The sequence below is a fragment of the Aegilops tauschii genome, chromosome 4 (assembly GCF_002575655.3).
Source record: "Aegilops tauschii subsp. strangulata cultivar AL8/78 chromosome 4, Aet v6.0, whole genome shotgun sequence".
NCBI lineage: Eukaryota > Viridiplantae > Streptophyta > Magnoliopsida > Poales > Poaceae > Aegilops > Aegilops tauschii.
Window position 1 is genome coordinate 314585995 of NC_053038.3, and position 72089 is coordinate 314658083.

The 72089-nt window shown below is 47.1% G+C and overlaps 1 protein-coding gene across 2 annotated transcripts; it reads right to left on the reverse strand.

Moving 5' to 3' along the window:
• Positions 1-32016: 32016 nt before the first annotated feature.
• On the reverse strand, positions 32017-36053 carry LOC109783915 (protein ETHYLENE-INSENSITIVE 3-like 1a). Of its 2 annotated transcripts, none has more exons than XM_020342501.4 (2): positions 35708-36053; positions 32017-34301 (listed from the first exon to the last, which is right to left on the reverse strand). In XM_020342501.4, exon 2 carries the CDS (start codon positions 34223-34225, stop codon positions 32279-32281), a length of 1947 nt encoding a protein of 648 aa, XP_020198090.1. In that variant the 5' UTR covers positions 34226-34301; positions 35708-36053; the 3' UTR covers positions 32017-32278. The 2 variants fall into 2 exon arrangements, with proteins under 2 accessions (XP_020198090.1, XP_045083783.1); XM_045227848.2 differs by having other exon boundaries at positions 35581-35833.
• Between the last annotated feature and the right edge of the window lie 36036 nt (positions 36054-72089).

The following is a 72089-nucleotide window of genomic DNA, read 5'->3' on the forward strand; positions in this document are numbered from 1 at the left end:
ACTTGCATATAGTGATCAGTAAGCTCAGGCTCTTGGTACATGCAACGAGCTCCTTCAGGTGGAGGACTGATGGGCAGGGCGTGAAGTAATTCAGAGGCCGGTGCTTTGTAGTGAGTGTTCTCGGTCATCCAGTCCAAAACCCAGGAGTTCACATCGTCAGCATCTCCTGTGATGTGCAATGTTGCGTAGAATTGAAGAATGAGTTCTTCATTCCAATCAACTATGTCTGTGCAAAAGTTGAGGAGGCCTGTGTCATGAAGCACACTGAGGACAGGTGTGAAGCATGGCAATGATTCCATGTCCACATGAGGAATATGCTCGTGGTCGAAGACTTTGTCCTTGTTGAAGAGCACTGAGGAATAGAAGTTGGCCTGGCTGGCGGTCCAGAAGCGCTTCCTTCTAAGACGAGCAGAATCGTAGGGATTGTAGTCAGTGAAGAACACGTGCTCGCCGAAGAAATCATCAGCCTTGAATTTCTGCTTCTTTGAGAATGGATCCTTTGGCTTGGGCTGAGCAGTGTCAGTCAACTGCATTATCACCTCAGGAATCGCAATCTCAGGTTCTTCAGGCCGAGGAATTTCAGCTTCTACTCCAGTGACAGCCTGGGTCTTCAATTCTTCATTTAAATTTTCTTCAGCACTAGTGGCTGGAATTTCTTCATGCACAGACGGTGTGGCATGTGGTTCATTAGATCCCATTTGAACTGTAGTTACTGGGGACTGAGGAATTTGTTGCAATGGTGTGAAGAGTGGAGAGTTGGGGTGCTGACTTTCCCAAAAGTCATCATTTAGCACGGGTGTGGTACAGCCAATGTCCACATCTTCATCTTCCATTTCTTCAACGCCGGCCTCTTCAGCAGTAAACTGAGGCATAGGCGAGGAGACAACTGGTGTTGAAGGGATTTCATCCACTTCAATTTCTTCATCCAACTGCTCTGACGAAGCAGCAAAAGGATTTTCTTCATCGGATTCGCTAGGAATCACATATTCTTCATCATAAGGAACAAGGTCCTTTGATGGCATGGTTGAGATAGGAACAGCATCAATGGGGTTTGCAAACGAGCTGGTCAAAGACTTCATCTTCTTTGGAGCTGAAAAATCTGATGAAGTTGATGCCTTCCTTTTCTTCACTGCTGCACGCTCTGCAACCTTAGTCTTCTTCACATCTGAAGCAGATGGAAGGATCGGAGTTGGGGTAGGCGCAGGAGGAGCAGAGGAATTTGGTTGAGTTTCTTCAGGCACAACTAATGCAGTTGCCCTGACCTCTTCATTTTCTTCAGGCGCACCACGAGTGGATGCCCTGGCAATTTCATCAGCGGCTGGAATGCAGTCATCAGCCTGGAACTCACATTTTCTTCAGCAGCCTGAATGTCATCAGTGGTGCTGGCATGTTGTTCAGTCGGCTGAGCAGATGCTTCAGCCTGAGGAATTTCTTGTTGCGATGGAGCTGCAACATTTGGAGTGAACTTTTCTGTTAGCTTCACAAAACGGACTTTGGCTCCAAGCCAGTCAGCGCGGTATACGTCAAATTCATCACTGAGTTTCTTGATCTCAGATTGAATGTTGACAAGTTCTTCAGTTGTCATAGAGACAACGTGTTTCTTCAGAAAACGCTCCTTCTTGTACTGCGCTTTCTTGATCTGCCTGGCCTTTTCAAATTTCCATTTCTCTTCTTGTATGAAGGCAGTCAGCATATGACTTTGGCCAGGAGTCAACTTGAAGTCAGGCATAGGAGTGTTTGGGTCCTTGTGCCAGAGATCAATGTAGTCGAGGATCAACTTAGGATCTAAAAGCAGTGGCACATTTGTGCCCTTGGCTTTAGTGGCCCTGACCTGCCTGTCTCTGATGATTTCAGCAAGTTCTTCATCATCAGCTTCGTCTTCATCAGACGGCACTTGGAAGGCGACCCGCTTCTTGTGAGGACTTGGGCGAGAATCTCGTCCAGCAGTGGCCTTTGTCTTCAGCAGAGAGGGTCCCGTTGAAGAATTTTGTGCAGCTGAGGAACTAGCAGAAGCTCCTGAGGCAATAGAGATGCTTGTCGTCCTTTGGCACGTGGCAAGATGCACAGGTGCAGAGGATTTGGTCGGAGCAGCTGAGGACTTTGGCGGAGCAGCTGAGGACTTTGGAGGAGCAGGAGCAGCTTGAGGATTTGGCCGTGAGGGCTTTGAAGATTCTGGCCGTGAGGGCCTTGCTGAGGAACTTGGCCGTGAGGGCATTGAAGAAGAAGCACTTGGCTTATGCACAGGCTTCTTTGCCATGGCCTTCTTCGGTTTTACAGAGGCCTCAGCAGCAGCAGCAGTAGCAGCAGCAGAGTCTTCATTGAATTTCCTCACTGCTTCTCTGGCTTGTCTAGCCAACTTGGCTTGGCGCTTGGCCCATTCATCAGGATAATCCTCACCGCGCTTGAGGCTGGTGGGATCTGCTTCTTGGCCAGGTGCCAATGGAGGTCTTGGGCATGGAGGATTGAGTGCGAATTTCTTCATGTACTTGGGAGTAACATATCTGTACTCCCTCCACTCTCTTGCCCATCTCCTCTCAATCTTTTGAATGCGCACCTTGCGCTGATTTTTATCTTCCTCAGGGGGTGTGCAGTACCCAGCATAGATGTCCTCAGGGATTTCAAAAGCAGTGTTGACCTCAGGCCTTTTTCCTCCTTTCTGTGGCTTCTTTCCATCAGCCATTTTCTTCAGCTGAGGAATTTGAACAATGGAATTATCTGAAGATATATGCAACTTTTCTTCGAGGAACGTTGCAAATGAGTTAAGTTGATGAGAACCTAGTGATTCAGCAGCGGACATGAGTACCTATGAACAGAGTATAGTTGCGAGGAATTTCGAGAGGTCATATGCATTCTCAGAATGTTTTGTAAAAAGAACAAGTTTGAGGAATTTGACCAGATGAGTCTTGAAGAATTTCACTAAGTGTTCTTTGTCTTAGGTTCCAGAGTTGTATAGATTGAGAATCCACACAATTTAGGAATCTTGAAGAAAAACATAGCTTAGAGAAATGAATCAAGAACACATGACATGTGAGGTGTTTAGTGTGTGAAGATTTGAAGAAAAACACCTTTGAAGATTTTGTAGAAATCATTCGAATCAAAGAGGGCAGTAAAAGTAACTTTTAATTACCCTGGACGAAGAACACAATGAACTGGGATGTGGAGATGTGAAGTTCGTCAGTGCAGATCTTCCACGCCCTAACTTGGCGGAGGAAGACGGTTACGGCGGCGGCGGAGTGAAGAAATCCGCGGCCGGCGCGAGTATGACGGTGACGAGGTCGAGGCAGTGAAGCTCTTCCTCACCGGCGACGATGAAGTAGCGGCGGCGCTAGGGTTTGAGAAGCTCAAGCTGGCGAGAGAACGAGCGGAGTAAAAGTGAAGTGAGGAAGGGGAGGGGGGTATTTATAGCCATGGTGAAAAACTGTTCGTCTGAAGAATTTGGACGAACGTGCCCTGACCCTTCTCATTCGCTTGACATGTGTCACCCACGTACTGAGAAGTGGAGATCGTGTGAGATCGTGGGTGAATAGATAAGTATTTCGTGGGATGCGGAACGGTTTGAGCAGCAAAGCCGAAAATTTGGATAAGATAAGTTTTAACGTTCCGTTCGCAAATTCTTCAGCTGACAAGGACACAGTGAAGATTTTGAACGAGTTTCAAATAGAACGCACATGAAGAATTTGTGAATAGATTGGGTTGAGTTTAGCATAGAGGGGGTAGGGTCCGATCACATTCACTTGGCAGAGACAACAACTTGAAGAAATAGCAATAAGTGAATGCTGTAGAGGACATAAACTCATATATATATATATATATATATATATATATATATATAGCCAATGACGAAAAACAACGGAAACAGTGAAGACAATGCAAAGTTGAAGAACATGAACAACTGAGGAATTTCAACATTGAGGAAAAACTCGAATTGAAGATTTTCAACTTTTGGTGGTGACGTGTCCCACCGTATAAGAATGATGATTTCAGACACCGCGTACAATTGTCGTAGGGTTCTGAGAATCAAATTCTACATTAATTTCTTCACACTTAGAGTGTTATTCTTCATTGATTGAAGAAAAATGTTTCTTCATGTGTTGCACATCTAAGTCATCAATTTTGCATAAGTGCTAGGATGAGTGTCCTTTTCAAAGAACATTCGAAGATTCTAAGATATTTAGCTCACACCGCAACTTGCTAAATCTCTTCTCATCCAAGGGCTTTGTGAAGATATCGGTTAGCTGTTCTTCAGTCTTCACATGCTCAATAGAAATGTCGCCCTTCAACACATGATCACGAAGAAAATGATGACGAATCTGAATGTGCTTTGTCTTCGAGTGCTGAACTGGGTTGTGAGCAATCTTGATGGCACTCTCATTGTCACAGAAGAGAGGCACATTCTTCATGTTGACGCCGTAGTCCTTGAGAGTTTGCTTCATCCACAGCAATTGAGCACAGCAAGAACCAGCAGCAATGTACTCAGCTTCAGCAGTAGACAGTGATACGCAGTTCTGTTTCTTTTTTTTTTGACTGGGCGCAGTTCTGTTTCTTCGAGGACCAACAGACCAAGGATATTCCGAGGAAATGACATGTACCAGATGTTGACTTGCGGTCCACACGATCACCAGCATAGTCAGAGTCAGAATATCCAATGAGATCAAAAGCCGAGCCCTTGGGGTACCATAATCCAAGTGTTGGTGTGTGAGCTAGATATCGAAGAATATGCTTCACAGCCTTATGGTGTGATTCCTTCGGTGTAGCTTGAAATCGGGCACACATGCAAACACTAAGCATTATATCTGGCCTAGATGCACATAAGTACAATAAAGAACCAATCATGGAGTGGTATACCTTATGATCGAAGTCAATAACATTTTCATCAGTGCACAGATGGCCATTTGTGGGCATAGGAATTTTGACGCCTTTGCAATCTTGCATGCCGAATTTCCTCAGTACATCCTTGAGGTATTTCTCCTGAGATATGAATATGCCATTGCGCTGTTGACGAATTTGAAGACCTAAGAAGAATTTCAATTCTCCCATCATAGACATTTGGTATTCTTCACTCATCATATAGGCAAATTCATCACTATAACGTTGGTCAGTACAGCCAAAGATAATATCACATAAATTTGGCACACAAACAGTTCACCATCATAAGATTTAGTGAAAAGAGTAGGGTCGAGTGAACCAGGTTTGAAGCCTTTATCATCTTCCCAGCTTCACAGGCTCCGCATAAGTGATCCTTGAGGAATTTGACATTCTCAATGCCAATGACATGCTTCTTCTTCGCAAGCGTGTGCAAATTCCTCATGCCTGCATGACCAAGTCGTCGATGCCATAGCCAGCCTTCTGAAGCTTTTGCAAGTAGGCACACGGCTGGTTGCGGTCCTGTAGAGAAATCAACAATATACAAGTCTCCTCTCCTAAATCCTTCGAAGACTTGGGAATTGTCAGCTTCCATAACCACAACACAACGATACTTGCCAAAGACAACAACCATATCAAGATCACAAAGCATTGAGACAGACATGAGGTTGTATCCTAAGGACTCGACAAGCATGACTTTGTCCATGTGTCGATCCTTTGTGATCGCAACCTTACCTAGACCCAATACCTGACTTTTGCCTTTGTCAGCGAAGATGATATGCTTCAGATGCGATGGTGATAAGGGAGCATCCATCAATAGATTCTTGTCACCAGTCATGTGATTTGTACATCCACTGTCGAGGACCCACTCAGTGGCTTTGGGTTGATCATCCTGCAGATGAATTAGTGCAGCTTACGAACTCATATACTTCATCAGTGAAGAATATGACATCAATTCATCAGATCAATTTCATCAAGTAATAGAACAGATAAAACAGTATGAGGACGTGATAAATTAAAGTTCATTTCTTCATGATTAGCCTACGTCCTTTCAGGCATTTTTCAGGTCTCCAGCAAATTCTTCAGACGTTCACGCACGTCTGGAGACCTGACCCTGCAGAAGAGATTGGTTCTTTTCTTCACCACCCACATCTGAAGGGGTGGCAAAGAGTTCATCACTCTGCGAGCTCCATACGAGAAAGGTGGCATAGAAGCCAGACCATTTCGTTTCACATAAGGCGAGTTAGGGTAAGCATATGAATAAGTAGAGAAATTCTTCGAGGACTTATGAACATAATGGTTAGAAGAATAATGCTCATATTCATAGCCTTTAGCTCTTCCCTGCGAGACAGAGTTGTTAGCACGATGATAATCATATGAGGACTTTGATCCTTTTGAGGAATATGATCCACGTGAGGGATTCGGTCCGTATGAGGACTTGGATCCATATGAAGCATTTGGTCCATATGAATAATTTGATCTGGGGTTCTTATTCTTCACAGGTGGTGTCATGAGGACATTCACCTGAAGACTTTCAAGGCACCTTTTGGGAACCCAGATTTTCTTCATAGGGGAACCGTTCCTGCAGTTTGTGCCAACATATCTAGCAAATACTTCACCATTCTGATTTTTGAACAGTTTATAGTTGGAGTCAATTGACTCATCAGAAGAATGAGGAGATTCACATGTAAAGCCAGATAAATTGGATGGATCAACTGGAGGTCCCTTTGCAGCAACCCATGAGGTTTTGGGGTATTGCTCAGGCTTCTAATATGTACCATCAGCATTGAGTTTCCTCTCGAAGGCAATACCCTCTTTCCTAGGGTTCCTGTTGAGGATCTGCTTTTTAAGCACATCACAAAGAGTCTGATGCCCTTTGAGGCTTTTGTACATGCCTGTCATGTACAATTCCTTCAGCCCTGCATCATCAGTGATACTAGCAATGTCCTCAGATGAGGAATTTGTGATAGCAGAGACAGTTGAAGAATTTGTAGCATTAGAAGCATTTGAACATTCAGGTGAAGAATTAGCAGATTCATGTTCAATGCACTTCAAACATGGAGGAACAGATTCTTCCTAAGAAGCGCTGATTTGTTGAGCAAGTAATGAATCGCGCTCCTTCTGAAGATCTTCATAACTCACCCTTAGCTTTTCCAGATCTTGCTTTCTTTGAAGAAATTCATAAGAAAGCTTCTCATGATCAGATAAGAGAGTGTTATGATGACCTTAAAGGTTGTCAAACCTAGTCTGAAGTCTCTGAAGATTTTCAGTCAAGGTTTTAGTGCGATCCATTTCTTCTCCCAACATATCATCACTTTTGTCTAGCATGTTTTGAACCTTTTCAAAAGCCCTTTGTTGTTTCACAGCAATTTTAGCAAGTTTAGAATAGCTGGGCTTGAGGTTTTCATCAGATTCATTCTCACTTGATTCAGAGGAGGTATATTTGAGTACCTTGGCACCCTTTGCCATGAAGCAATAGGTGGGAGCGTAGTCATCATTGCCTTCATCAGCCTTGTTGGTGAGGTCATTTTCTTCAGAGTTGAAGATAGACTTGCTGACGAATGCAATAGCAAGAGCTAGGCTCGCCACACCGGATTCGGACTCCTCAGACGCCTCCTCTTCCTCATTTTCTTTAGATTCAGCCTTAGAGTCCATTTCCTGGCCAATGAATGCTCAAGCCTTCTTGGAGCTGCTCTTCTTGTGAGACGAAGACTTTGAGGATTTTGATGATGAAGACTTTGAGGATTTCTTCTTCTTCTTTGCATCATCAGAACTGTAATCCTTGTATTTCTTCTTCTTTGATTCCTTTTCCCACTGAGGACAATCTTGAATGTAGTGACCAGGTTTCTTGCATTTGTGGCAAAGCCTCTTCTTGTAGTCACTGGATGAGGAATCATTGCTCCTTGAGGGTTTTCCAAAGCGACCACGTCTTGAGAACTTCTGGAATTTCTTCACAAGCAGTGCTAGCTCATGGCTCAGTTCTTCAGGATCGCCAAGGCTGCTACCAGAGTCTTCATCTTCAGACTCAGAAACTGCCTTGGCCTTCAGTGCACGTGATCTGCCATAGCTCGAACCATATAGATCTCTCTTTTCAGCAAGCTGGAACTCATGAGTATTTAGCCTCTCGAGGATATCAGCGGGACCAAGTGACTTGTAATCAGCATGTTCTTGTATCATCAATGCCAGAGTATCAAATGAAGAATCAAGCGATCTCAGCAATTTCTTCACCACCTCATGGTCGGTGATGTCAGTGGCACCAAGCGCTTGAAGCTCATTTGAGATGTCAGTGAGGCGATCGAAGGTTTGTTGAACATTTTCATTATCGAGTCTTTTGAAGCGGTTGAAGAGATTGCGAAGAACATCAACTCGAGAGTCACGCTGTGTTGAGACTCCTTCATTCACTTTGGACAGCCTATCCGAGATAAGCTTAGCAGTTTCCAAAGCACTCACTCTTCCATACTGACCTTTGCTCAGATGGCCACATATGGTATTCTTCGCTTGAGAATCGAGTTGCTTGAATCTCTTCACATCAGCAGCATTCAGAGAAGGTGTGTCTGAGGGAACACCATTTTCCACAACATACCAGAGATTGTTATCAATTGCCTCAAGATGCATTCACATCTTATTCTTCCAGTAGGGGTAGTCCGTCCCATCGAAGCTAGGACACCCAGCAGAGACCTTGATCATACCTGCGGTCAACATAACCCAAAACTCCAGGCGGTTAAACTAAAATCACACAGAACAAGGGAGTACCTTGCTCTTATACCAATTGAAAGTGCATTATATCGACTAGAGGGGGGTGAATAGGCGATTTTTATGAATTCTTCACTGAGGAATTTGCGGGTGAGGAAATTCCTTAGCGAAGAACTACTTGCAGCGGAATAAGTACTCAGAAGTAAACATAATAGAACACAAGCATGGTCATCATGATGAAATGAAGACAGGCACAGAGTACAGAAAGCGTAAACACATGATAACACAGGATGAAGACAAATAGACTAAAGAAATTAAACTGAGGAAATTGAGAAAGTCTTCAGTCAAAGTCTTCAAACAGATATGAATACGCACACAACAACTGTAATGAGGAAACGAAAGGGTTGAGGAAATAGAACCAGTAGGCTTGGTGAAGGCAATGATTTGGTAGACCAGTTCCAACTGCTGTCTCAGTTGTACATCTGGTTGGAGCGGCTAGGTATTTAAACCTGAGGACACACAGTCCTCACCGTATTCTCCTTGAGCTAAGGTCACACAGACCTCGCCCAATCACTCGTGGTAAGTCTTCAGGTGACTTCCGAACCTTCACAAACTCGGTCACTCGGCGATCCACAATTCCTCTTGGATGCTCTAGACCATGACGCCTAACCGTTTGGAAGAAGCACAGTCTTCAATGGTAACAAGCGTCGGATCCACGCAAGATCAATCTCTTCAGTGATGCTCAATCACTTTGGGTTTGTAGGTGTTTGGGTTTTCCTCACTCTATGATTTTCGCTCAAACTCCTCGGAGGATGGGATGCTCTCAAATGACAAGTGTCAGTTTCTCTCGGAGCAGCCAACCAGCTAGTGGTTGTAGGGGTCGGCTATTTATAGCCTAGGGAGCAGCCCGACATGATAAGACATAAATGCCCTTCAATGATATGACCGTTAGGTGAGTAGATATTTTGGGACAGCTGGCACAAGGCACAGCAACGGTCGGAAATATGAGGCTCAAATTCCTCAGGGCTATCATGTTCCTCACTGTGTAGGCAATCCGCACTGGAGAATTCCTAACGCCTCAGTCAGAACAAATTCCTCAAAGACCAGAAGAACTTCGTCTCTGTCACTGAAGAATATGACTGAACTGTATGAGATTTCCAATGGCTTCACTCGAAGGGATTGGTAGGTGTAGGATTTTGAGTTGAGCATCACATGGAAATTTTTCCTTAGTATTTCCTCGACCCCCTTTAACAGTACGGTGTTTCCTATGACTCAAGAAAGAGAAAATGAAACTACGAAAACAAAAGTCTTCACGCTTCATGTTCCTTGAATGAATACCAAGTCTTCAAGGTTACACCAATTTCTTCACTTTCAAAGTCTTCAGAAAGTCTTCAGAAATCCAAAGTCTTCAGTCGAAGAACTTCATTTTTAGGGGTCGACTTTCTCTGTAAATATCAAACTCCTCATAGACTTATAGACCTGTGTACACTCATGAACTCATTAGTCTCTTAACCTATAAGTCTTCAATACACCAAAATCACTAAGGGGCACTAGATGCACTTACAAGAGTCCCTAACTAGAGAGAGAGAGAGAGTGAAATAGAAAGAGTGGGTGAAAAAAGTGTGTGTGCGTGTGTGAAAGAGACATGGACAACACACGATAAAAGTAGAGAAAAGGCGTGTGTGTCTTATGCAAACATATCACACATGCATCTTCGACAACGGAAGCAAGGTGAGGAGATAGTGTGTGGTTGTGTGCAACCGAGAGAGAAAGACCCCTAGCACGTGGCCAAGAGGGGTCTGACAAACAAGGAAGAGAGGTCGAGAGAGACATACGGAGAAAATGCAGACATGGGGAGGAGAGAGTGTATGTTTGTCATAGAGAGATCCCCTGGAGATCGTGATGGGACTACATGGGTGGGAGATCGAGTGACAAGGTGTGTGCGCGATAGAAGATACCCCGAGAGATATCGACATAGACGTATGGATGGAAGGAGACAATACGTGTGTTCCAGATGGCTAGTGGGAGATAATCATACTTAGGGGGGAGTGCGTGCGCCTATGATTGAGTGAGGGATTATGGTACTTAGGGGGGTGCGTGTCACGTAGAGAGAGAACAAGGGCGGAGAGTGTTGGATGGGTCTATATGTAGCACGAGCGAGACATGTGTATGTGTGAATCAGGGAGATATAAAGTTTGAGAGAGATAGAGGAGCCCCGATAAGGCTGAGTGGTGCGTCAGATAGCTGAGAGGGGGAAAGAGATATTCCATCCGCTCGATAATGCAGTGCATGTAAATTTTTTAGAAGTCGAACTTTGGAAACTTTGATCAGGTTTATGCAAATGTTATTTATATCTACAATACCAAAGATACATCATACGAAACTATATCTCATGATGAATCTAATGGTATATGTTTGCCGTTCTAGATGTAAATGTTTTTCTCCATGTACATGGTCCAACTTTGTGATGTTTGACTTTTCAATAAATCTATATGCTATGGACTGAAGAGAGTGCCTAAGTCCAGAGAGATCAAGTGCGTGTGAAGGAGAATGAGTGAGTGTGCAAAAATAGTATGTGTGTGAAAGAGAAAGGGACAACAAACAATAAATTAGAAAGAGTGTGTGTTTTTTCGTTTCTTATGCAAACATATCACGCATGCATCTCCGAGATAGAAAAGCGAGGTGAGGAGATACACGAAGATAGCTAGTGCGTGATTGTTTGCAACGGAGAGAGACACCCCTATAGCACATGTCCAATAGAGGTCTGGCCAACAAGGAACAAAGATCGAGAGGAACACATGGAGAACATGGACGCATGGGGAGGGAGAGAGGATGTGTTTGTGATAGAGAGATCTCCTCGAGATCGTGAGGGGACTATATGGGTGGGAGATCGAGGGAGGTGCGTGCGCGATAGAAAGATGCCCCGAGAGAAATCGAGATAGACCATGCACATGTTTGTGATGGAGACTAAGATTAGCTAGTCATACACATATAGGGGGGACTGCGTGTGCCTACATTTGAGTGAGAGACCATCATACTTGGCTAGGCATGAGATTGTGTGTGTGTGTGTGGCAGATGGAGAGAGAACGAGGGAGAGAGATAGAGTTTTAGATGGGTCTATCGAGTGTGAGTGAGATATGCATATGTATGTGTGACCCAGGTAGATGGAGGGTTTGAGAGAGAGAGGGAAGAGCTCCGAGACGACAGAGTGGTGCGTGAGAGAGTTACGGGAAACGAGCCAAGGAATTTGTGTGCGTACGATGAGTGCACCCAAGATATTTAGCTTGGACTAGAGAATCATACATAGTGTGCGAGAGAGACCTATAGATGGAGTATATATGCATGCGAACTAGAAAGACCCCCCCCCCACACACACACACAAAGAGAGAGAGAGAGGGATAGGGACCAAAAAGGTTTGTGTGTTGGATGCGTGCAACAGAATTGAAGATTGTCGGTGAGAGAGAGAGAGAGCAGGAGTCCGGAAGAGGGGGAGGTCGCGTTTTATGCATCAAAGACTGATATAAACCATGTTTTGATATATACTTGCATTCAAATGTTTAAATTGGAGAACATGTTGTCTGCAATCCACACATGAACGGAGATATGCGTATATCAAACAAGTTCATTAATTTGACTTTCAACATGTTCATGGACTACTATAATACTGTACAACATGCTACTCGATTGAGGTGTTCAATTTTGGATTTAGTTCACTATTTTGACGTGGTGAACGAGCTATTTCATTAAATCAAGATATTTCATTTTGGGTTTGATTCCCGTTTTTGAGTGGGTCAACTATTTGTCATATAGTAAATCGCTAGCAACGAGCATGTAAAAACACATTACTCCCAAGCATCATCTCTCCATCTAAAAAAGAAGTGGCAAGCTAATATTTCAAAATTTGATTCGAATCGACTTGGTAAGGTGGACGTCGATGCTCGTTCTCCCTAAATTTGAACGAACCGCTAAACACCCTCTGCTCGGTGGAATTCGCCCGAGCAAATAAATGGGAGACGCGAAATTACCGGCCTATGTGGGACACACATCAATTGGCCCATTGTACATCGAGGGTAGGTTCGTAACTTCATCCAAGCGCGCCTTCTCCTCGGCCGAAATGACATGTGCCGAATAATTCATAAACCATGGTCGGCAAAACACCCTCTCCTCGCGCGAAATAGCTCGCCCACTATTTCAAAACACGCGCTCCTCGCCCGAAATCACTCGCGCCCACTATATTTGAAAACACGCCCTCCTCGCCCGAAATCGCTCGCGCCCACTATATTTCAAAACACGCCCTCCTCGCCCGAAATCGCTCGTGCCCACTATTTGGGAGAAGCAAAGTTACTCTACTATCCCTGACCCTCAGTACACAGACCCAAGCCGAGAAGCCTAAAGGCAGGGATAGAACTTTAACCCCCCCCCATTTCAGACAAATGTGTCCGGAAGACATGGTTCCCGCTCCCAATTCCCCATTCATACCTCGTGGGCGCGAAATCACCTTTTCCCCGGAAGCTCCCTTCTCCCGAGCCGCGAAACCTCAGCCCCTCCTCCATGGCACCCCCCACCACACCAAATTCACAGCTGCCCTCCTCTCTAATCCAGGAGACGCTGCCCATTTGTCGTCGTGCACTGGGCCGTGTGCCTCTTACTCCGTGCTGCCGGAGCTGCCTCGACGAGGACCGCGTGAACCGTATCGGAGCCGATTCACCCCCGCCATTGTTCACGGCGCCGGAGCGGCTCCAACTTTAGACCCGTCCAGAGCCCCGGCGCTGCTTCCCCGTAGCCGTCGACCATCGCGACATCTCTGTTTCCCTGCCGCCGGTAGAGACCGCAACCGCGCCGGCCTCACCGACTAGGCAGCTGGAGCTGCCTACTTCACCGGGCCGCCAGATAGGTCGCACCCTCATCTCAAATCACTTTATTTAGGCGTCAGTTGTCTGAATTTTTATTCTGGGCCAATCGATTTCCAATGGGAAGCAGCACCCCTCGAGCCGGCGGAGCTCCTAGGCTGCCGGTTGGCTGGTGTCTAACGTAAGGGTGCAGGGGCGCAAGTTCGCCGTGGAAGCAGCGCTTAGATGGCTATCTTAGAGTTGCGTGGGTTGAAGGTACTGCCGCCGCCGGATCTGGATGATGGCGAGTCTTTGTGGATTGGCCACGGACGGTGCAACCACGGCAGTGCGGTGGGGCGGGGAGCGGGGTTTTGGTCGGGGCCACGGACGGCGGAGGCAGGCTGCTTTGCCGGTGGTCACTCGCTCTTCGGGGAAGATTCTGAACAGTGTCAGCCGGGAGGCACAAGACGGCCACCAAGCCATCCGGCGTAGATCAGACAGTACCAAAATAAAATAAAATTGTGTGACCCCAATTTAGTCTTCAGTCAACAGACGTGTGACCACTCTCATACCTTGTTGTTGATCTCTTAGGGTATTTCTTCAAATCAGAGAGATGTGTCGTTCTTAACATTATGTGTTTTCTGCATCTTCAGCCACACCGTCTTCCGACTCACTGCAGCTGCTCCAACAAGGGAAGCATACACCAGAAGGGAGCTATAGTCCCCACTCAACAGTTCCCTGCATCGAATGCGCATGCCCGACATGGACAGCCACAACAACTGCAGGGCCATCGACAAGTCAGCACATGATGCTCACTCCTATGGATGGCGGCCAGATAGGTTGTACCCTCATCTTACTTGTGTGCAACATTTATGGCTTTGTTATTCATCTAAGCATGGAAAATAGATTACCACATTTCATTGTATATTCATGCTGATCTCTTATGGGTCTTGTTCAGGAGTTAACGTTGTTCCATAGTTCAGCTAAGAGACTTGTTCTTTAGGTAACGTTGTTCCATAGTTATCATCCATCAGCCAATGCTATCCCACAGGCTGGTGATTATAGTATTATACCACTTCTAGTATAACCTATGTTGTTCCTTAATACTTTTGTGTGCCATCTAGTTAATCTCGAGTACAAACGATACATATTCTGTATCTTTCATCTGTGTTCTCCCTTTAGTTTTTGAGACCTGTTGCTGCTAGTTAACCCAGTCCTACTATTTATGTCATCTCCTACAGGCACTCATTACATAAATCTAACTACTAGTTGTCTTCCATGCATGTCAGATATAATTGCACACACTGATTTATCCACAAGAACCTCACGGAGCAATGTAACAGCCAACAAACTTGATGTCAATGATACCCAATATGATGGAACATGTAAAGGTAGTTCTTCACAAGACTTGCACAAAGATGATGAATCCTATTCACCCCATAAGGTCCTTGCTCTAACTTGGCCCTTGATATGGGTACAGCATGCATATAATGTCCTGGAGTGCATCAACTCTGTTGCAATGCCTTGTGCTTAGCCTGCTGATCATGCATGTAAATATGGCATGCCTTCCTGTTTTTCAGTACCTATTCCATTCATGATAACACGTTTTCAAATTCAAGTACTGTCATTCTACTCTATCGCAATACCATCTGCTTAGTTTGGACATCATGCTTCTGAATATCTTATGCATTGTTATTCATCAGTATGTACTTCATCTGTCTACCATACCATGTTTTTTACATTGAAGTGTTGTTCTAGTGGTCTCTTGCAATGCCATCTTAGTTTCCCAATCATACACGCATATGTTGCCTTAGTGTTTTTCTGTATGTATTCCACTAGCATACAGTTTTACATTCAAGTAGTGTTTTTTTTACACTGTTGTCCTGTGGTATCCCTAGCTCTTACATCATACTCCCTCCGTCCGGATTACATGTCGTAGAAATGGATAAAACTGGATGTATCTAGAACTGAAATACGCCTCGACCCATCCATTTATTTCCGGATGGAGGGAATACATGTCAATATGTCATGCCTTTCTATTCTTCAGTACCTATTACATCTCTGTTGTAGCATGTTTTATAATTGAAGCACCATTCTTCTATATAAGCCATGCAAGGGGAAGACGTCTATGTTAGAATCTGAAGGGTTACAAACCAGGTCTTTGCAAAAGATCCAAACGCCAGGAGATAATAAACCAACTCCAGTTTTCATAGATACTGCTCCAGCACAGAGAAACCCAACTCCCACTAATAATAAGCAGATTCCAGTGGCCAAAGAACTAGTCCGCTCCAGTCCAGCAAAAATATGTCAACTCCATTCTAAGAAGCGTGTGCGTATCCTCGCATCATGAAATTTTATAGCATTCTGATCATATTTTCTACATGTTTCTTACACATCTCTCTTTTAGAAAATAAGGTTAAACGATAGAAGACTTCCTCCATTGGGATCGTATTCGAGGAAAATATCTTGCAGGAATTCTCTGTGCTCCAATGCTGATGTAAGTTCCTGTTCTATATCACTATATTTTTACATCAGCATGTATTTTGTTAATCTGCGTGAATCCAACCTTTATCTGATCTAAAATTAGTTGTAGCAAAATGTTAAAGGTGCCAATGTTGATTTTTGTAAGGAAAACTGCCTGGTAGTTTTGCATACTAAGCTGCATGAGTGTACTATCTCATATCATGCACATTACTGAATTGTAGTGCTGCTCTGGTTGCCCATTCATTCATTTTGTCAATGTTGCTTTCGTATTACCCTACCTGGCTGATGATAGTTGTGTCATATAGTGTTAATTTGGTGTAGGCTAGTTGCCCAAACGTTCATTGTATCAATGTTGCTTTCCTATTATCTGACCTGGCCAATGATAGCAATGCTAGTGTGTTAATTTGGTGCACGCTGCTGAAGATAAGAAGGCAAACTCTGAAAACAGCAAGGCAACCCCATTGTTTCTTTCCAATAAATCTAGGCCAGGTAATATGGAAATAACTCATGATTAATCTGTTCGGTTCCCCTCCTAATTTATGTTATGATGCAGTGGTCGAGACACTCTCCACTATCAATAATACAAGTCTGCCAAAATCGCCATATGAATCTGTTCAGTTTCCTTTGTCTCGAATGCAACAACAAAATGTATGTTTGTGAACCAATTAATGGCTGAAGCAATGATGGAAATGGTGGAGGAATCAGAGGTGCACATTCGTGCGCAACAACAACTGATCAATGTTTTCAGAGACAGTGTAGCAAAGCAGCAAGAACTTGCCCACATGCTTATGGGCGTCATCCGCGCTGAGGTTGCAGATTGTGACGTTGTAGATCGTTAGGTTCTGTTCATTTATTTGCACTGGCATCAATCTTCGATTGCCCAGTGGATGTAATTTCCTGTAATATATGCTGGATGTGCAACGTTTTTCCCTGTATGTCGTACCTTTGCTTGATCGGTTTTGGTCCTGTGTATAATTGCTCGTCGTAATGGGCTCAAATTATCTAATTGGGCCTATAGACATGTACGAACTTTAGTGGGCCCATTAAGTTAATGGGGCGTTACCAGGCCGAAAGTTAATGGTCGGCCCTCTTACCTCCCGGGTCGTTAACAGGCCGACATCGAAGCGGGAGACAGGTGGGCCCATTTGATTTCACGGGCCGTTAACAGGCCGTTACTAAGGTCGGGGTACATATGGCCCAACTATACTGTGGGCCTTTAGTAGGCCGAAAGAGACAGCGGGCTTGTATTGGACCATGAAGAGCATGGGCCGCTAAGAGACCGAAAGTCCGGTCGTACAGTAAATGGCCAAACTGTGTTGTGGGCCTTTAGCAGGCCGAAAGAGAAACCGGGCTGGTATTGGACCATGAAGAGCATGGGCCGTTAAAAGGCCAAAACTCAGGTCTGACTACAAATGGCCCAACTCATTTATGGGCCGTCAACAGGCTGAAAGACACACCGGGCCGGGAATTGGCCCAACACTTAAATGGGTCACTAAAAGGCCAAAACTAAGGTCCGACTACAAATGGCCCAACTCATTTATGGGCCGTCAACAGGCTGAAAAACACACCGGGCCGGAAATTGGCCCAACACTTAAATGGGTCGCTAAAAGGCCGAAAGATGTACATCCTGAAAATTTGCCCATCCCTTGAATGGGCCGTTAACAGGCCGAAATCACATCGGGCCGATATTGAGCCCAAATATATAGCGGGCTGTTAATGGGCTCGAACTGACGATGGGCTGCAATGGTGTCAAATCTTTAACGGGCCGTTGACGGGCCGAATTGGCACATCTCGTATGGGTCGTGGGCTTAAATGGACCTGACACAAGTAGGCCTTATATGGGCCGGCCTGCTAATTTTTACTAGGCCGGCCTTTTTCACCGGAATGGGCCACTGTTGGGCCGTGCCACGTGTCGACCTATCATAGGCGCCTCCTGTCCAATGAGTGGATGACATCTGTCCCAACGGTGAGCCAACACGTGTTTCCTCCGGCCAATGAGAATTTTACACGTGGAAAATCCCCATTGGTCCGGGCTGTTAACGGGTTATCGGATCCGAAACCGGACCCGATAGCTTAACGGCGACCCGTTACAGTGGATGCCACGTGTCGGTCACCCTTGACGAAAGCACTTTCATGACGTGCCATTTATCGTCATGGAAGTGGACACTTCCGTGATGATAATTTTGGTAATGTTATGGAACACTTCTATGACAGCACAGGTATGACTATCTTGATTCTGTCATAAAATCGTCATGGATGTACATGCATGACAGAAAATGTGACCTACTGTGACAAACACGTATCATCACGGAAGTGTCTTTTTTTGTAGTGAATGACGAGATGATCATGCAATTCTATTCTACAACTCATTTCTGTCCAGGTGGAAGGATTGTACGGATGACTGAGGGATCTAGATTCCAGTCATCAATCTCTGAGTGGGTTGAACTTCTTGGTGCTCCCGAGGAAGAAGAAAATGGCATTGATGTGTATGGGAAGCCCGGGATGGACCACAACTCTATGGCTAACATGTACAAGCCAATCCCTACCAAGGATGTTGAGAGTCATAAGCTTGGTTCGATAAAGCATTTACTTGCTGGTTTGGCCACCACAAATACTATCTTGAGGCACACTTTGTTGCCCAAGTCTGGAGATGACAAGATGATCCATGGTCACTCCATCAACTTGCTACATTTGTTTGACACCCCTCAGAAATTCAAAGTCATGAGTTTGATAGTAGAGACAGTAAGAGAACCGCAGCTGATCAGAAGAGATCTTGTGGATTTGCTCCTAATATCCATTTGCTCATGAACTCCAAGGTTGTCATGAGCACTTATTTACTTGACCGAGGGCATCTCCCGTTGCAGCCTGAGTTTGAGGATAATGTGGTGGTGATGGATGCTTCACACCCTACATTTGTTGAGGCTCAAGAGAAGATCCAGGCAGCTGCAACAGCAAAAGCAGCACAAGAGGCATCTGCTCCCAATGCCCCCATAGCGAACCTCAAGTCCAAGAATGACCAGATGACATATCTGCTAGAGGCAACCCTGAGGATTGAGAAGAGTCTGGCCAACATTTCCAAGAACCAGGAGAGCCTAGAACGGATAGTCGAGACTAAGGTTCATGATCTTGATGTAAAGATCACGGAGGTTCAGTCTATTGTGGAGAAGCTCAGAGATGATGTCGAGGCAGCCAGAGCCGCTGTAGAGGACAGTGGAGATGAGCGGCCTACCACTGAGAGGTTCCAGACTATGCCAAGGGCACCCAGATCTTTAGCTGTGCTAGTTGCAGGCACGAGGACCACTCACTCTGCACCTTCTGCTACTTCTCCAGTGCCACCTCCAGTATCTACTCCACCAGCCCAGCAGACATCAACTGAAGCATTTGCGGACGCACTCATCTCAACGCCATCTACGCACACCGGAGCCACCAGCCATAAGTCACCTTCAGGAACTGTCAAGGATCGTGCCTAAAGAGACGCATAGCTCTATAATTTTTCGAACTTTTTGGTATTTGTTGCCAAAGGGTGAGAAATTGTATAGATCACTAGGTTTCAAGAGAGAGTGTCTTGTCTTTTGCTCATTGGTTTTTCTCGAGTTTTTGCTACTATTTCTGCTTGTTTCGTGATACTTTGTTCGTTATGTGTGTGAGATACTATGTTTGTCTTGTGTGATTGATCATACTATGCTTCATGTGATGCTTAATGCTTAGCTCTATCATTATTTGTGTATGTTCATTCACTTATGTCATTGGTGATGCGTGCATACTATTTCACTCATATCGTTTCGTACGCTGCGCCAAGATGTATGTGACATGGAACAGTGACCCATGATACTAATAGATTGTGCATTTGCATTCAAACACAAATTTTTAATAATGCTCAAATTTAGGGGGAGCTCTTGCTTATCACATACTTCTCAAAGCGACGATGTATTTCATTCATTTAATTATTTGTCGAATCTTTGATCTATATGTTGTCATCAATTGCAAGAAGGGGGAGATTGAAAGTGCAACTAATCCCCTGTGGTTTTGGTAATTCATAACAACATATATCTCATTGAACTAATGTCCATTCAAGATAAATATTTCAGGAAGTTAAATGATTGGCATGGCATGGAATAGAGGTGTGGACCCCTCAAAATGATAAGGACAATGATTGGCAAAAGCTCAAGACTCTACATTTTTTTAAGTGATCCAAGATCATGTTGAGTCCATAGGAAAGTCAATACAATTAAAAGGGGGTGAGGTGTTGCTTAATGATCTTGTTGCTCAAGTGCTTAGTGATATTGCTCCAAAACCCTCAGTCACTTTCTCTATCCACATATGTTCAAAACCTAATTTCCAGCTCGGTCCCATCGATATTTCCCATCCGGAGCCACCGAGTTCATCTAGACTTAGCCACTGCCAAAAACCCTAACAATTCGGTTCCACCAATATGGATCTCAGTCTCACTGAGATGGCCTTGCCAGTGCTCTGTGACTTGTTGCAATCATTTCGGTCTCACCGACAAGTTGCAATCGGTCTCACTAAGTTGGCTTGACTGATTCTCTGTTGCTTATTACTTCACTTCGGTCCCACTGAGATGATGCAATCGGTACCACCGAGATGAGGTTTGCCCTAAGCCCTAGCACATCGGTCCCACCGAGTTGTTCCAGTCGGTCCACCGAGATTCCTAACGTTCATATTTTTGTACAGATCGGTGCCACCGAGTTTTCTGATCGGTGCCACCAAGATGGGTCAAAAGTGTGTAACGGTTCGATTTTGTGTGGAGACTATATATACCCCTCCACCCCCTCTTCCTCATAGAGGAGAACCATCAGAACGTGCCTACGCTTCCACCATTCATTTTCTGAGGGAGAACTACCTATTCATGTGTTGAGATCAAGAGATTTCGTTCCTACCATTTGAACCTTGATTTCTAGCCTTCCCCAAATTGTTTTCCACTCAAAATCCTTCTTTCACCATAGCCAAATCTGTGAGAGAGAGTTGAGTGTTGAGGAGACTATCATTTGAAGCACAGGAGCAAGGAGTTCATCATCAACATACCATCTATTATCTTTTGGAGGGTGGTGTCTCCTAGATTGGTTAAGTGTTGCTTGGGAGCCTCCGACGTGCTGTGGAGTTGAACCAAGAAGTTTGTAAAGGAAAGGAGATCGCCTACTTCGTGAAGATCTATCCAAGTGAGGCAAGTCCTTCATGGACGATGTCCATGGTGGGATAGACAAGATTGCTTATTCGTGGACCCTTCGTGGGTGTAGCCCTCCGTGGACTCGCGCGGCCGTTACCCTTCGTGGGTTGAAGTCTCCATCAACGTGGACGTACGATAGCACCACCTATCGGAACCACACAAAAAATATTCATGTGTCTATTACGTTTGACTTCTCCAAACCCTTCCCTTTACCTTCATATGCAATGTTTTATATTCCGCTGCTATACTCATATAATTTCATGTGTAGGTTGATTGCTTGACTTGTCATAATTGCTAAAATCTGCCCACAACTAAAATTTAAGAAAATGAAAGATTTTTATTTGATCAAGTAGTCTAATCACCCCCTCCCTCTAGACATACTTTTGATCCTACGGTGGGGCAACGGCAGGGCGGGATGGCGCCTCGCTCGTGGCGGACGGAGGTGCGACGACATGGGGGCGGGGAGGCGGAGAGAGCGCGAGACTGGCAGCGGCGGTTGGCGTGGAGAGCACGGGCGGTCGCGCGACGAGCGAGGCGTGGCGTAGGCTGGTGGGAGGCCAACATGAGTGGGCGGCAAGGCGGGGCGCGGCAAGCCGGGGGGGGGGGGGGGGGGGGGGGGGGGGGCGACGCAGGCTCAGGGGCGTACAGGCACGGCGAGGCGGGGTGTGGCCGGAGCAGGCGGGGCGCGGGAGCTGGCTGGCCTGACAGTTTGAGATGGGGCGTTGTGTTGGGTGCATGCACGGTCAACTGGCAAAAATTGAACAAAAGTGACGTCCGTTCTAGCGTTGGAGTTGGCCTAATACTGGCAAAGCTTCCCAGGGCTTTGGCGACATCTCCTGCACACAGACAGTGAGACGCTCCTCAAAAAAGGAGAATCTACAGCGCAGACAGAGCGCGCGGACTGACTGGGCATCCGTCATGTCACAGGCAGGCGAATCCAGATGCTCTTGTCGTATCGTATCGTATACACAGACATTGCGCGTACGCATGATGATCACAGAATATCCTGGCCCGCACAAGTTGATCCGAGTCCCCCACGAACAACAGTTCGTCCGGCGTCTCTTCCCTTCCCTGTTTCGGCAGTCCCAGCCTTGCCGTCAAATCTGGTATCATCGGGCAAGAGGCCAACCACACCCCATCCACTGGCCAGTACATGGAAGCCGTGTGGCACAAATTTCAGGCAGCTCTGCAACTCAAATCAAGAGATTTTTAACAGAAGGAAAAGCTAAATACTCTTACACGGATCTGAGCGGCTTAAGAGTTGGTCAGTAGCCAGTGATGTACATGTAGTACACGGGCACATCACTGTCAGGCCACGATCGAATCGTCCATCATCCGATTGATGACCGACGAGCCCATGTCGGAGCCACACTGATCGCAATGAATGAATTGATTTCAGCGTCCACAGTCCTGACTCCGTCGGGTCGGGTGGTACTGAGTTGTCGAGCCAGGCTGGCTGGACACGTCGAAGCGGATCGCGGCTCTCGTCCGCGCGGCGCGGCCGGCCTCCCCTCCGGTGCCCACGCCGCTGGGCTCCTCCTCCTGCCTCCTCTCCTCACCCGTTGCTTTCAGGCAAGGCAGGCATCCACGCCACCCCGCCCACCACCCATGCCACTTGGTGCATGCACCCAATTCTTCCTGTTCATCGTCTTCTTCCTCCGGTCCCGTGGAACCATCTCCGTCCTCGGTGTCCCGCCGCACTGTGCTGCGCGGCACCCTGTCTCTGTGTCAGATGTCATGCCGTCTAGGGACTGCGGATCGTTTCGGGTTTCCACCAGAAACCCTACTGTTTCATGTGTTATTACTATATATATATACCTTCCCCTAAATTCAAATAATTCTCCGTTTCGCACTGACGCTGAGCTGTGTCCAGTTGATGTTGATGGTGCTTTTGTTAGGTGCGCTTTGTTTCTCCACCCAATCAAGGCCCTTCTTCAACAACCAATCGATTCATAACTCACGTTTTTATCACCTGATGATGATTCTCTTAATAGTATTATTATGCTTATTTCATTAGTGCCACTTGAGAGTTAAGATTAAGCCATGGTTAGGGGGTTGTTTACTTTCTCCTTTCCTTTTAGCACGGATGCACTTTACCCAGTCCAACTTCACAAATTGGTGGCCAAAAAAGAACAAAAAAAGGTTCTTGAGCATATGTTTCAAGTGCATCTTTGCTCTACTAGTTAATTGCTTAATTTCAGGAGTGTTTGCTCCTTCCTCTCACCATCGTTGCACATCACTGCACGAAAAGAGTAGATAGTTTACAGGTTTTTTAGCTTAGGCTTTGCGGACAATTCTTGGTCAAGAAACTACAGGCCAGCTTTCGAGAATATCCAAGGGACAAATTGACCATTTAGAGTCACATAAGCCACATGGTTTTCTTATATTATCCTGCTCGTTGTCTGGAACCTATTTTAAGGGGCAGATTAGGTACATCTCGAGAACGATTTTGAGCCCACATCGCCGGATTTCGGTGCCCTCATAAAACGCTTAACCTTGGCTTACATCTAACTCAACCGTTAACCCTTTCCCTCAGTGTTTAATTTTATTTTGTAGATCCCCCCAACCAGAAACTCTTTTTTTTTGTAGATCCCCCCAACCAGAAACTCTTGGTAAGAGAGACTTGCCACAAACTCTTGTGGCCTTTTTCAACATGTTTCTTTATCCATTTTGAGATGTTTTTCAGCATGTACCCCAGCTCCCTAGTATGATACATCACATGATTTAACAACTTCCATCAAACGAGGATTATGACTGAAAACACGCTGAGTCATTCAGAAACTTGTCAAGTTGTCGCACACAGTGGGTCATTCAGAGACTTAATCGCCCAGCAAAGAAACGTGACACCTGTCACTCCTCATATGCACCTCAGCCTCAGTCATCAAAGACTCGATCGGATGGCTGTTAGCGCGCCGACCCGCTGCCTCCATGAAAATCAGCACGATAGGGGCACCTCTGTGACTGAGCCCGAGAGCATGTGAGGAGGGGTCACAACTCACAAGTCCCACCACTACCTTGGCTTGACAGGCCAAGGGATAAGATGCACGGTTGATAGGCGCCACCAAGCAATAAAGGGGATGGTGGCTCTTGTGATCAAAGCGAGGACCATCCAATCCAACCGGATCCATGTTTCTTTCTTTTTAATATTACCAGGCAAAGATTATTTTCTGGCGAGCACCAAAAACACTTCAAAGCATTGCCTAACTTTTCTTAGGTTATACAGGAGACACACGTCACGTACCCTTTAGGGTTTCTTTCTCTTAGGCGACGGCCGAGGAGACGGCGGCAACACGACGAAGCTGGATCGGATCCCGATCGGGCTTCTAGTCCGGCCGGGTTCTCTCGATCCAGAAGGGCGGAGCAAGGGGGGACAACTACCCTCGGCGGGAAGATCATGGCATCGGCGGACTCATCCACATCTAGGGTTAATGGGCGGAAGACGGCGGAGCAGGAGGGAGGGAAGAGGAGGGCAAAGGGAGATCAGGGGTCGGAGGGTTCGTTGGATGGAGCCAGGGCGTCGCAGGAAGATTCGTTGAACGAGAAGCTGAAGTATATGAATCTGAGGGAGGAGAAGGAGGAAGACGTGGTTTTAGAGGAGCATTTGGAAGAGCTAGAGAAGGATACTGAATTCATGGCGTTGGCTAGGGTCCATACTAACAAAAAGTTCAATCATGGTGCTTTCTATGGAAATATGCGATTGGCTTGGAACCTAGAGCAAGAAGTGGAGTTTAGGGCAATAGAGGATAACCTGTTTTTGGTACAGATGAGTTGCTTGGGAGATTGGGAGAGGGTGATGAACGAAGGGCCGTGGATATTCAGAAACTGCCCAGTGTTGTTGGCACAGTATGATGGCTGGTCGGAGGTGAAGGAGATTGAACTCAATACATATCAGGTTTGGATGAGGGTGATGGGGTTGAAGGAGAAGATGAGAACTGCGAGTATCGCGAGGCAATTAGCGAGAAAGGCAGGGGAAGTGGTGCGAGTGGACGAGAGGTCAGTGAAAGGCCAAGGTGGGGGGATCCGAGTGCGAATCATCTTGGACGTGAGGAAACCTCTGATGAGATGTGCAAGCCTCACCTTACCTTAAGGCAGAAGAAGGTATACTTTGAGTTTGAATATGAGAAGATGCCAGTATTTTGTGGTGTTTGTGGCCTGGTTAGTCATGTCGCCAAGGAGCATGGTAATGGTGTCCATGATGAGAATGCTATAATTTATCCTATTTCCTTGATTGCTCCGGAGTTTAGAAGAGATGAACATTGGGCGCAAACAGGCCAGGAGGAGAGAGGTACATGGAATAATCGGGGGGGAGAGGAGGACGAGGTGGGGGAGCTTGGAGGAACCAGACGGCTAAGGAAAGATATGATGAGGATCTATGCAGCACGGCTAGCAGCCCGGTCAAATGCCCTAGTAATGCCCAACCCTCGGGGTCATTCAAAAGAAGGCTGGAGTATGAAGAGAAGGAGCAGAGTGTAGGAACGCAGCTGCTGTTAACTGATGGCAAAGGGGGAGAGCGGCTGAAGTCGAAAGAAGCAAGCACAAAAGGAGGGGAGGAGGGGGAGGATGACACAAACTCGCAGGGAAGCAAGAGGCGCAAGGCGGATGATACCGTTTTGACGGACTTGGCAACATTGGTGTTGGGGATCGTTGCGGAAATTAAAATTTTCTACGCATCACCAAGATCAATCTATGGAGTTTACTAGCAACGAGAGGGGAGGAGTGCATCTACATACCCTTGTAGATCGCGAGCGGAAGCGTTCAAGAGAACGGGGTTGATGGAGTCGTACTCGTCGTGATCCAAATCACCGATGATTCAAGCGCCGAACAGACGGCACCTCCGCGTTCAACACACGTACGGAGCGGTGACGTCTCCCACGCCTTGATCCAGCAAGGAGGAGGGAGAGGTTGAGGAAGAAGGCTCCAACAGCAGCACGACGGCGTGGTGGTGGTGGAGTGACAGTTCTCCGGCAGGGCTTCGCCAAGCACACGCGGAGGAGGAGAGGTGTTGGGGAGGGGAGGGGCTGCGCCTTGGATGTGGTGCTGCAGCCCTCCCCTCACCCCTCTATTTATAGGGAGAAGGGGGAAGGGGGCCGGCCCCTCTAGATGAGATCTAGAGGGGGGCGGCGGCCAAAGGGGGGAGGGAGCTTGCCCCCCAAGCAAGGGGGGCGCCCCCCTTTAGGGTTCCCCCCAAACCCTAGGCGCATGGGCCCTAGGGGGGTTGGCGCCCAGCCCACTAAGGGCTGGTTCCCTTCCACCTACAGCCCATAAGGCCCTCCGGGGCAGGTGGACCCTCCCGGTGGACCCTCGGAACCCTTCCGGTGGTCCCGGTACAATACCGGGATACCCCCGAATATTTCCGGTGACCGTATGGTGACTTCCCATATATAAATCTTTACCTCCGGACCATTCCGGAACTCCTTGTGACGTCCGGGATCTCATCCGGGACTCCGAACAACATTTGGTAATCACATACAAACCTTCCTTATAACCCTAGTGTCATCGAACCTTAAGTGTGTAGACCCTACGGGTTCGGGAATCATGCAGACATGACCGAGACACCGCTCTAGGCAATAACCAACAGCGGGATCTGGATACCCATGTTGGCTCCCACATGTTCCACGATGATCTCATCGGATGAACCACAATGTCGAGGATTCAAGCAATCCCGTATACAATTCCCTTTGTCAATCGGTACTTTACTTGCCCGAGATTCGATCGTCGGTATCCCAATACCTCGTTCAATCTCGTTACCGGCATGTCACTTTACTCGTTCTGTAATGCATGATCCCGTGACTAACTACTTAGTCACATTGAGCTCATTATGATGATGCAATACCGAGTGGGCCCAGAGATACCTCTCCGTCATACGGAGTGACAAATCCCAGTCTCGATCCGAGCCAACCCAACAGACACTTTCGGAGATACCTGTAGTGCACCTTTATAGCCACCCAGTTACGTTGTGACGTTTGGTACACCCAAAGCATTCCTACGGTATCCGGGAGTTGCACGATCTCATGGTCTAAGGAAATGATACTTGACATTAGAAAAGCTTTAGCAAACGAACTACACGATCTAGTGCTATGCTTAGGATTGGGTCTTGTCCATCACATCATTCTCCTAATGATGTGATCCCGTTATCAATGACATCCAATGTCCATGGTCAGGAAACCGTAACCATCTATTGATCAACGAGCTAGTCAACTAGAGGCTCACTAGGGACATGTTATGGTCTATGTATTCGCACATGTATTACGATTTCCGGATAACACAATTAAAGCATGAACAATAGACAATTATCATGAACAAGGAAATATAATAATAACCATTTTATTATTGCCTCTAGGGCATATTTCCAACAATTGGCGGCCCCCGGTTCGGGGGACCTCCAGGCCCAATGATACTCTTAGGGTGGAACTGTCGCGGGATGCGTCAGTCCCGAGCAGTTCGAGCACTTCGGGAGGTCCAGAGGTGCTACAAACTAGACGTGTTGTTTCTTTCAGAGGCACATCTGTCTGACGCAGAGGCGGAGAAATTGATGAAAAAACTAGGGTTCCAGGAGAGGCTGGTCGACCCGAGTGATGGGAGGGCGGGGGGTCTTGTGATGTTTTGGAGACGCGATATGAATATCACAAGAATGGAGGTTACGAGTAATTTCATTGATGTCATTATTGATGATGGGAACAAGTGGAGATGCACAGGATTCTACGGAGAACCGACAAAAGAGAATAAGCATAAATCATGGGACTATCTTAGGTCGCTGCACCAAGTTATGGATGTTCCCTGGATGGTTTTTGGAGATTTTAATGAAATCTTATTTGCTCATGAGAAGGAGGGGGGCGGTTCGGGAGCAGCGACTGATGCAAGGGTTTAGAGATGCTCTGGCCAATTGTGATCTTGATGATATGGGGGCGTCAGGTGATTGTTTTACTTGGAGCAGAGGTCGGATCAAGGAGAGACTGGATAGAGCGGTTTGTAATTCGAGGTGGAATAACCTCTTCCCGCATGCAAGAGTACTGAACGGGGAGATGACGAAGTCCGACCATCGACCCATAGTGGTGAATACGGAATATTATGCGGAACATAGTAGACCGAGGGGAGCTAAAAGAAGGTTTGAAGCAAGATGGCTCAAGGAGGAAACGGTGGAGGAGGTGGTTCGAACGGCATGGCAACGGGCTGCCATGCTAGGCATTGGGCCTTTCAAGCCTAAAGTTGATGCAGTACATACAGAGCTGCACCGGTGGGATCGGGAAGTGTTGAAGAGACCGCAGAAGAGGATGGCGGCCCTAAAAGCGGAGCTGGAGGACGTGAGAAGGGGTCCGGCTACAGATGCCGCCATCGATAGGCAGAAGGAGATACTTCTTGTCATTGAGAATTTGCTGGAACAGGAGGAAATCGAGTGGGTGTAGAGAGGTAGAGCGAATTGGTTAAAACATGGTGATCGGAACACAAATTTTTTTCACATGTATGCCTCAGCAAGGAGGAAGAAGAATACTATCAAAAGCTTACAAGATGAGAACTGAGTGGTGCAGGAAGTGCAAGCAGAAATGGAGAAGATTGTACAAAATTATTTTACTAACCTGTTTACTTCGTAGGTGAATATTCCAAATGAGAATGTCATTCAAAAAGTGGTGCCCAAGGTTTCGGGGCAAATGAACGATATGCTTCTAGCTCCGTTCACCGAAGAAGACGCTCGTCGGGCTCTGTTCAGTATTGGAGATTTTAAGGCCCTGGGCGACGGATTACATGCGGCATTTTACAAACGTTTTTGGAGTATGATTAAGGAGGATCTGGTGAAGGAAGTGTTGGAAGCAATAAATACAGGTACGATCCCGGAAGGGTGGAATAATACCACGATAGTGTTGATTCCGAAAGTGGCAGCTCCGACTAACATCACGCAGTTTAGACCGATTAGTCTATGTAATGTGGCCTACAAGATCATCTCCAAGATGCTAGCTAATCGGTTGAAAGGAATCTTACCGGAAATTATCAGCCCGACGCAGAGTGCTTTTGTTCCCGGAAGATTGATCACGGACAACATTCTAATTGCGTATGAGTGTATGCACACTATAAAGAGAAAACAAGGCAAGTCAGGGCTATGTGCGGTGAAATTAGATATGCATAAGGCATATGATAGGGTGGAATGGTGCTTCCTGAAGAGAATGATGGAGAGGTTGGGGTTTGATAACAGATGGGTCTCGTTCATAATGGCTTGTGTGTCATCAGTTTCATATAATGTTTGTTTCAACGGGACATCTACGGATGTGTTCCACCCATCGAGAGGGCTAAGGCAGGGAGACCCCTTGTCTCCTTACCTTTTTCTGTTGTGTGCTGAGGCCTTGTCAAGTTTGTTACAAAGGGAAGAGGATAATGGAAATCTAGTAGGCGTGAGAGTATGTAGAGACGCACCACAAATTTCACATTTACTCTTTGCGGACGATTCCCTCATTCTGATGAGAGATGATGGGGCGAATGCTGAATGTCTTCGGGATATCTTGGATGCATACTGTGAGAGCTCGGGGCAATTGGTAAGTGACGCCAAGTCCAGCATCTACTTTAGCCCGAACTTGGCAGTGGAAGAAAAAGTTGTAATATGTCAGAATCTGCGTATATTCACGGAAGCCATGAATGAGAGATATTTGGGCCTACCGGCGATGGTGGGGGCGGACAGGAGTGAAGCTTTTGAATACCTCATCGATCAGATCAATCAGGTGTTGAGCGAATGGAAAGAGAAGATGTTATCCACAGGAGGGAAAGATGTACTCATTAAGGTTGTTGCTCAAGCCATGCCAGTGTTCGCGATGTCGGTGTTTAATATCCCGAAAAATGTTTGCAAAGGGATGACGGATGCCATATCAAGATACTGGTGGGGTGACGACGATAACCACAAGAGGATACATTGGGCGTCATGGTGGAAGCTTTGCATTCCGAAGAACAAAGGGGGGATGGGATTCAGGGATTTGCATAGTTTTAACCTCGCTTTGTTGGCCAAGCAAGTATGGAGATTATTGGAAAATCCGGATTCTTTGTGTGCGCGGGTCCTTAGATCGAAATACTACCCGGACGGGAAACTTTTAGAAGCGAAGATGAAGAGTGGATGTTCATTCACATGGCAGAGTATATGTGCTGGCATTCATACCTTCAAAAGAGGGGCCATTTGGAGGATAGGCGATGGATCACAAGTTAATATTTGGTCTGACCCATGGATAGCAGCGAGTGCGGATGGACGTGTAGTCACCCCGAGAGGAGCAAATCTGTTGTCAAAGGTATCTGACCTGATCGACCCGGCAACAGGAGTGTGGGATCATGAGCTTATCATGGATATGTTCTGGCAGGTGGATGCGGAGAGAATCCTTGCTATTCCGCTGGCGCCGCCAGGAATGATGGATGATTTTGTGGCGTGGAGGTTCACCAAGAACAACATATTCACGGTTAGGTCGGCATATCATGCAGAGTGGGATCATCAGTTCGGACGTTGGTTCGAGCGAACGGAAGGCCAACAATCACAACAATATCCAGTCTGGGCAAAATTGTGGGAATCTTCACTGCCGGGTAAAGTGAAGATACATGCATGGAAAGTGCTGCATGGGTTTCTGCCATGCTTTGGAGTCCTTGCGAACCGTCATATAGCGATGCCCAAGAGCTGTCCAATGTGTGCAGGAGGATGCGAGGATATAAAGCATGTGCTGTTTTCTTGTCCAAGGGCGGCTGAGATATGGAGATGTCTGAAGTTGGATGGCTTTGTGGAGGAGTCATGCGAGGTGGATAGAGCTGGATCAGCGGTGTTGGACTATATTTTATGCGCACCGCGGAGGGGAAGTCTACTTCCAAATGTCAGTGCGCAGACCCTAATCCTTGTGGGAGTGTGGTATGTGTGGTGGGAGAGAAGGCAAAAGGTGCATGGAGAGGAGGTACAAACGCCAGCCCGTTCGGCGCTGTCGATTTCCGCTCTAGCTACCAACTACACAAACGCAAGGAAGAAGGAGATGGGCGTGAAGAAGGGAGGGTGGACCAAGCCAAGGGAGGGGTTCGTGAAGCTCAACGTTGACGCATCATTTTATGCTCAGAATCTGAACGGAGCAGTTGGGGCTGTGCTCACGGACGACAAAGGGAGGTTCTTAGCAGCCTCCAACGACAAACTGGAGCATGTGTCCGATGTAGCATCAGCAGAAGCGTATGCATTGAGGCATGGCCTCCTCCTTGCGCAACAGATGGGAGTAAACAAGCTGGTGGTGGAGGCGGATTGTGTAGAGGTGATCAATACAATGAACTCGGGTGGCTTCACTGCAACAGGAGCGGCGGCAATTTATGCAGATTGCAATGTTTTATCAGTAGACTATACTTCGATGTCTTTCTTTCACTGCCCTCGAGAGGCAAATTGTGTCTCTCATGAGCTAGCTAGGCTGGCGGTTTTTAATCCACCCGGATTGTGGGTCGAGGAACCACCGGCATCTATTGTGAGATGGCTGGTGGATGATGTAACGGTTGTTTGATCTAATAAAGAGGCCCAAGTTTAAAAAAAGAACTTTTCTTAGGTTTGCCACTTTGAATTGACCCACCCGGCTTTAGGCAAAGTGGGGATCAAATACTAACTTTCTAAGCGTCTTGATGTGAAAGTCACTAGATCTCTCACACGACTTAAAAAGAAGCAGCTCAGCGGTATGAATTTTTTTTTACCCGAAAGTTCAGGGGAAGAAAAACATCTTGGTTGGTCCGTTTCTATGCCGACATCCAAGTGAACCTAATTCAGGCAAAATTTCCACAAGCCTGACAAACAGACGTAGCTGTCTATTTTACCAAAATTCCACGGCATGGAAGTTTTGCAAAAAAGAAAAAACAATTGAAAATCATCACCGGAAGAGAGAGAGATCACATAAGAGAGCACCAGTTCATACATTCACCAATCACAAGGAACGGAATCAAGAAATACACAAACAATTTGACAACCAGCCAGTCATATGAACAGCATTTAACTAACAAGTTCAACTAGGAATAAAATTAAGTTTTCCATAAGAGGTTCACCAGCTGGATGGACATACATGTATATAACCAGTTCCAAGTTCCAGCCTATTTGCAACTACTGCAAAACCTATATGAAAATTAAGAGAAGACCTATAGAATTACCCACTTCTTAGGAGGACGACGACGCTTCCCCATGGAAACACAAGGTTGGTTTTGCCACGAAGAAGGTTTTAAAAGCTTATGATGACCCTACGAGTTTATTCTTCATTCAGTAGTACCAATTGGGGCCGTCGTTCTTCTGCGGGTAGTCGACGGTGCCAGACATGTTGAAGCCAGAGCCGAACCTGAAATCCGATGCGCCGGAGATGCTGCCCATCTGGTTCCCGAACTGCGCCTGCGCGTCGTCACGGATGAAGAACTGCTGCTGCGCCGGGGCCTGCTGCTGCTGTGGCTGTTGTGCTTGCTGCTGCTGCATCATGTTACTGACATCACTGAACATACTGTCGCCATTGCCTCCAATTCCATTGCCCTGTCCAAAGAAACCCTCGTCCATCTGCGCTCCCGGGGTGATGGCATTGGGCCTCTCTATAATGGTGACGTCGTCGTTGCCCATGTTCTTGTTGGTGGCCGGGAAGGCGGTGTCGTACATGTTCATCAGCTCGGCGATGGACCTCTGCCCATCCATGGGCAGGCCAAAATCCAGGTTGTTGAGCCCATGGTTCTGCTGGTTGTAGGCCGCCGGGAAGACTTGCGGCGGCGCAGGTGGCGCTGCCTTGTTCTCCGCGCTTGGCGGGAGGGGATCATTGTACTTGCAGGTGTACTGGTGGCTGCTGCGCGCATTCCGGTCAAGGAATCCGTACCCGTAGTCGCTGTGCGGGCACTGGACGTTGTTGCAGGTGTAGACGCGGTTGTTCAGCATCAGCTCCGGCTCGGCGGCCACCGCACTCCTCTTCTGGACATACTCCATGTCGGCGGTCTCCTCTTTCATGGGCGCTTGCATCAGGAACTTGTCATTCAGGATGGCCGCGCCGAGGTTGAAGGCGGTTGGATCGGCCATGGCCATCTTGTGGGTGCCGGCCTCATCGCCCTTGCAGTCGTCGGCGAGGTCAACGTCGTACTCACTCGAGCTGGCGTTGAATGATATGGCACTGGCGATGCCGCCGGCAGACGCTGGAGGGCGAGCGCCCGGGTGCAGCCTCATGAACAGCTCCTCTTCCTGCTTCACCACGGCCAGCCAGGTGGAGATCTCCTTGGCGGTCATCTTGTCCTGGAGGCACTTGGACTGGCGGACGAGGCGCCGGATCTTCTCGATGTCCGGCGACATGTGCTTGATGACAGCGGTGAGCACGCTCACCTTCCAAGCCTTCTTGAGGTCATGGGGCTTCTTGTACGGGGGCGGGCCCTGGTCCTTGGGGATGCCAAGCTCCGGCCACCACTCCTCGTCGCCGGACGGCCACCATGGAGGAGAGATGCCCTTCTCGAGCGGGAACCTTCGCTGCGGGGGATCGCAGTGCTGCATGAGCGCCGAGAGGAGCGAGCCCAGCGTGGTGTCCTGCAGCTCCTGCAGCGAGTGCGGGCTGGCGGTGCCGGAAGCCAGCTCGCTCTCGGAGCCCGGCACGGCGTTGTCCGCCTGGTACTTGGCGATGGCGGCCGGGCCGTTCCGGTCGAAGCGGACCTTCTCCTTCCACCAGGCACGGAGGTTGTCAGAGGCGCCGCTCACGGGCTTGCCCTTCTCCGGAATGATGCCGTACACGAACCCCTGGGCGCGGCACACCTCCATCATCTTGAGCATGTACTTGAGGATGCCGTCCTGCGCGCGCGACATCTTCTTGCGGCGCGCCTGCTCCTGCGACTGCCGCGGCTTCAAGCCGTCGCCAACGCCGCCGCCGCCGGCGGCCTGCTCTTTGCCGCGGCTCTGCTGCAGCTCCTTGAGGCGCTTGAGCTTCATGCGGTCGCGCCACATGCGGCGCTCCAGCTCCTCGATGTCATCCACATCGTCGTCGCTGTCGTCCTCCCCGGCGTCCGGGAAGTTGTCCGTCGGGGGGTCCACGAGGTCGCCCTCGCCCATGACGCACTGGTCGCCGGAGGAAGTCTGCGGCATAAGGGAGCCGAAGCCGAGGTTCTTGTCGGCGCCGTTCTGCTGGAGCAGATCCACGAAGTTGTGCACGCCGGAGAACGCCATGCCCTGATCCATGAGCAGCCCACCTCCCATCATGGCCACTCAAGCAACTCTCCCTTTTTTCCACAAGAGAAATTCCACTTCCTCTACTTGTAGCTGTGGTGGTGTTCACCTGCACAGAAGCAAGCAAAGAGGCCAGGTTAATTACCAACTTATTGCTTGCTGAGTCTAAACGCAATAACTAGGCAACATGTGCAACAAGATTAGTGTTAAAGAGGCAATTACAGTTAAGAGCAATAAAGCTTAAAATAGCCATAATACTACCAGTAGTATCTTAATCAGGTAGTTTTCTTTGAGGGAACTTAATCAGGTAATTAGACGGTGACTTAACACATATGTGCTCCAGTTCCTGTCTTGTCCTTAAAGAAAACAGCTGGACCAGTATTAGTTCACAAAACATCCCAGATCTACATAACCCGGAGCCGAGACAATCGTGTGGCATAAAAGCAAGTTTGCCAATTGAAGCAAGCACCGGAAGGCCCGGCCTGCATGTGTTTGGCTAATCAAAACGCACTCGATCTTATCTAACCCACACCTCTGCTATGATCCTCTCCTTCACAATTATAGATCATCAACTCAAGAAGGCAGCGCACGCAACTAGCAGAGGCAACTAATCTAACAGAAGCTTATCTTGTTTTTCTCTGTGACATGATCATATCGGACGGCATAACTAACGGAAATGGGTAGGTGTGTTATGCATGACCATATAGGAGTACGAAATACACTAATGAAAGAACAAGGCAGAAAACTTAACACATCTGTCCACACAGGGTTTTACCAAATACTAGAACTGTTTCCATATAATCCTAGCAGGTCACGAAAATGATTGTATCATGTTTAAGCGTATGAAAGATCGGATTGCTTTGATCCAATCACTCACAGGGGTTGGCCAAAATGATGAGAAAGCAGGGGGAACACTTTTCAAGGGAAGAAAGCCATCTTTCATGTAAAACAGGTATCGACAGTTGGAAACAAGAACATGTACCCATGTGCTCACCCAAAAGGAAACAAAGTAGTAGTATAGCCCACAAAAGGGGAAGAAAACAATAGAGAAAATGGATCAAGCAGGCATCAAAAACGGAGAAGGGACGGGAAATTTTCCATCTCCTGATAAGAGAAAACAGGAATAGCATTCCATTCCTCCCTGACAAAACAAAATAAAATCCTTCCAAAAACGCCAGGTGCTACATACTCCAGATTTCCAAAACAAAGAAAGAAGGGAACTCTGGGAATTGGACTTATCCAAAAACATCTCCCTGGAGCAATGAAAAAGAAGCACAAACTGGAATTGAAAACTGCTGCAGAAGCAACTCTAGGACCCCCGAAAATATCCATCTATCCAGAGAGAAAAATAACCAAAAGAACAAGGCATGGTCGCATAGCTAGCCTACCTCAGGCCCTCTAGCCAATCAAGAGCACGGACAAAACACATCGTAAAAGGATAGACGAGGAAGAAGAAGCATATGCAGCAGGAACGCAGGAACACATAAGGGAGATGGCAGGGCAGCATGAGCTCACCTGCGTCGATCTCCCACTTGCTAGTTTTATCCGCTTTTCACCTTTGCCATGACCTTGGAGAGCTAGGAAGGGAGGGGAGGAGAGAAAAACAGCGGAGGGAGGGTGGGGGAAAGGGGGGGAGAAGAAGGCACGAGGGAGAGGAGGGAGGACTGGAGATCAGATAAGAACAGGCCAAGGGAAGGGGGGAGGAGACCACGGCGCAAGAGCACAAAGCAGCAGCAGCAGCAGCTAATAGGAAAGGCAAGTGGGTGTGGGTGGCGCTCGGGCGCAACAGCGACAGGGACCCCTTCCATCTTATAATCGCCCCCTTATATTATACGGAAAAAATGGTGCTAGTCCCACGCACGAACCGCCGCTGCGATGTGAATCTCGCTGCGGTGCTAAGTAAAAATTTCACGGCCGCGACAGCGCGCCGCCCGGCTTCGGCGAGGTTAAAGAAAGGCTGGGTGGCCTCTCTCTCTGTGACGCGTGGGGTCCCAGTCGGTGCGCTCCGTAACGTGGAGCCGGTGGACCGGGGGAGCGCGTGAGCTACGGACAAAGCCGCTACAAGTTGAGAGCCTAAACTGTTTAGAAACTGTTTAGGCCTTCTTTGGTTTATAGGGTAGGAAAATCATAGGAATAGAAAAGTCATAGAAAATGAGATGACATGTATCTCAAATCCTATGAGTAGGAATAGAAAAGGAGATGCCCTTTGATTCACACCATAGAAGTTTTTTCATTGAGTCTAGGCTAATATTTATTTTTCTATGAAATATGGAGGATAGGAAGAATTCCTTCATAGGAATATGATTCCATTCCTACAAACCAAAAGGCTTTAAAGAAAATTTTCCTATAGAAATCATATTCTATGAAATTCCTACAACAAGATTCCTCTAAACCAAAGGAGGCCTTACTGTTTTGCCCTCTCTCGAGACTTGTGGGCGTGTCCAAGACCCCAAAGGGGATCTTCTGCGCACAGCACGCCATGAGTCTTTTTCCTAGGGGAATTTTCCTTACATCATTTTGCTCATTTGGGACGGACAGAGTACTAAGTACTAACATGCATCCTTCTTCAATGTCTTGAACGCAAGTCCAAAAGCTAGCTCATTTGGGGTCTATGTGGATGCTAGCAGGGAGTTTTATGTATATAAGTTATGTTTAATTTGCAATTCTTAAGTACCACTAAGTACAAACCTGCATCCCTTCTTGAATGTCTTGAAGGCAGATCCAAAAGCTAGTTTCTCCTGTGTGAGCATCTACAAAAGATCAAGTAACTATTGAACACACTCGATCATTCGTTAACAAATCAAATCAACACATTAAAAAAGATAATGAACTCTTCACCGAATTGGAAGCTTTGCTGCCGCACTAGAAGTGTTCCTCATAGGAACGGTCGGAGTTGGTCCCGGACGCCGCCGGGTGCTTGGTACCGCCGTCGCATGTGTAGCGTTGTCACGGCCACGACCACACCCCACCTTGTAACCGGGCAGAGAGGAGCTGCGCCCGAGAACCTGCCCCATTAAAGGTGGTTGAAGAGTCGGGAGCATGGATAGGCAAGGGCGAAGGCGTGGCGCCCGAGGCCGACTCTTGGTGCCATCTTCTCCAAATTCTTCCCCATCCACCGCGTTTGCATCTGCGATGGAGTGATGCGCCTCCTCGACATCCTCGTGGCCAAGATCCATGTGTTTGTCCACTGAAGCTCGAGGCATGGCGGAAGGAGGTGCTCCGCCAGCCCGACGTGCTCGTGTGGAGGGGGTGGGGTGGAGAGGAGGAGGTGGAGGGTGGAGAGGAGGAGGTGGAGGGAGGAGATTGCTTGGTCTGCTAGTCGCATGGAGGACGGGAGGTGGAGGGAGGAGATGGCTTGGTCTGCTAGTCGCATGGAGGACGGGAGGTGGAAAGAGAAGACGAGGAGATGAGGGAGGTGGATGGTCATATCGCTGCAGGTAGCGCCGGCGGCGATGGCACCTCCCCTCTAGGGTTTGTGGCGAGAGAGATGGGGCGAGGGGCTTTCTGTGGTGTGGTGTGAGAGTGACGGCGCGGGGGGAGGGGGCTACGGGGAGGGATTTGAGATTGAGGTTGGGTTGGGTAAAGCGACGCTAGGGTTTTCACATTTTTAGTGAATGACATACAATGTCTACCTGTCAGAATGAATGAGCATATGGGTATGCGGGTACGCGGGTATGGCTATTGCGTTCCATTAACCAGCAGTATGCAGATCTAGCAACCTCCGTTAGCAACCCGTGGTGGACTCCCTCATATAGATCTGGTGGTACCCAGAGTACGCGTCTAAAAAAGACAGTCGCTCACAACTCGTGATGGAGTTGATCACCCGATCAATGCGGGGCAAAGGAAGCGGATCCTTCGGGCATGCTTTGTTGAGATTTGTGTAATCAGCGCACATGCGGAAATTCAATTTGGCTCTCGGGAGCGCGTGCTCCCGGGCCAAAAAATAATTTTCGAAATGTCAAAAAGATCAAGACAATTTTTGATGTATTCTTAGTCACATCCAAATGCTACATGCAAATGTTGAGGCAAAAAGGTTAAGCATTTTGGCCTGTGCAAAAAAAAAAACTGAACACTACAGGAATCAGCTACTTTGCCGTCTGCCACGGCAGACGGCAAAGGCAAGGATGGCGGACGGCAAAAAGGCCTTTGCCGTCTGCCGCGGAGGGCAAAAGGCTCCGGCAAAGTAGGCATCGGTAAAGAGCTTCTTTGTCGTCTGCTTTTTGAAGCGGACGGCAAAGGGGCCTTTGTTGGAAATATGCCCTAGAGGCAATAATAAATAGGTTATTATTATATTTCCTTGTTCATGATAATCGTTTATTATCCATGCTAGAATTGTATTGATAGGAAACTCAGATACATGTGTGGATACATAGACAACACCATGTCCCTAGTAAGCCTCTAGTTGACTAGCTCGTTGATCAATAGATGGTTACGGTTTCCTGACCATGGACATTGGATGTCGTTGATAATGGGATCACATCATTAGGAGAATGATGTGATGGACAAGACCCAATCCTAAGCCTAGCACAAGATCGTGTAGTTCGTTTGCTTAGAGCTTTTCTAGTGTCAAGTATCAGTTCCTTAGACCATGAGATTGTGCAACTCCCGGATACCGTAGGAATGCTTTGGGTGTACCAAACGTCACAACGTAACTGGGTGGCTATAAAGGTGCACTACAGGTATCTCCGAAAGTGTCTGTTGGGTTGGCACGAATCGAGACTGGGATTTGTCACTCCGTGTAAACGGAGAGGTATCTCTGGGCCCACTCGGTAGGACATCATCATAATGTGCACAATGTGACCAAGGAGTTGATCACGGGATGATGTGTTACGGAACGAGTAAAGAGACTTGCCGGTAATGAGATTGAACAAGGTATCGGGATACCGACGATCGAATCTCGGGCAAGTAACATACCGATAGACAAAGGGAATTGTATACGGGATTGATTGAATCCTCGACATCGTGGTTCATCTGATGAGATCATCGAGGACCATGTGGGAGCCAACATGGGTATCCAGATCCCGCTGTTGGTTATTGACCGGAGAGTCGTCTCGGTCATGTCTGCATGGTTCCCGAACCCGTAGGGTCTACACACTTAAGGTTCGGTGACGCTAGGGTTGTAGAGATATTAGTATGCGGTAACCCGAAAGTTGTTCGGAGTCCCGGATGAGATCCCGGACGTCACGAGGAGTTCCGGAATGGTCCGTAGGTAAAGATTTATATATGGGAAGTCTTATTTTGGTCGCCGGAAAAGTTTCGCACTTTGTCGGTATTGTACCGGGAGTGCCGAAAGGGGTCCGGGGGTCCACCAAGGGGGTCCACCAGCCCCGGGGGGGCCACATGGGCTGTAGGGGGTGCGCCTTGGCCTATATGGGCCAAGGGCACCAGCCCCAAGAGGCCCATGCGCCAAGAGATAAGAAAAACGGAGAGTCCTAAAGGGGGAAGGCACCTCCGAGGTGCCTTGGGGAGGAAGGTCTCCTCCCTGGCCGCACCCTTCCTTGGAGGAAGGGCCAAGGCTGCGCCCCCCTCTCCCTTGGCCCTATATATAGTGGGGGAGAGGGAGGGCAGCAATAATCTAAGCCCTGGCGCCTCCCTCTCCCTCCCGTGACACCTCTTCCTCCCCGCTTGCGCTTGGCGAAGCCCTGCCGGGATCCCGCTACTTCCACCACCACGCCGTCGTGCTGCTGGATCTCCATCAACCTCTCCTCCCCCCTTGCTGGATCAAGAAGGAGGAGACGTCGCTGCTCCGTACGTGTGTTGAACGCGGAGGTGCCGTCCGTTCGGCGCTAGGATCATCGGTGATTTGGATCACGACGAGTACGACTCCATCAACCCCGTTCTCTTGAACGCTTCCGCTCGCGATCTACAAGGGTATGTAGATGCACTCCCCTTCCCCTCGTTGCTAGATTACTCCATAGATTGATCTTGGTGATGCGTAGAAAATTTTGAATTTCTGCTACGTTCCCCAACAGTGGCATCATGAGCTAGGTCTATGCGTAGTTTCTATGCACGAGTAGAACACAAAGTAGTTGTGGGCGTCGATGTTGCCAATTCTTCTTGCCGCTACTAGTCTTATCTTGTTTCGGCGGCATTGTGGGATGAAGCGGCCCGGACTGACCTTACACGTACGCTTACGTGAGACAGGTTCCACCGACTGACATGCACTAGTTGCATAAGGTGGCTAGCGGGTGTCTGTCTCTCCCACTTTAGTCGGAACGGATTCGATGAAAAGGCTTATGAAGGGTAAATATAAATTGGCATATCATGTTGTGGTTTTACGTAGGTAAGAAACGTTCTTGCTAGAAACCTATACAAGCCACGTAAAAACTTGCAACAACAATTAGAGGACGTCTAACTTGTTTTTGCAGCATGTGCTATGTGATGTGATATGGCCAGAAGATATGATGAATGATATATGTGACGTATGAGATTGATCATATTCTTGTAATAGGGATCACGACTTGCATGTCGATGAGTATGACAACCGGCAGGAGCCATAGGAGTTGTCTTTATTTTTTGTATGACCTGCGTGTCATTGAATAATGCCATGTAAATTACTTTACTTTATTGCTAAGCGCGTTAGCCATAGAAGTAGAAGTAATCGTTGGCGTGACAACTTCATAAAGACACAATGATGGAGATCATGATGATGGAGATCATGGTGTCATGCCGGTGACGAAGATGATCATGGTGCCCCGAAGATGGAGATCAAAGGAGCAAAATGATATTGGCCATATCATGTCACTATTTGATTGCATGTGATGTTTATCATGTTATGCATCTTATTTGCTTAGAACGACGGTAGCATAAATAAGATGATCCCTCACTAAAATTTCAAGAGACGTGTTCCCCCTAACTGTGCACCGTTGCGAAGGTTCGTTGTTTCGAAGCACCACGTGATGATCGGGTGTGATAGATTCTAACGTTCGAATACAACGGGTGTTGACGAGCCTAGCATGTACAGACATGGCCTCGGAACACATGCAAAACACTTAGGTTGACTTGACGAGCCTAGCATGTACAGACATGGCCTCGGAACACAAGAGACCGAAAGGTCGAACATGAGTCGTATAGCAGATACGATCAACATGGAGATGTTCACCGATGATGACTAGTCCGTCTCACGTGATGATCGGACACGGCCTAGTTTGACTCGGATCATGTATCACTTAGATGACTAGAGGGATGTCTATCTGAGTGGGAGTTCATTAATCAGATGAACTTAATTATCATGAACATAGTCAAAAGGTCTTTGCAAATTATGTCATACGCTTTAGTTCTACTGTTTAAGATATGTTCCTAGAGAAAATTTAGTTGAAAGTTGGTAGTAGCAATTATGCGGACTGGGTCCGTAAACTAAGGATTGTCCTCATTTGCTGCACAGAAGGCTTATGTCCTTAATGCACCGCTCGGTGTGCTGAACCTCAGCGTCGTCTGTAGATGTTGCGAAACATCTGACATACACGTTTTGATGACTACATGATAGTTCAGTGAGTAATGCTAACGGTTTAGAATTGTGGCACCAAAGACGGTTTTGAAACGTCGCAGAACATATGAGATGTTCCGAAGACTGAAATTGGGATTTCAGACTAATGCCCTCGTCAAGAGGTATGAGACCTCTGACAAGTTTCTTAAGCCTGCAAACCAAGGGAGAAAAGCTCAATCGTTGAGAATGTGCTCAGATTGTCTGAGTACTGCAATCGCTTGAATCGAGTGGGAGTTGATCTTCCAGATGAGATAGTGATAGTTCTCCATAGTCACTGCCACCAAGCTAGTAGAGCTTCGTGATGAACTATAACATATCAGGGATAGTTATGATGATCCTTGAACTATTCGCGATGTTTGACACCACGAAAGTAGAAATCAAGAAGGAGCATCAATTGTTGATGGTTAGTAAAACCACTAGTTTCTAGAAGGGCAAGGGCAAAAGGGATACTTCATGAAACAGCAAATCGTTTGCTGCTCTAGTGAAGAATCCCAAGGTTGAACCCAAACCCGAGACTAAGTGCTTCTGTAATGAGAGGAACGGTCACTGAAGCAATACTACCCTAGATATTTGGTAGATGAGAAGGCAGGCGAGGTCGACAGAAGTATATTAGATATACATTATATGAATGTGTACTTTACTAGTACTCCTAGCAGCACCAGGGTATTAGATACCGGTTCGATTGCTAAGTGTTAGTAACTCGAAATAAAAGCTGCGGAATAAACGGAGACTAGCTAAAGGTGAGATGACGATATGTGTTGGAAGTGTTTCCAAGGTTGATGTGATCAAGCATCGCATGCTCCCTCTACTATCGAGATTTGGTGTTTGCGTTGAGCATGATTGGATTATGTTTATCGCAATACGGTTATTCATTTAAGGAGAATAATGGTTACTCTGTTTATTTGAATAATACCTTCAATGGTCTTGCACCTAAAATGAATCTCGATACATGTTCATGCCAAAAGTAATGATAGTACCACATACTTGTGGCACTGCTATTTGAGTCATATTGGGATAAAACGCATGAAGAAGCTCCATGTAGATGGATCTTTGGACTCAGTCGTTTTTGAAAAGATTGAGACATGCGAACCATGTCTATTGGTATATATGCATGAAGAAACTCCATGCAGATGGATCGTTTGGACTCACTTGATTTTGAATCACTTGAGACATGCAAATCATACCACATGGGCAAGATGACTGAAAGTCCTCGTTTTCAGTAAGATGGAACAAGAGAGCAACTTGTTGGAAGTAATACATTTTGATGTGTGCAGTCCAATGAGTGCTGAGGCATGCAGTGGATATCGTTATGTTCTTACTTCACAGATGATTTGAGTAAATGCTGAGTGTATTTACTTGATGAAACACAAGTCTGAATTATTGAAAGGTTCAAGTAATTTCAGAGTGAAGTTGAAGATCGTCGTGACAAGAGGATAAAATGTCTGTGATATGATCATAGAGATGAGTATCTGAGTTACGAGTTTGGCACACAATTAAGACATTGTGGAAAGTGTTTCACAATTAATACCGCCTGGAACACCATAGTGCGATGGTGTGTCCGGACATCATAGCTGCACCCTATTGGATATGGTGCATACCATGATGTCTCTTATCGAATTACCACTATTGTTTATGGGTTAGGCATTAGAGACAACCGCATTCACTTTAAATAGGGCACCACGCAATTCCGTTGATACGACACCGTTTAGAGAAACCTAAGTTGTCGTTTCTTAAAAGTTTGGGGCTGCGATGCTTATGTGAAAAAGTTTCAAGCTGATAAGCTCGAACCCAAAGCGGATAAATGCATCTTCATAGAAAACCCAAAACAGTTGGGTACACCTCCTATTTCAGATCTGGAAGCAAAAGTAATTGCTTCTAGAAATGAGTCCTTTCCCGAGGAAAAGTTTCTCTCGAAAGAATTGAGTGGGAGGATGGTGGAGACTTGATAAGGTTATTGAATCGTCACTCCAACTAGTGTGTAGCAGGGCACAGGAAGTTGTTCCTGTGGCACCTATACCAATTGAAGTGGAAGCTTATGATAGTGATCATGAAACTTCGGATCAAGTCACCACCAAACCTCGTAGGACGACGAGGATGCGTGCTACTTCAGAGTGGTACGTAATCCTGTCTGAGATATCATGTTGTTGGACAATACTGAACCTACGAGCTATGGAGAAGCGATGGTGGGCCCATATTCCGACAAATGGTTAGAAGCCATGAAATCCAAGATAAATGGATCTTTGAGAAGAAGATGGACGTGGACGGTGATGTTACCGTCTATGAAGCTCGACTTGTGGCAAAGAGTATTTCCACAAGTTCAAGGAGTTGACTACGATGAGATTTTCTCATCCGTAGCGATGCTTAAGTCCGTCGGAATCATGTTAGCATTAGATGCATTTATGAAATCTGGCAGACGGATGTCAAAACAAGTTTCCTTACCAGTTTTCGTAAGGAAAGGTTGTATGTGATACAATCAGAAAGGTTTTGTCGATCCTAAGGATGCTAAAATGTATGCTAGCTCCAGCGATCCTTCCATGGATTAGAGCAAGCATCTCGGAGTCAGAATATACACTTTGATGGAGTGATCAAAGTTTTCGGGTTTATACAAAGTTTGTTAGAAACTTATATTTCCAATAAAGTGAGTGGGAGCACTACAACATTTCTGATAAGTATATGTGAATGACATATTGTTGATCCGAAATGATGTAGAATTTCTGGAAAGCATAAAGGGTTGTTTGAAAGGAGTTTTTTTTTCCAAAGGAAGACCTGGATAAAGCTGCTTACATATTGGGCATCAAGATCTATAGAGATAGATCAAGACGCCTGATGATACTTTCAAAGAACGCACACCTTGACATGATTTTGAAAGAGTTCAAAATAGATCAGCAAAGAAGGAGTTCTTGGCTGTGTTACGAGGTGTGAGTATTGAGTAAGACTCAAGACCTGAACACAACAGAAGAGAGAGAAAGGACGAAGGTCGTCCCCTATGCTTCAGACGTAGGCTCTACAGTATGCTATGTTGTGTACTGCACATGAAGTGTGCCTTGCCATGAGTTGGTCAAGGGGTACAATAGTGATCCGGGAATGGATCACATGACAGCGGTCGAACTTATCCTTAGTATCTAGTGGACTAAGGAATTTTCTCGATTATGGAGGTGAAAAGGAGTTCGTCGTAAAGGGTTACGTCGATGCGAACTTTGACACTAATCCGGATGACTCTGAGTAGTAGACCGGATTCGTATAGTAGAGCAGTTATTTGAAATGGCTCCAAATAGCGCGTGGTAGCATCCACAAGATGACATAGATATTCGTAAAGCACACACGGATCTGAAAGGTTCAGATCCGTTGATTAATAACCTCTCTCACAAGCATAACATGATCAAACCAGAACTCATTGAGTGTTAATCACATAGTGATGTGAACTAGATTGTTGACTCTAGTAAACTCTTTGGATGTTGGTCACATGGTGATGTGACCTGTCAGTGTTAATCACATGGTGATGTGAACTAGATTATTGACTCTAGTGCAAGTGGGAGACTGTTGGAAATATGCCCTAGAGGCAATAATAAATAGGTTATTATTATATTTCCTTGTTCATGATAATCGTTTATTATCCATGCTAGAATTGTATTGATAGGAAACTCAGATACATGTGTGGATACATAGACAACACCATGTCCCTAGTAAGCCTCTAGTTGACTAGCTCGTTGATCAATAGATGGTTACGGTTTCCTGACCATGGACATTGGATGTCGTTGATAACGGGATCACATCATTAGGAGAATGATGTGATGGACAAGACCCAATCCTAAGCCTAGCACAAGATCGTGTAGTTCGTTTGCTTAGAGCTTTTCTAGTGTCAAGTATCAGTTCCTTAGACCATGAGATTGTGCAACTCTCGGATACCGTAGGAATGCTTTGGGTGTACCAAACGTCACAACGTAACTGGGTGGCTATAAAGGTGCACTACAGGTATCTTCGAAAGTGTCTGTTGGGTTGGCACGAATCGAGACTGGGATTTGTCACTCCGTGTAAACGGAGAGGTATCTCTGGGCCCACTCGGTAGGACATCATCATAATGTGCACAATGTGACCAAGGAGTTGATCACGGGATGATGTGTTACGGAACGAGTAAAGAGACTTGCCGGTAACGAGATTGAACAAGGTATCGGGATACCGACGATCGAATCTCGGGCAAGTAACATACCGATAGACAAAGGGAATTGTATACGGGATTGATTGAATCCTCGACATCGTGGTTCATCTGATGAGATCATCGAGGACCATGTGGGAGCCAACATGGGTATCCAGATCCCGCTGTTGGTTATTGATCGGAGAGTCGTCTCGGTCATGTCTGCATGGTTCCCGAACCCGTAGGGTCTACACACTTAAGGTTCGGTGACGCTAGGGTTGTAGAGATATTAGTATGCGGTAACCCGAAAGTTGTTCGGAGTCCCGGATGAGATCCCGGACGTCACGAGGAGTTCCGGAATGGTCCGGAGGTAAAGATTTATATATGGGAAGTCTTATTTTGGTCGCCGGAAAAGTTTCGCACTTTGTCGGTATTGTACCGGGAGTGCCGAAAGGGGTCTAGGGGTCCACCAAGGGGGTCCACCAGCCCCGGGGGGCCACATGGGCTGTAGGGGGTGCGCCTTGGCCTATATGGGCCAAGGGCACCAGCCCCAAGAGGCCCATGCGCCAAGAGATAAGAAAAACGGAGAGTCCTAAAGGGGGAAGGCACCTCCGAGGTGCCTTGGGGAGGAAGGTCTCCTCCCTGGCCGCACCCTTCCTTGGAGGAAGGGCCAAGGCTGCGCCCCCCCTCTCCCTTGGCCCTATATATAGTGGGGGAGAGGGAGGGCAGCAATAATCTAAGCCCTGGCGCCTCCCTCTCCCTCCCGTGACACCTCTTCCTCCCCGCTTGCGCTTGGCGAAGCCCTGCCGGGATCCCGCTACTTCCACCACCACGCCGTCATGCTGCTGGATCTCCATCAACCTCTCCTCCCCCCTTGCTGGATCAAGAAGGAGGAGACGTCGCTGCTCCGTACGTGTGTTGAACGCGGAGGTGCCGTCCGTTCGGCGCTAGGATCATCGGTGATTTGGATCACGACGAGTACGACTCCATCAACCCCGTTCTCTTGAACGCTTCCGCTCGCGATCTACAAGGGTATGTAGATGCACTCCCCTTCCCCTCGTTGCTAGATTACTCCATAGATTGATCTTGGTGATGCATAGAAAATTTTGAATTTCTTCTACGTTCCCCAACAGCCTTTGCTATCAGCGGCTGACGGCAAGGAAAGCCGACGACAATAAATGCGATGTTAGTCCGTTAGGCGGCTAACGGTAGCCTTTGCTGTCCGCCGCTGACGGCAAAGAGCATCCGCCCTTTGCCGTCCGCCGAATGACGTCAGCTGGACGTCACTGCGGGACAAGCCTTTGCTATCTGGTGCTGTAGGCAAATGTGGGCATTCTTTGCCGTCTGCCACTGTAGGCAAAGCCTTTGCCGTTCGCCGCTGTAGGCAAACTGACCAAATGGGTCAGCTCCCAGGGAGCACAGGTGGTCGCCGCGTAGCTTCTTTGCCGTCCGCGGCAGACGGCAAAGGAGCCTTTGCCATCAGCGGCTGACGGCAAAGGTGCCTCTTTTTCTGTTTTTTTTAAATCCAGCAATTTTCACAGCAAATATATGACATATATATATATATTTCACAGGGCTATTTAACAGCAAACATATGACATACCCAGCACATAAGTTTCATCGTGCATACATATATAGTTCCATCCATTCATACATAGCAAGTTGCACATACACATTGTTCCATCCATACAAAGCTTCATCAAGATAGCAAGTTCCATCATAGCAAGCTAGAAGAATACTAGAGGAGAATGAAAGAAAAAACAAGCACTCCATCATAGCAAGCTAGCTTCCGTGAAGTGAATGAAATCTGCAAAATGGCAAATAAGAAAGTTCGAAAAAAGGTGACTAGAAGAAGAAGTATATGCCATTTATGAGCTAACTTAGGTGAAATGGATCATTTACGAGCTAACTTAGTTGAAATGGATCGTTTATGAGCTAACCTAGCTGAAATAGATCGTTTATGAGCTAACTTAGGTATAATGCATCATTTTAGAGCTAACCTAGGTAAGATTGGTCATTTTGGAGCTAACCTAGGTGAAATGGATCGTTTCTGAGCTAAGTTAGGTGAAATGGGTCATTTATGAGCTAACCTAGGTGAAATAGATCGTTTATGAGCTAACTTAGGTAAAATGCATCATTTTAGAGCTAACCTGGGTGTGATGGGTCATTTTGGAGCTAAACTAGGTAAAATGGATCGTTTGTGAGCTAACCTAGGTAAGGTGGGTCATTTTAGAGCTAACTTGGGTAAAATGCTTCATTTTGGAGCTAACCTAGGTAAGATGGGTCATTTTGGAGCTAACCTAGGTAAAATAGGTCATTTTTAGAGCTAACATAGGTAAAATGGATCATTTTGGAGCTAGTCTAGGTAAAATGGGTCATTTTAGAGCTAACTTGGGTAAAATGGATCATTTATGAGCTAACTAAGGTAGAATGGGTCATTTTAGAGCTAACTTAGGTAAAATGGATTGTTTATGAGCTAACTAAGCTAATTATGCCATTTTTGACATAAGTAAGCTAAGTACATGTCATTATTGGGCAAACCTAGTTAACTAAGCATATTAGAGCTAACTTAGGTCATTTTGGAGGAAACAAAACTAAGTATAGATCGTTTTAGAGCTAACTTAGGTAAAATGGATGGTTTTGGAGGTCAGTAAGCTTATTAAGTCATTTTGGAGGAAAAGAAGCTAACTCTAGGTCACTGTGGTTAGCATATTGGAGGAAATAAGGCTAAGTCTAGGTCTTTATGCATTTGTTAAGCAAAACACTAGAGAAACTTACCATGATCATGGAGGTGTAGGAGCAGGCTGGCTCGTGCCGGTAGCTGGAGAAGGATCGTGCGATGCTTGTCTGGAGTTACGCTGCACCAAAGATCATTTCCAATGTCTCGTTAGCATGATGACACTCAAATGTTAAGACTATCAAGTAATGTCCATTCAAATTAAACTCACCGTGGTCCCAGGAGCAATCACTGGCATCGGCGGATCTTGTGCTGTCACGAAGTTTGCCGCCTCCTCAGTGATGAATGCCTCAGCCATCGATGCTTCAATTCTACGTTTATTTTTACATTTTTGTCGAAGCGTCTTCTGCATCCTCTCAGTTGGGTAGCACCAACGATTTTGCACGGGCCCCCCCAATCTTGCCTCGGTCGGGGGATGCAAAATCAAATGCTGCATTGGATTAAAGAAGCCCGGTGGAAAGATCTTCTCTAACTTGCAGATCAACTCCGGCGCCAACTCTTCCATTTCTTCTAGCACGCCAGGCGATAGTTCATTCGCACAAAGAACACGGAAGAAATAGCTGAGTTCTGCCAGTACTAGCCATTCATCCTCAGGGATGAAGCCACGCAACATCACCGGCATTACCCGCTCAATCCATATGTGCCAATCATGACTCTTGAGACCAAATATCTTCAATTTATCAAGACTCGCTCCCCTCTTTAGATTCGCTGCATACCCATCGGGGAACATCAACTGCATTTTCACCCACAAGATAATTTCCCTCATAGCTGGCCTTCCAAGATTAATCCATGCCTTTGGCTTCGTCCAGTTATGCTTTCCTTTCGATTCTTTCATGTTTTGTAACGGCCTATCACATAGCGCCTCCAGATCGACTCTAGCCTTAGTATTATCCTTTGACTTCCCATCTATGCCGAATAATGTACCAAAAAGTGCCTCCGCGATATTCTTCTCAGTGTGCATCACGTCGATGTTGTGTGGGCAAAGGAGGTCTTTGAAGTAAGGCAGATCCCATAAGCATGTCTTGTGAGTCTAGGCGTGCTTAGAATTATACCCCTTGAAGTACCCTGGACGCTCTGGATCTGGGTCGAGAGCGTTTAACTGATCCAGAGTCTGTTGGCCTGTCAACGCAGGTGGTGCAGAGTTTTTGACAACTCTACCTCTGATGAAGTTCTTCTTGTCTTTCCTGAACTTATGGCGAGGATCCAGGAACTGTCTATGCATGTCGAAGCAAGAAAACTTGCAACCGGCCTGAAGCCAACGAAACTCAAGAGCTCCCTTGCATGTGGGGCACGGGAACCTTCCATGCACACACCAGCCAACGAATAGCGCATACGCCGGCAAGTCATGCGTCGAGTACATGTACCAGACACGCATTATGAAGTTCCGTTTGCTATAGGCGTCGTATGTCTTGAACCCATTATCCCAGGCTTCTTGCAATTCGTCCTTAAGCGGCTGCATGTACACATTCATATTTTTCCCCGGATAGTTGGGCCCTGGAATTATCAACGTCAGGAAAATGTTCTTTTTTTGCATAATCTGTCCGGGGGGAGATTGAGTGGAAAGACAAATACGGGCCAACAACTGTATTGGGCTGCCGTCAGACCAAACACACTGAACCCATCCGTGCTGATGCCGACTCGAGGATGCCTCGGATCTGCCGCTTTGTCAGCATGTAATTCATCAAACTTTTTCCACGCAACACCATCCGATGTGTGTACGATCATCAGATTCCCATCTGCATCTAGTTCGGTTCTTTTGCCCGTTTTGTGCCATGTCATCTGTCTGGCCGTCTCTTTGACCATAAAAAGACGTTGAAGTCTTGGTACGATTGGCATATACCGAAGAACACTAACGGGGATTTTGGTCTGTGTCTTCTCACCCATACCGTTGTCTACCACAACATACCTGGAAGACTTGCAAATGGGACAATAGTTCAAGTCCACATAGTCAAGCCTAAATAAGACACATCCTTTCTCACGGGCATGTATCTTCTCATAGGGTATCTCCAGTGCACGGAGGATTTTGTCCGACTGGTACAGTTTTGCAGGCATTACATGGCCTTTGGGTAGAAAGCGTCCAAATACTGTCATCATTGCGTCGTAGCATTCTCTGCCCAAGTTGAACTGAGCCTTCAGAGCCATTACTTGTGAGATGGCATCCAACTGACAAAGCTCAGTGTGCTCGTGGAGCGGACGTTTTGAAGACTCCAACATTTCATTGAAGGCCTTTGCAGATTCCTCCATCTCCTCGTCCGAATCCCGAGCATCATCGAAGTCTTGCACCATGTTTTCCATCCCGGTACCATGCTCGTCGGTGCGACGACGATCCACCTCAGCTCGGTCACGATGGGCAGACTCACCATGATATGTCCACACCGTATAATCGGGCGTAAAACCACTCTTCTGCAGGTGTTTGCCCATTTCAGCCTCTGTCCTCTTTTCGCAATTGCCGCAACGTAAACAGGGGCACCAGGTTTTCCTCTGGCCATTTGCAAATGCGGCTTGCACAAACCCCTTGGTTTTTGTGAACCATTCAGTGCTCCATTTGTTCTGACCAGTGTGACCGGTGTACATCCACGCACGATCACTCATCTTGACTTTTAGAGCTACTGGACACACAACAAATATATATATATATATATATATATATAATTCACCATGTATATATTCATCAGTTGATCTACTTTGCCAATTTTATTACGTCCATGCAACCTACACTCTAATAGGTAATGATAGGTCCTAATCCCACCCGAGTATGTGTAGATTGGGTTCATTTTCCCATGCTATGCTCCGGATCCGACGCAAAATTTCGGCAGCACCTCCCCGCTGTTCTCCTGATACACGTCTCTGCAATAAACAGAGAGGATGTGTACCCGGAGAATAACAGGGGAGGCACTGACGAAATTTATGCGTCGGATCCGGAGCAAAGCATATGGGAAAACGAACCCAATCTACACATACTCGGGCTGACCATGGATAGCGTTGGACAATTCAAAAGAATCACGGTTATAAATATGCAAATGCATGCATATTTATAACTATAACGCTTTCGAACGGGAGACACATATTGGTTACGCATACTGATGATTCAAGACAGATATATAGCTAGCTATCAAGTTTCATCGGCACGAACACCGGAACAGAGCAAATAATTAAGGGGGGAGGAGGACATGTCATTTGTGCTCACCCACGAACGAAGGGGTAGAGCTCGTCAAACGCATGGGGAGGTCGTCGAACACCAAAACTCGCAGCGATGAAACAACTGCACATTTAAATCTACCCGATCAACACAATTATATATGATGTTTTTCGTAACAAAATCGAAAAATATACGACCTAACTCATAATTCACAAATATATGACCCCGTCGGCCTCTGCAAGGCCAAAGAGCACCTTTTCGGGAGGTGTCGGGGTGTCGTGTCGGTGTCGGGGTGCCGTGTCGAGGTCGGGGTGCTGTTTCGGGGTCGGGGTGTCGTGTCGGGGTCGGGGTCGGGGTGTCGGGGTGTGGTGTTGGGGTCGGGGTGTCGGGGTCAAGGGGTGGGGGGGTCGCGGTGTCAGGGTGTGGTGTCGGGGTCAGGGGGTCGAGGTGATGTTTTGGGGTCGGGGTGTCGTGTCGGGGTCGGGGTGACGGGGTCAGGGGGTCAGGGCGTCGGGGTGTGGTGTCGGGGTCAGGGGGTCAGGGGGTCGGGGTGTCGGGGTGTCGTGTCGGGGTCGGGGTGTCGGGGTCAGGGGGTCGGGGTGTTTCCTTCTATCCTTCTTCTTCTTTCCTTTCTTCTTCTTCTTCTTTCCTTCTCTTCTTCTTCCCCTTCTACATATTCTTCTTTTCTTCTTCTTCTTTTTTCATCTTTTTCTACTTCTTTTAATAATATAACTAATTATCTAAAACCCATGCACTAAATCTAACACTAACACATATCTAGCACTAAATCTAACGCTAACACTAACACATATCTAGACCTAAATCTAACACAAACAATTAAACAGCAAAAAAAAAAGAAAAACAGAAAAAATAACTCACCGGAGCTCGGGGGGGTGGCGGTGGCGACGGGGGCGGCGGGCGGCAGGGTGGCGGTGGCGACGGGGGTGGCAGGGCTCCGGGGCGGTGGAGCTCAGGGGGAGACGGCAGGGAGGCGGGGCCGATGGGGCCGCGGTGGCGCCGGGGTGGTGGGCGGGTGGTGGGGGCGGCGGGGCGCCGGGGAAGTGGGACGGTCGGGCGGCGACATGGTGGGGCGCTGGGGCGCCGGGGCGGCGGGATGGTGGGGCGACGGGGCGTCGGTGGGTGGGGGCGGCGGGGTGGTGGGGCGACGGTGCAGGCTGCGGCGGGCGGCGGCGGCGGGTGGGGGGGCGTCGGGCGGCGGGGGCCGTCGGGGGGTCGATCTGGTCGTGGAGAGAAACAGAGAGGAAGGGGGTGGGGGGCTCGGCCGTTAGTTAGGTTAGTGAAGTTAGGTCTTTGCCGTCCGCCGTGCTTTGTCGTCCGCTATTTTTCTCTCTTTGCCGTCCGCTAGCGGACGGCAAAGAGGGGAGCCGTTAAGTTTTGTCTAATCAGCTCATAAGTGGGGCCACCTCTCTCTTTGCCGTCAGCCAGCTGACGGCAAAGAATCTTTGCCGTAAGCTAGCGATGGCAAAGAACTGGCTGATGGCAAAATCCTTCTTTGCCATCAGCCATTTCTTTGCCGTCCGTTTTTTGTAAGCGGACGGCAAAGACCTTCTTTGCCGTCAGCTAGCAGACGGCAAAGAACTGGCAGACGGCAAATAAGCTAATTCCAGTAGTGGAACCCCGATTGTTACCCCGAATGTCACCCAAATTTTGTTTTTTCACCAACGAAACACTGTTGCTCTGATTCGCATGAAAATTGTCAAGCATGCTTGCGACACTAACACGAATATTCACAAAACAAATCAGAATTTTTTGAAAACATTTATTATTATTTTTCGCGTTACTGTTCACCTGGGAGCACAGCATGTGCTCCCGGGAGCCAAAACGCCCCCTCCCCACGCACATGTGCAAGGTTTTATCCTTCTTGAGTCCATAACTGGATTAGCCAATTAGTCTAGATGTTTGACTTTTTTTTATGAAGCCGGCCTCGAGCAGTTTAGCTATCTTCCCGCCCATCGTCTGCCTCTTCAGCTCCGAAAACCGGCATATGGTTTGCTTTTTTGGTCGGGAACTTGTTAAGGTATTGAGGGTGTGCTCAGCGAGCTCCCCTGGAACTTCAGGCATATTAGATAGTTGTCACGCAAATTTTTTCCATTTCTCATGGAGTTACTAATTAAGCGCGCTTTGTCTTTTCGGATCCATGTCAACTTTGATCTCCGTCGTCTTAGAGGCGTCAGTGGGGTGGACCTGAATCTTCCTGTAACTTGGTCGGGCTAGAACACAAATGACAATTTTGACTTCTTTTTTATCGTGATGTAGAGGAGGAATAGCATGTGGGATAAAGAAAGCCCATAGAACTTAATGTTATGGTTGGGTTTACTTTACATTAATAACTTAGTACATGTGAATGTTTGCTAAGGGTTCGATCATAAGAAAATGTGAGTCAATGGATTTTGTAGCATGTTAGCATAGGCTTCTCCCACACATCAACTACACGTATATCTATCAATTATATTACCGTAGTCAATTACATAGGCATTATTCCACAACCATAACCACTACTACAGGCGTGTGTGCGTTCTTTTTTACTTGCAACTTTAAATTTCAGTACCTAACATTTACTTATTTGCACTTTATAACCTTGTACACTTCATATGTCACACTTGTAAATTATATTTTGTTATAGAATCTATGTCCAGTAAACATTAAAGTGCACAAAAGATTGTATGACTCGCAGATAGAACTTGAGAGAAGATGGTTCCTACCTTTAGCTCCTACAGGGTATTGGCACTCCATACTTTCACATCCACATCGAAAAGTACCACATCAATTTTCTGTACTTGGAGGTTATCAAAATGGTGGGGGTGGAATTACTAGACTATGGCATGGGTCGGTCTTGGAAGAACACCATATGATGAGACAACATGCACTACCTTTTCTAAGAGGCTACCGGACAGGGGGGGGGGGAGCGAAAACAATGTTGCTCCTTCCACTTTCCTCATTTTCGCGACCACCAATGCTTTGGTTCAGATGAGGACAACATATGGGTTTATAAAAGATTGAAACATCCAAAATATCCACGGCGCGACACCGCCTCAACTTTGTGACCCTTTGGGATCTCATGCATCCAGCGTGTATGAAATCAAGTCAGCATATAAGGTGCATTTCGAGTGACCCCTCCCCACCACCATCCTAATTCCAGTTATTTAGAAGAATTGTGCGCCCAAGTGCAAATTATTCACTTGTCTTGTCATTCAAGACCGGGTATGATCATGGAACTGGCTTCAATGGCGCAAGGTGGACAAACTGTGGTCTTCTCCAATTATGCAAGAGAGAGCCATATTTTCGCCTACATATCCTATTCAAATGTCGGTTCTCGTTGCGGGTGTAGATCATGATTAAATCTTGTCTCCATTCAACATCTTGGATATGCCCGCTTGGAGTACGATATACTCCCTCCGTCCGGAAATACTTGTCGGAGGAATGGATGCATCTAGACATATCTTAGTTCTAGATACATCCATTTTTATCTATTTTTCGACAAGTATTTTCGGACGGAGGGAGTATTAGTCAAGGAATGGTGATTTTCTGTCGTTATCCTGCATGGGCATAGGAAAAGGTGGTTTCTTTCCTTCTCATGCTCACCATTTCGAAGAACAGTGATGAATGCAACACTCGAGTGGTCCACAACATATCCACCATGCCAAGAACTATCTCCGCCAAGATTAAGGAAGAGGCAACAAATTGGTGTGTCACGGTGCGTTTAGAGTTGCACTATGTCGAAAGAGTAGTCCCTTTGTGGCATTTCTCGGTATGTAAATATTTACTCTAAAAATGCTAATGATGATGCAAAAGTTTTTGCCTCCTTTGAAACAAAATGAAATATTGCTTGCACAATTTGCCTAGGTTAACTTAACTGGTACACCTCTACATGGTGTATCTTCTGTTGTCTCATACTTAAAAAGAACGTAAGGTTCTGTCATCCATCTCGTCATTCGTCCAACATGCCCCTCCCTCTCGTCTTTTGTTAACTTACAAAAAAATGTTTTCTTTGACAAGACAATAAGTTTTTATCAAATAAAAATCCTAAAATTTATTTAGGTAGGTAAATCACAGGCATTATTTGATAAAAAAATTATTTAGATAATCACACTAATTTGGAAGGTAATCATGGGCTAACATAAAATCACGAACATTATCTCTCCTACTTAAAAAACGTGAAGTTCTGTCGTTCATCTCGTCCTTGGTCGAACATTCCCCTTTCCCTCTCCTCTTGTGTTGACCTACCAAATAAAATTGTGTTTTCTTTGGCAAGGCAGTAAGTTTTTACCAAATAAAATCCTAAATTTATTTAGGTAGGTAAATCACATGCATTATTTAATAAACAATTGTTTAGACAATCACACTAAATATGGAAGGTAAGCATGGGCTAACCTAAATCATAGACATTATCTCTCCTACTTAAAAAATCTTAAAGCTTTGTCGTTCATCTCATCCTTGGTCGAACATTCCTTCTTCCGTCTCGTTTTGTGTTCACTTACCAAATAAAATTATGTTTTCTTTGGCAAGATAGTAAGTTTTTACCAAATAAAATCCTAAAATTTATTTAGGAGGTAAATCACATGCATTTTTTAATAAAAAATTGTTTAGACAATCACACTAAATATAAAAGGTAATCATGAGCTAACATAAATCATAGACAACGTCTCTCCTACTTAAAAAAGCAAAGTTTTGTCGCTCATCTCGTCCTTGGTTGAACATTCCCCTTTCGTCTCGTTTTGTGTTGACTTACCAAATAAAATTATATTTTCTTTGGCAAGACAGTAAGTTTTTACCAAATAAAATCCTAAAATTTATTTAGGAGGTAAATCACATGCATTGTTTAATAAACAATTGTTTAGACAATCACACTAACTATGGAAGGTAATCATGGGCTAACATAATCATAGACATTATCTCTCCTACTTAAAAAACGTAAAGTTTTGTCGTTCATCTCGTCCTTGGTTGAACATTCCCCCTTCAGTCTCGTTTTGAGTTGACTTACCAAATAAATTTATGTTTTCTTTGGCAAGACAGTAAGCTTTTACCAAATAAATTCCTAAAATTTATTTAGGAGGTAAATCATATGCATTATTTAATAAACAATTGTTTAGACAATCACACTAAATATGGAAGGTAATCATGGGCTAACATAAATCATAGACATTATCTCTCCTACTTAAAAAACGTAAAGTTTTGTCGTTCATCTCGTCCTTGGTTGAACATTCCCCCTTCAGTCTCGTTTTGAGTTGACTTACCAAATAAATTTATGTTTTCTTTGGCAAGACAGTAAGTTTTTACCAAATAAAATCCTAAAATTTATTTAGGAGGTAAATCATATGCATTATTTAATAAACAATTGTTTAGACAATCACACTAAATATGGAAGGTAATCATGGGCTAACATAAATCATAGACATTATCTCTCCTACTTAGAAAAACGTAAAGTTTTGTCGTTCGTCTCGTCCTTGGTTGAACATTCCCCCTTTCCGTCTCGTTTTGTGTTGACTTACCAAATAAAATTGTGTTTTCTTTGACAAGACAGTAAGTTTTTACCAAATAAAATCCTAAAATTTATTTAGGAGGTAAATCACATGCATTATTTAATAAGCAATTGTTTAGACAATCACACTAAATATGTAAGGTAATCATGGGCTAACATAAATCATAGACATTATCTCTTCTACTTAAAAAAACGTAAAGTTTTGTCGTTCGTCTCGTCCTTGGTTGAACATTCCCCCTTTCCGTCTCGTTTTGTGTTGACTTACCAAATAAAATTATGTTTTCTTTGACAAGACAGTAAGTTTTTACCAAATAAAATCCTAAAATTTATTTAGGAGGTAAATCACATGCATTATTTAATAAGCAATTGTTTAGACAATCACACTAAATATGGAAGGTAATCACGGGCTAACATAAATCACAGACATTATCTCTCCTACTTAAGAAAACGTAAAGTTTTGTCGTTCATCTTGTCCCCCTTCCCTTTCGTCTTTTGTTGACTTACCAAATAAAGTTATGTTTTCTTTGGCAAGAAAATAAGTCTTTACCAAACAAAATCATAATTTTTATTTGAGTAGGTAAATCACTGGCATTATTTGGTAAATAATTATCTAGACAATCACAGTAATATGGAAGGTATCATGGGCTAACATAAATCACGCATAATATTTGATAAACAATTATTTATACAATCACACTAATATGAAAGATAATCATGGGCTAACATAATAATGTAGACTATTTACACCCCTTGTAACGCGTGGACAATTATCCAGTCCTTGAAAAAAAATCTTATTTTTGGTGACCTTACGCCTTAGACCGAATGCATCCTTGGATAAGATGGCTATAGCGAAATAATGCCGCATAGGATCAGCTCCAGCAGTACGGCTGCTTTGCGTCCCGCGGGGCAAAATGGGCAGTGAGCCATTTTCTCATCATCATCAAATCTGGTTAACTTTGACGGCCTTGAAATCCGTAGCCGCCGCCGCAGCGTAGGCGGAGCGGAGCGGAGCTTGAAGCACAACCACGTGCTGCCTTATGGGCGGGGCCCACGCGTGGTGCCCCACATCCCCAGGCTGTGTAGTGTAGCTTCTCACGCACGCACGCTCACCTCACGCAAAAGGACGCGCTGCCGTTTTCACACGGCCAGAATAGAAGAGAAGCGCTTTACTCTTCTTTGTTTGCAATCGCGGCAGATTTTTCTTCTTCTTTTACCCCCTCCCGCTTTTTACCCCATCATGCACACGGCCAGTCACGCACACGTTTTCCTTTTCAGTGCAGTTAGTCTTTAATCGTCCTGCTCATGGACAGACATGGACAGCTGCTGAAGAGCAATGACAAATTAATTACTTTTACTGTTTCGTTGGCTTTATCCATATCTTCGTGGAGTAGAGTCGTCGTCTCCTGGACTCATTGACAGCAGTAGCACGGCGTTTTTCCTGCAACCGCACACACAGGCTTTTTTGGATGTTTGTCAACGAAATTTCCACTTCCCTTCGGCTTCTGTATGCGAATTCTAATCCTGGTACCACTACTACTTCAGGACACAAATGGCCACGAATAAGCTGCCTTCCTGACTGTTCAGCGAACGCTTTCGTCTGAATAAAGCTCAAAATTCCATGAAAAAAAGAGGGGGCTCATGTATTCAACCCGTACCGAATTTCTCACGATGCTGGCTCGTTCCGTCGAAGGATCGGAAAAAATGGAAGAGAAGAGCTCAACCGCTGGTGCCCACCTGTCGATGCGATGCGAGGGAATATATTGGCCGTGGAATGGCCGACACAGATCAGGGCCGTACACGTAGCCAAGGTAGGTCGATCGATCTATGGCCGTCCGAAGTGACCTCCACTCCCAGCCGCCGCACGTGCTCATCGTGCTTCCTCGTGTATGGCTGCGTCGGTAGCACCAACTGGTCCCAGCCACTAAACTAGAACGCCCCTGTGGTGTGGTCCGTGGTGAAAAGCTAGCATCCAGTGACACGAATCGTAGGAGTAACTGCCGGCGCACATGGAGGAGTTACAAGGTGTGGCACTGGACGTAGATGCTCCTGCACGGTGATACCGAGCCGTGCTGCTGCCGGATGGTGATCATTAAGCAGCGGTTGGGATTTGTTACATTTGGAGAAATGCATCAACAGTGTGTGTTCTTCTTCTTCGCCGGTTCGGTATCGACTAGTATTTTGTAAGGAGTTCCATTATTCATGGAGTAGTACAACTAGTAGTTGACGTTGGATATGAACATCGCTTGTCAACCATGGCAAGTACATATTTCTGTGTAACGAGTCAACTTGAAAATGGTTTAAGTAGACGTGCAGCGCTTTCATAGAGTCCGGCGACCACCCTTTATTTTGTGCATCAGTGTAACAATACAAAATTTCGTGAGTCAATGCTTTACCATTCGTCCTTCATGTGTAGTTTTAGACCATAAATATCACATATTCTTTTTCTTCAATCATTTGATCAACCACTCTATTTGCTGCTACACTCGTGTGGCATGACATGAGCTCGAAAGCCTCGTACAGGTCTATTCTTCTTTCTTGGAGAAATATGTAGATTGTTTGGACATGTTATAACGGCTAAAATCACCATTTTGTGACAAATCTGGCACGACAAAGAAAACCCTACAACTTCCTTGATGAAAAGAAGATGTTACCATTCTTTTTTTTTTAACAAGGCAAAAGCTTTGCCTTTTCATTAATTAAGCAAGGAGAAAAGTATATACAAGGCCGAAGCCCAAAGCACGGTTACTCTCTCGGGGCAATCGCTCCTAAATGTTTTGCCCCAGCGATACACCACAACCTAGCCTTTCTCTTGATATTGTCAAATAAGAAACGATGGCAAAACGAAATACTCTAGCATTTCTCTCATTCCATATCTCCCAAGACACGAGCATGAAAAGTAAATCGAAGGCCTTGTGTTGGTCGTGTGTTGGGGCTAACCGTTTCGGTCCATCAAGTGTGGACATCGTTGAAATGTTGTCAGTTTGAGGGGTCTAAGGTCTTCTGCCAAGCCAATCCTTGATCATGCACCCAATCTTTTTGTGTATCGGCATTGGAAAAGGAGGTGAGCTGTCTTCTCTGGGTGGCATTTGCAAAGTTGACGTACGCCATCGTTTGGCCACCCTCTTTTTTCCAATTTGTCATTTGTCCAAAGCCGGTTTTGAATTATGAGCCAAGCAAAAAATAAATGCACTTTGGGGGCGCCCAAGCTTTCCAAACGCATGGCTTTTATCATGGATGGTGTCAATCCAAGAATTGGGCGTCGTATGCCAAACGATGGAGTATCAAGTATCAGACATGAGCTTCCAAATGATGGTATCGTCTTTGCTATTAAGTTGGATCTTCCTTGTCCGTGTCCAGAGATCAATGAATTCCCCAATGTGTATCGTGGACAATCCATCAGATAAGTCAACTTTCTCCACCCAAGCATCATGATCGAAAGCTTGTTGCACATTCACTTTCTTCTTTTCGGAGAGCTCAAAAATGATGGGGGCAATTTGTTTTGGTCTTTCTCCATCGAGCCAAGGGGAGTCCCAAAAGGAACCTTCTTCCCATTGCCCACCCGGACCTTTGTTATGGCATGAAATAGGTCCATATCGTCGGTTGTGCATGGGTTTCCCAAGCCCACCCAAGTTTTTTTAGGAGCAACCCATTCCAACCAAGGCCACTGGAGCCTTAGAGCGCACGCAAATTTGTCAATATGTAAGATGCCAAGGCCACCAAGCTTGGTTGGCCGGCAAACCAACTCCCAGTTTACCTTGCACTTGCCACCGGATACTTTGTCGGTAGCCACTCAAAGGAAGGCCCTCCGTAGCCTGTCGAAAGCAATCTTTGTGCCCGGGGCCAGCTCAAGGGAAGTGAGGCGATAAATTTCTTGCGAGGTGAGCACATACTGCACAAGGGCACGTCCCCCGGCCATCGTGAAGTGGCGGCCCTGCCAAGGCTTTTAACTTCACGACGGCTTTGTCCTCAAGGTATTGACAGTGGATCCATTGTAGCTTTTTGGTGGACAATGGAAAGCCTAGGTACTTCATTGGGAAAGTAGTAACTATTGCAGGGAAGTCACTAAGGATGTCGTGAAGCTTGATGCCACAACATCTAATTGGCGCCACTTGACTCCTATGGAAGTTGGTAACTAGACCGGTCACTTGGCCAAAACCCCTCAAAATGGTAGACAAGGCGGTGATGTCCTCTTTAATAGGCGCCACAAATATCACTGCATCATCCGCGTAAAGCGAGATTCAAAATTGCACCCCACGGTCGTGCAACTAGTGCAATATGCCTTGAGTGGTGACCAGATCAAAGATGCGCTAAATGGGATCGGTGGCAATGATGAATAGCAACGGAGATAACAGATCTCCCTGTCGGAGCCCCGTCCCATGAGATATGGCACTTCCGGATACTCCATTGAGTACCACCCTAGAGGATGCGGTGGAAAGCACCGCGGTGATCCAATCTCTCAATTTCACGGGGAACCCTCTACGTCGCAAAAGATCAAGCAAGTAGTCTCATCGAACAGTGTCAAACGCCTTTTTGATATTCAACTTCATCAGTAGGGTAGGCTTCTCGTGGTTATGCAACTTGGTGGCAAAGTTCCTCACAAACATGAAGTTGTCATGAATACTTCTTTTCTTGATGAACGTACTTTGTGAAATGGAGACCAAGGTGCTCATGAAGGTAGCTAGTTGGGTAGCCAGGATTTTGGAAATGATTTTTGCAGTGGCGTGGATTGAGGCTAATGGGCCTATGGTCAACAATTTCCTCAGCACCGTCCTTCTTTGGAAGGAGCACAATGTTTGCTGAGTTGAGCCACTGGAAATTGGATGTTTTCCAATCCGAGAATAGGCGCACAACAACCAAGATGTCTAGAGCAACAATGTCCCCACAAGTTTTAAAAAACAACCCACTGAAGCCATCCGAGCCGGGTGCCTTCCCACTATGCATGCTCATAACACTACTGGAATCAGGGATTTTGCCGTCTGCCAGTTCTTTGTCGTCCGTTAGCAGACGGCAAAGAAGGTCTTTGCCATCAGCTACCAAAAAGCAGATGTGTTGAGGATATAACCATTAGAGTCACCCGCCCAGGAGGGGCCGGGTTACGTTATAATGATCATCACGTGAAGCCCAGTACCAAGCTTGTGGAAGGCGGGTCAGTAATGGGCTTAAGACCCGGAGGCGGCTTAAGGCCCGTAGTGATGAACCGCCGTTATGGCAAGACTTGTAGTGTAAGGCAAGGATAGTTAAGAGTCCGGGCCGAACACTGTTATAAGCCGGCCCGGAACTCTGAGAGCCGCCGGGGCGTCAACCTCTCTATATAAAGGGACGACCCGGCGGCGGTTTAGGATGAGAGACAACAGATCGATAGCCAGGCATAGGATTAAGCTCCCTGGTCATCGAAACCTTAAATAATACCACCTCAACTGGACGTAGGCTTTTACCTTCACAGTAAGGGGCCGAACCGGTATAATTATCGTGTCCCTTGTCCCGTTTAACCCCTTTAAGCTTCCTAGCTACGATGGCTCCACGACTAAGTCCTTGCACGAGGACATCTGCCGTGACAATTCCACGACAGTTGGCGCCCACCGTGGGACTGGCGCACGGTGGATTTGAGTTCTTGAAGGGCAGCTTCGAAGGGCTCAAGGGATACGCTGTGGGCCGCATGACCAAGAGTCGCCGCGGCAAGCTCTACATCGACGATGCAAACTGGGGCCCCGACGCCGGCTCAATCGAGTACGGGTACCGGGTCCCCTTCGGCGGAATCCATGTCTTCATTGGCAAGATTGGTGAGCCGGGCCCTGAGCCGGACCTCTGCGCCGATCTCATCGAGACGGCTCAGCGTGCACTACCCGCCCGGGCTCTGCCTGCCTTGAAGCGTGCTTTCGTGGGATGCGTCCACGGAGGACTCTCTGAAGGATCTGGATCTGGCGATGAGACGGCCGCCCGCTCTGACGGCGAGTCGTCCACGGATGAGACAAACTCGTTATATCAACTTCAAGATGGCAGGCTCAGGGGTTGTTCCGATGGCGACCGTATTCCGGACCCCTTTGAGCCGCCGAGCCGGGTTGGAATCTTCATGGCCGGCGCACAACCTGTTCAAAACCCCGCCACTGGGGCAGGAGGCCCTGTGCACTCGCCGGCTCAGGTGCTGATGGATCTTACAGACAAGATGACGGCCCTGTTAACCGCCACGGTCGCCCCAGCAGATCAAGCTCGGCATGATGCGGAGGTGGCACAGTTAAAGCTGGATCTAGCAAAAGCCAAGGAGGATCTGGCGGCGGAAGGGATCAGGATGGTTGCAGAGAGGGCGGCTCTCGACGCCCAGACTCAGCTCATTCAAGCGCAGTCTTTCTGGCTCACGATGGATCAAAACGCGTCCAATGAGATCATGAGAAGGAGGCATCAAAAGGCTCAATCTCGACCCCCTCCGGTTTACGATCCTCAAAACCTCTTCAACACGCCTGGTGCAGGGCCCAGTAACCCGCCAGAGATCACGGCGCCCAGGGCTGGAACGCCAATTCAGCCCCAAGTGATGGGGCCTCCCCGGGTGAACGCTGCCCCGCCTCAGTACGTGCCAATACCACCGGGTCATTATGCCAACCCGTTGGAAAACATGGTCGCCGCGGCGGCGCGACTGGCGGCTCTCCCAATCGAGGGCGACTCTCCAACGGCGGTCGAAACCCGCCGGGTCAGAGAACTTCTTTAGACGGCTCTGGCGCAGCAAGAGGCATACTCATATAGCCGGGACAGGATTCATTCAACCCCTCGTCCAAACCAGAGCCCAAGTTATAGCAGGCACATGGAATCAGCGACCGGCTCAAGCAAAGTCCGGCGCCGCAACTTACCAGCTGGCCATGGTCCGGCGCATAATGAAGCCGTTAACATGGTAGACCATGACAGGGCACGACAAGAGGCGGAGCGGGCGGCTCAGTTGACGGCTTACCAGCCACTCCCGGCTTATCCGACGGCTTCTATCGACGCGGGTATACCTACGAGGGCTGGAGGGGTTCCTTGTCTGGTGCCGGCTCTCCGTAATGAACGTCTGCCCAAGGATTTCAAAGGGCCTAGGAAGGTACCTAATTACACGGCTGATTTACAACCCGGAGCATGGATCGAGAGTTACGAGATGGCTATGGAGTTGCTGGAAGTCAGTGAAGCGGCAATGGCCAAGTACTTCACCATGATGTTAGATGGGACTGCCCGCACTTGGTTGAAAGGACTGCCGCCTAACTCTATCGGGTCGTGGGCGGAGCTAAAGGCCCGTTTCATCCAAAACTTCAAAGATACATGTAGGCAATCTATGTCAATTGTGGATTTGACCAACTGCAAGCAGCAGGAGGGTGAGTCTACAACCCACTGGGTTCGCCGGGTCAAAGAGATAATACATTCATCTGATAAGATGGACGCCGGCTCTGCAGTCTTAATGTTGGAGCAGAATTGTCGCTTTGCGCCCCTGAAGATGAAGCTCGGGTGGCTCAAGCGCGATTGCAATGATATGGGTACGCTGATGGCGGCTCTGGTCAAGTACGCCGACTCTGATAGTACCAAGGATCCCGCGTCGGATGATGAAAGGACAGGGAAGGGAAAACGGAATGGCAATGGCAAGGGCCCCCAGCATAACCCGGCGAACCAGGGAGGTAACAAGCGTAAGGCTGATGGCAGTATGGAATTTGTGGCCAACGCCAATTCACAGGGTAACAACCACCGGCGCAAGGGGAGACCACTTCCCCGAGCCGGCGGGTCTGGCCCGACGCTTGAGCAGTTGTTGAATGAGCCTTGCCCAAGGCATGGCTCTAGGGAAAAGCCGGCCACTCATCTATGGAAGGACTGTGCAATCATGAAGGCCTTTAAGAATTCCAATGCTTTCAATGGCAACAATGGCCCGGGCGGCGGCTCAGGCGCCGGCGGCTTTCATGGCCCGGGCGGCGGCTCAAATTCCAATTCTCAGAATGTTCAAGGGGGCTTTAATCAACAGTCCGGCCAGGGTCATCAGCAGCAGCAGGGGGGATACCAGACCAATCCAAAGCAGCTCAATGGCGGGCAGTATCATGTGTTTACTATGAGTCTGTGCAAGCGAGAGCAGAAGCTCCATAAAAGGGCTGTGAATGCTGTTGAGCCGGCGGTTCCACGCTATTTAAGATGGTCTGAGCAGCCTATTGTGTGGAGTAGGGAAGATCATCCCCCCGGGTTGATAATCCGGGTCACCTGGCCTTGGTGGTGGCTCCTCAGGTTGGGGGGTATAAATTCACTGAGGTGCTCATGGACGGAGGCAGCAGCATCAACATCCTATATTATGAGACCTTCCGTCGTATGGGTTTAACTGATAAAAACCTCAGCCAGTCCAATACTGTTTTCCATGGCGTGGTGCCCGGCAAGTCGGCATATCCAGTCGGTAAGATCGAACTGGAAGTAGCCTTCGGAGATGAGTACAACTATAGGGCGGAAAAACTAACCTTTGAGGTGGTTAAGATAAGAAGTCCGTACCATGCTTTATTTGGGCGGCCGGCTTACGCCAAGTTCATGGCACGGCCGTGTATGTGTATTTGCAGCTCAAGATGCCGGGTCACAATGGGACCATTACGGTTCATGGCAGCTGGAAGATAGCCTTGGAGTGTGAGGAAGGTGACGCGGCTTACGCGGAATCTGTTTGTGCAATAGAGGAGTTGAAGTTTTACAAGGACAACGTTGACCCGACAGATATGACGTCTTTGAAAAAGCCAACCACGGAGCATGAGCCGGTAATGAATTTTAAATCAGCTGATGAGACTAAACTTGTTGATTTTGTTCCAGGTGACTCATCTCAGCAGTTCAGCATCAGTGCCAATCTGGATCCGAAATAGGAAGGCGCGCTCATCGAGTTCATCCGTGAGAACAGGGACATCTTTGCATGGAAACCTTCTGACATGCCGGGTGTACCTAGAGAACTCGCTGAGCACACTCTCAATATTGATCCGATATTTAAGCCGGTCAGGCAATTCCTCCGGCGGTTTAATGAGGAGAGGCGGAAAGCCATTGGTGAGGAGGTAGCCCGGCTCTTGGCGGGCGGGTTTATTGTTGAAGTTTTTCATCCAGAATGGTTAGCTAACCCGGTGCTTGTGCTCAAGAAGAACGGCACCTGGCGGATGTGTGTGGACTACACGGATTTAAACAAAGCTTGTCCGGCTGATCCTTTTGCTCTCCCCCGTATTGATCAAATTATTGATGCTACCGCGGGTTGTGAGCGCTTAAGTTTTTTGGATGCTTATTCTGGATACCATCAGATTAAAATGGCAGTTAAGGACCAGGAGAAGACGGCGTTCATCACTCCCTTTGGAGCCTTCTGTTATGTGTCTATGCCTTTTGGGCTCAAGAGTGCACAGGCGACTTACCAGCGTTGCGTGCAGAATTGTCTTCATAACCAGATTGGGCGCAACGTTCATGCCTATGTGGATGATATCGTGGTTAAATCCAGGGAGAAGGAGACCTTGATAGATGATCTTAGAGAAACCTTTGATAATCTCCGGGTTTACAAGATGATGCTTAACCCGGCCAAGTGTGTTTTTGGTGTTCCTGCAGGCAAGCTCTTGGGTTTTCTGGTTTCTCACAGAGGCATTCAAGCTAACCCGGAAAAGATCAAGGCAATCACCTCTCTGGCTAAGCCGGCGTGCATAAACGACGTCCAGCGTCTGGCGGGTCGCATCGCTGCTTTGAGCCGGTTTATAAGCCGCTTGGGTGAAAAGGCCATGCCGCTGTACCAGATGATGAAGAAAACAGATGACTTTGTTTGGAATGATGCTGCTAATGTTGCTTTTGAGGATTTGAAGAGAGAGCTGGCTGAGCCCCCAGTCCTTGCTGCTCCTGTTGACAAGGAGCCCTTATTGCTGTATGTAGCCGCTAACACACGAGCCGTCAGTGTGGCTGTGGTGGTAGAGCGTAAGGAAACGGGTAAGGAGTATCTGGTTCAGCGGCCGGTTTACTACGTCAGCGAAGTACTCATTGAGTCTAAACAACGGTATCCACATTGGCAGAAGCTTGTTTATGGGGTATTCATGGCAAGCCGGAAGCTTAAGCATTATTTCCAGGGTCACCCTATCACTGTGGTTAGTTCTGCTCCCCTAGGAGATATCATCCAAAACAGAGAAGCCACAGGAAGAGTTGCTAAGTGGGCTATAGAACTTGGGCCTCATGGTCTAAAGTACGTGCCACACACTGCTATCAAGTCTCAAGCATTGGTCGATTTCATCAACGATTGGACAGAGCTGCAGGTGCCTGAAGAGAAACCGGACAATACATACTGGACTATTCACTTCGACGGGTCTAGGCAATTGGAGGGCTCGGGGGCTGGAGTTGTATTAACTTCCCCTCGAGGTGACAAGTTTTGCTATGTGCTACGGTTGATGTTTCCCTGTACTAACAATGCAGCTGAGTACGAGGCCTTGCTCCATGGTCTTCGGATGGCTAAGGAGATGAGCTTGAGCCGGGTAAGGTGCTTTGGCGACTCAGATTTAGTGGCCCAACAAGTGTCAGGCAAGTGGGATTCCAAGGACCCTCTCATGGCGGCTTATGGCCGCGAAGTTGATGCCATTGCTGGACATTTTCAGGGTTACCAAGTAGAGCACATCAATCGCAGGAAGAACGAGGCGGCTGATGCATTAAGCCGGCTGGGCTCTCAGCGAAAGCCGGTGCCGCCTATTACTTTCTTGGACATTTTGCATAACCCTTCTGTTAAGTTGCCTACAGAAGAAGACTTGGCTATTCTTGACCCGGAGGCACAGTTGGTGGCGGCTCTCCACATTATCCCAGACTGGACAGTACCATACTTGGCTTACATGACCCGGGGAGAATTGCCTGAGGATGAAACTTTGGCCAGACAAATAACCCGGCGGTCTAAGTCAATGATAATTATCAATGGCGAGCTGCATCGTCGCAGTGTCACTGGAACTTTCCAGCGTTGTGTTTCCCCTGAGGAAGGTCAAGAAATTTTACGTGAGATTCACGAGGGGGATTGTGGCCATCATGCCGGCTCAAAATCCCTTGTGGCCAAGGCTTTTCGTCATGGTTTTTATTGGCTGACGGCTCATGCTGATGCAGAGGACTTGGTCAGTAAATGCGACGGTTGTCAGAGGTTCGCGCGACGGGCTCATGTGCCGGCTCAAGAATTGAGGATGATTCCAATCACTTGGCCATTTGCGGTCTGGGGGCTTGATATGGTTGGACCTTTTAAAAGATCCAAGGATAAGAAGACCCACCTCTTGGTGGCGGTCGACAAGTTCACAAAGTGGGTTGAAGCAGAGCCAGTTAGTAAGTGTGACGCAGCCACAGCGGTTCAGTTCATGAAAAGGGTGATATTTCGCTTTGGTTTTACACACAGCATTATAACTGACAATGGTACCAATCTGTCTAAAGGCGTCATGGAGGAGTTTTGTCAACGAGAGCATGTTCCGCTTGATGTTTCATCAGTGGCTCACCCACAATCCAATGGTCAAGCTGAGAGAGCCAATCAGGAAATCTTGAAGGGCATCAAGCCCCGGCTTTTGGTCCCTTTGCAACGGACGCCGGGTTGTTGGGTGGAGGAGTTACCCTCCGTGTTATGGAGCATCAATACTACTCCTAACAGGTCTACGGGTTACACGCCTTTCTTCATGGTTTATGGAGCGGAGGCGGTCCTCCCTAGCGACATCTGTCATGACTCGCCTCGAGTGGCGGCTTATGTTGAGGCGGATAATGAGCGGGCGCGCCAAGATGCTCTTGACTTGTTGGACGAACAGCGTGATGTGGCAGCACCTCGCTCGGTGATTTACCAACAAGACCTGCGCCGCTATCACAGCCGCCGGGTTAAGTCCAGGGTCTTCCAGGAAGGTGATCTGGTGCTCCGGCTCATCCAAGATCAAACAGATGCACACAAGTTATCCCCGCCTTGGGAAGGGCCTTTGTGGTCAGCAAGAACTTTCACAACGGGTCATACTACCTTATCGATGTTCGGGAGCACAAAGATTCACGTAAGTCGGAGGAAGAGACCCGTTGGCCGTGGAACATAGCTCAGCTTCGGCCTTATTACACTTGAGCCACCGGCTCTCATAATGTACATATTTCTATAGCCATGTATATATTATGATAAATAATAAAGCAGGACCTCTGTCCTTTTCTCCTCCAAAGGTAAATGTGTTATTTCCATTACAACATTACATGGTCACTTGGAGGTGGATCCGGCTTATGATCGTATTCGAATCTAGCCGTTAACAATATGATCACTTGGGGGCTTCCTGTTCAAACATAGGTCGTATTCGAACCAAAGAGAACATAGCTGTCGATACCCACTTGATTGGCAAATTGCCGAGCTCATTGGGTAGTTTTTCTGTATCATATTTGAATCATAGCTCAACCCCCTTTGGGAACCGACGTGGATCGTATTCGAATCAGCGTCGTTAAACAACTCTTAAGGTCATTTGGGGGCTTCCTGTTCAAACATGGGTCGTATTCGAACCTAAGAGAACATAGCTGTCGGTACCCTCTTGATAGGCAACGCCAAAGCCACTGGGGGCTATATGACCGCATTCGGATCTTAGCTTAACCCCTTTGGGACGGTTCTCTGGTCGTATTCGAACCAGAAGCCCTTAAGTTTTGATCTTTTGGTTTCCAACAAGTTCTTTTGATCATATCAACAGTGTGCAAGGGCGGTTCTTACTCCGCCGGCTTAACTTTGATTAACAATGTTGATAGCACACAATAAAGCATTATCGATGCTGGTGAACCGGAATTAAGTTCTCAACCTCATTATTTGGGTTACATAAACCAGAAGTGTACTTGAAGGCTTGCAGGTATGCTATTATGGTTACCTCGAGGATATAATTGAGAGCCGATCTTTTATGACTTTGGTTCATATTCCGGGTTATATGTGAAATATATGACTCTCAGTGCGGAAAGCCGCCTAGAGACTTGTGATTTGTTTTCTATGCAGGACAATGAAAGACAGTTCTTTAAACTTAAGGAAAGTAAATGATCAAACATAACCCGGAGGAATATAAAAGAGCAGCTTCAACGGAGTTAAGCACTCCACACGTGCACGATGGCACGACAAAATTAAGTGTTTGTCCTACTCTATTACAAGACTCCCCGAGTCCAAAAGGTGAGGCATTGTTTTTAAGGCGTAACCTTGAGCCGCCTAAGAAATTAAGGTGCTTGTTGGGTTGAAGCTCCCGGCTCATCCCTCTCTGCTCCTTCGGCTGTTTCCATGACCTGGAAGGTTGATGATTTCAAGTCAATGCCGCTCAAAGCTTCAAATTGAGCCTCATCATCAATTAACCCGGCCGGGTCAACTTCCGGGGCGAAGGTATGCTTACGAGTCGGAGGGATCAGGCTGACTGCTTCATAGCATGGAGTTGGGATCCTCTGATTCTCCGCGTCATAGCCCGGCTGATACTTGGTAAGGTCTGTGTCATTCCCAATCAAGGTGGCCACCGGGCGCACGCTCTTCACACAGGCGGTGAAGTCTTTCTGGTCAAAGGGGGTGCCGTCTTCCTTCAGGCTGGGGTATCCAAGAGCGATGTCAGCCGGGTCTAGCTCCGGTAGAAACGCCTTGGCCCGGCTCAGAGCAGCTATAGCTCCGGCTCTTGCAGAAGCCCGTCTCAGCTCTTGGAAGCGCTGAGGAAGTACGGCAAGCCGCCTGAGCACATCTGCCAGGTGAGTGGGAACTTCATTGGACAGAGCCACAATGGCTAAAGCACGTTGTGACCTGGTGTAAAGTTGCTCCACCAAAGTGTAAACCGCCTTCAGCTTGGTCAGCATGTTCTGGTTGAGGTTGGAACTCCTAGGACCTGCATTTCAAAGTCAGGTGAGCTGATGGCAATGGTGGGACTTATCAGACGTAAATGATGTAAACTTGTTAGAAGCTTACAGAGTAACTTACCGAAGATTGCGGTGACCATCTGCGATACATGGCGTTTTAAGCCGGAGAGTTCGGCTGTTCTTTCAGTAAGAGTAGCCTCCGCTTGTTCAGCCCGGCTGAGCAAGGCAGTCTTCTCATCGGCCCAGGCTTTTCTTTCTGTTTCAAATTTTTTCTTCAATTTTTCTTGTGCAGAGACACTGAACTCAAATTTGGCATTGGCCTTCTGGGTCTCATTTTCCTGAGTCTTCAGGCGGGTCTTCAGATCAGAGATTTCCGATTCAAGTTTCTTGCAGGCAGCCTGTACAAATTCCGGGTTACAGTTTGAGTGATTATCAGGCAACATCAAAGTCCCAAGCACTTCGCAAGCAAAGACACTTGGCACTAGGGGGATAATGTAGGCTGAGAAGCTTTATTTACAGTGCCGGTTCATGAAAATAAGTCCCAAGCACTTTGCAGGCAAAGGTACTTGGCACTTGGGGGCTAATGTGTCAAGTTGCTCAACTACTTGGTTAAAGTAAGGAAAGAATCAGGTGAACTATGCTGTTTAAGCCGGCCCTTGAGTGTTACCAGGTAAGCCGGTATTAAGTCTACAACATATTCTGTCATAAGTAATAGACTTGGGGGCTAGCATGGTAAGGATGACTATGGAGTAAGCAAGCGAGTTGTACCTCAGATTTTTGCTGTATCTGCTTCACCATGTCAATTTCCAAGTCCCGGCTGTTGTGCACTTGACCAATATAACCAGCGACAATATCTCCAATGCTCAGATTGGCATAGTTAGTAATGTCCAGCCTGGCTCTACGGCGTTCCAGAAGTTCCTCCTTAGCAGAGCACTTAGCCAGCACGGTGGGTCTTCCCGGTTCAACAAATTCGGTCCGGGTAATCACCACATCCGGGTCATCGGCCGGTTGAGCTGGGCTGGGAATCTCCGGGTTATCAGAACCCTCCGCGGCTTGTTCTTCAGTTGGAGCGGTGGTTTCTGGAGCTGGTGCAGACGGCGGCTCAGAGGCAGAGGCGTTGGGTTCAGTCAAGACCGGCTCTTCGA

Excerpts from the sequence above, each read along its gene's own strand:
- LOC109783915 (XM_020342501.4), bottom strand. The coding sequence starts at position 34,225 with ATGATGGGAGGTGGGCTGCTCATGGATCAGGGCATGGCGTTCTCCGGC.